This window comes from Ipomoea nil, unplaced genomic scaffold, assembly GCF_001879475.1.
Source record: "Ipomoea nil cultivar Tokyo-kokei standard unplaced genomic scaffold, Asagao_1.1 scaffold0415, whole genome shotgun sequence".
NCBI classification, from domain to species: Eukaryota; Viridiplantae; Streptophyta; class Magnoliopsida; order Solanales; family Convolvulaceae; genus Ipomoea; species Ipomoea nil.
Window position 1 is genome coordinate 494,550 of NW_017616843.1, and position 72,089 is coordinate 566,638.

At 35.3% G+C, this 72,089-nt stretch overlaps 8 protein-coding genes and 1 non-coding gene across 9 annotated transcripts in view; 4 read left to right on the top strand and 5 right to left on the bottom strand.

Moving 5' to 3' along the window:
- Positions 1 to 5,188: 5,188 nt before the first annotated feature.
- On the bottom strand, positions 5,189 to 8,140 carry LOC109172339 (reticulon-like protein B9). Its single transcript, XM_019321527.1, has 5 exons — positions 7,986 to 8,140; positions 7,519 to 7,699; positions 6,345 to 6,486; positions 5,627 to 5,696; positions 5,189 to 5,452 (listed from the first exon to the last, which is right to left on the bottom strand). The coding sequence occupies exons 1-5, from the start codon at positions 8,083 to 8,085 to the stop codon at positions 5,286 to 5,288; spliced, it is 660 nt and encodes a 219-aa protein (XP_019177072.1). The 5' UTR covers positions 8,086 to 8,140; the 3' UTR covers positions 5,189 to 5,285.
- Positions 8,141 to 10,416: 2,276 nt separating this feature from the next.
- On the top strand, positions 10,417 to 14,355 carry LOC109172338 (L-Ala-D/L-amino acid epimerase-like). Its single transcript, XM_019321526.1, has 7 exons — positions 10,417 to 11,163; positions 12,240 to 12,350; positions 12,532 to 12,748; positions 12,846 to 13,179; positions 13,581 to 13,642; positions 13,727 to 13,799; positions 13,888 to 14,355. Coding segments are annotated over exons 1-7 (1,287 nt in total). The 5' UTR covers positions 10,417 to 10,674; the 3' UTR covers positions 13,889 to 14,355.
- A 4,226-nt stretch (positions 14,356 to 18,581) lies between these two features.
- Positions 18,582 to 22,981, bottom strand: LOC109172148 (protein SAR DEFICIENT 1-like). The gene is made up of 7 exons (XM_019321295.1): positions 22,873 to 22,981; positions 22,688 to 22,763; positions 21,455 to 22,049; positions 19,993 to 20,153; positions 19,703 to 19,903; positions 19,409 to 19,502; positions 18,582 to 18,921 (listed from the first exon to the last, which is right to left on the bottom strand). The coding sequence occupies exons 1-7, from the start codon at positions 22,932 to 22,934 to the stop codon at positions 18,830 to 18,832; spliced, it is 1,281 nt and encodes a 426-aa protein (XP_019176840.1). The 5' UTR covers positions 22,935 to 22,981; the 3' UTR covers positions 18,582 to 18,829.
- Positions 22,982 to 24,868: 1,887 nt separating this feature from the next.
- On the top strand, positions 24,869 to 25,585 carry LOC109172160. Its single transcript, XM_019321310.1, has one exon. The coding sequence runs from the start codon at positions 24,869 to 24,871 to the stop codon at positions 25,583 to 25,585; it is 717 nt and encodes a 238-aa protein (XP_019176855.1).
- Positions 25,586 to 25,974: 389 nt separating this feature from the next.
- LOC109172161 lies at positions 25,975 to 29,876 on the top strand. The gene is made up of 2 exons (XM_019321311.1): positions 25,975 to 27,782; positions 27,923 to 29,876. Exons 1-2 carry the CDS (start codon positions 25,975 to 25,977, stop codon positions 29,874 to 29,876), a joined length of 3,762 nt encoding a protein of 1,253 aa, XP_019176856.1.
- Positions 29,877 to 32,258: 2,382 nt separating this feature from the next.
- On the top strand, positions 32,259 to 32,340 carry TRNAN-GUU. Its single transcript has one exon. It is a non-coding gene; the product is annotated as a tRNA-Asn (tRNA).
- Positions 32,341 to 34,206: 1,866 nt separating this feature from the next.
- Positions 34,207 to 37,969, bottom strand: LOC109172147 (protein SAR DEFICIENT 1-like). Its single transcript, XM_019321294.1, has 7 exons — positions 37,775 to 37,969; positions 37,594 to 37,672; positions 36,455 to 37,049; positions 35,546 to 35,706; positions 35,171 to 35,371; positions 34,930 to 35,023; positions 34,207 to 34,569 (listed from the first exon to the last, which is right to left on the bottom strand). Exons 1-7 carry the CDS (start codon positions 37,885 to 37,887, stop codon positions 34,478 to 34,480), a joined length of 1,335 nt encoding a protein of 444 aa, XP_019176839.1. The 5' UTR covers positions 37,888 to 37,969; the 3' UTR covers positions 34,207 to 34,477.
- A 21,094-nt stretch (positions 37,970 to 59,063) lies between these two features.
- Positions 59,064 to 59,528, bottom strand: LOC109172162. The gene has a single exon (XM_019321312.1). The coding sequence runs from the start codon at positions 59,526 to 59,528 to the stop codon at positions 59,064 to 59,066; it is 465 nt and encodes a 154-aa protein (XP_019176857.1).
- Positions 59,529 to 71,251: 11,723 nt separating this feature from the next.
- The window catches only part of LOC109172163 (two-component response regulator ARR14-like), a 4,649-nt gene continuing 3,811 nt past the window's right edge, over positions 71,252 to 72,089 (bottom strand). The window contains exons 4-5 of the mRNA XM_019321313.1: positions 71,668 to 72,089; positions 71,252 to 71,472 (exon numbers count right to left, since the gene is read on the bottom strand). The exon at positions 71,668 to 72,089 is cut by the window's right edge and continues 399 nt beyond it. Coding sequence (XP_019176858.1) covers positions 71,410 to 71,472; positions 71,668 to 72,089 — 485 coding nt within the window. The 3' untranslated portion in view covers positions 71,252 to 71,409. The remainder of the gene's footprint in view (positions 71,473 to 71,667) is intronic.

Sequence of the window (72,089 nt, forward strand, 5' to 3'; positions counted from 1 at the left end):
GCAAATTCAATGCCGAAGCATGCGCAACCGACATAGAGTCGCTAAAAGGCATTGACTTTTGAGCTTTGCACATAAAATTACATATATATCCTCAAAGATCACGGTCAACAAACGGTCAAATAGACGGATGACTTAATTAGGTTAAAATTGAAAAGTTAAGGACTTAATTGGTTGAAATCAATAGTTGAAGACCAATTTGTGAATTTAGCTATAATCAAAGGACCTTTTTGGGTATTTACTCTTTGAATAATTATTTTTCATTGACTTTATTTTCTTTGAGTACCCAAGCATCAAAAAATTTAGAAAATGACTTATTCATGAGATGTCTACCGTATTATGATTTACAATAATAATATTTAAGCACCCATTTGTATTTGTATAATTGTATGTACCAAAAAGGGAAGTACTTATTATACTTTTATTCCCTTTGAGTTGCTAAGTAAGAAGTACAGTATATGTGTTTCACCCCAAGGAAAATCAGGCAATATGTGGTTCACCCTCTTTTTCTATTGTCTTTTTCTGATGGCCTGACATCTCAACTGCCAGGGATGTTTTTGACACTACTGAGAAGTTGCAGGATGTTGAAGAGTAATGTGATGAATTATTAGTTCACAATAGTGCTTTTGGTATTCTGCAATTGCAATATAATACATACTAAAATCATGTTTGGTAAGTAAACTCTGCCTTGTGACTCTTGTCAGCAAATAATCATAAGGAAGTAGACTAGCCTAGGTTACTCATAGTTGACCGGCTCAAATCAAAAGAACAAAGATTCAAACTCGTGACCTTGTGACTATAGGTGTGGATCTCTTTCCATCGGGTTACCCCAATACACTTGGTTTGTGCACTACCTAAGGCTGCATCAATGTTCATTTTAACCCACCTTACCGGAGGTCTCTGCCATATCTCTCAATCAACATTATATTCATTCTCACATTTAGTTAGTTTAAGGAATTGAAACCGAATAAACATAATTGCCCAATGATATAAAAATGTTCTTAGTTCATAGGAATTTTAATTGGACATTAGAATTCTAATAAGACTAACAAATTGTCCTTTTTATGATGAGTCTCATGTGGATGCTTGTTAGAAAACAAGTCATTTTGAACAATGACTGCTTACAACGTACCGCTGCATATTGTTTACCTACGTGTCATCGGTATGTTGTATGTTACAAGTATGCAATGCAATCCTTTGACTTGAGACGACATGGTTGTTGGTTGTCTCGTACATATGTTGGACTAGTTTTTGCCCGTATGCGTCTTTTGTTTCTTATGGGACTATAAGTGTACTTGGTGGTTTAGTTCAGTATTGTACGGAGACATGTGTGCGTTCAATACAGAATCCACTGCGTTGAGGTAACAAGGTTGTTCTAGTCTATTCAATAATCTTACAACGAGAATCTCTGGCCATAGTATAATGGAGTTGGACTTGAGGTTAAGAATATTGAATAGACATATTGACCAGGTTTATGGGCTTGACCAAGTTTGACCATGACATTTACCTGATTTGGAACAAGTGTTGTGTGGAAGGAATGTTGCATGATATTTGTAACGAAAAGGTTCATTATGATATATATACATATATTTCATTGTCAACTTGGTAGTCATGACATACTGCTAAGTGTCACTCATGAGTGACGAATTATTTAATAATGAGTTATTAAATATACTCTTTGCTACTTTCAAAAAAAATATACTCTTTGCTAGTTTAATTATAAACCTAGAAAGTCTCACCTTAATGATTTGTTGTAATGGAGAACTCTACAAGAAATTGATAAGGAGTTATCCATATTGAATTAATACATTAATAGCTTATTAATGAATTAATTCAATATTTGGTAGTTTTGGATTTTTAAAGTTTAACTAGTAACACTATAAAGTGTAACTATATATTCAACACTATAAAGTGCAACTAAGCAAAGCTACAAGGTATATCTATTCATTTCATTTATACATATGACTGGTGTAGTCTATGATATTGTTAGTTGCACTTTATAGTGTTGTTTTTTTGAAAACCTATATAGTGTTCTTAATTATACATTCAAGTTACTTACAAAAATGATATCGCATTTTTTTTATCTATCTTTGCTTTAAAGTTGTAAAATATTCGCAAATCAACGACTCTAGATAGTTCCTAGTTCTCCCTTGCAACAATGTTCTTATTTAATCTATATACATAAGCATAAAAATTTCCCATAACTCTAATAATCTTACAATAACAATATAGTTTTTTTTTTTTTAAAAGACTTGTTTTACTTAATTCCATGAATTCAGAAAAATAACATACAAATATTCGAAAAAAGAAAACGCTACTTTGTCAATTATTTATTTATTTATTTATTTATTTTTTTTTTTTTACATAAAGGCTCTGTTTGGTAAATAGTTAGCATATCAACAAATTTTGATTTATTTGACTACTATTAATTGTTTACTTGATTAGCTTTTTATAACTCCAAAATGCTAATATTAAAAAAGCTGCTCAAATTAACTTTTTCAATTAGCTTTTTGAGAAAAGAAATTATATCAAATAACTATTAACTAACAGCTAATTTACCAAATACCTTTCTACAACCAGTTTATGTTATCAACTGGTTATACCCTCTAATTAACTCAATCAGCTAATAACTAACAACTATCACCTAACAGCTATTTATCAAACAGGGCCAAAATCTTATCTTCTTAGTATACGTAGTTAAATCAAAATGATATAACATTTTATATTTATTGACTATTTTATAAACTAGCCAAGCATTCTATGAATCAATCAAAACAACCACAGCCTTTTAATTATATATATATATATATATATATATATATATATATATATATATATATATATAAAGAATTTAAAATAAGTAAAATAATGCGACCATCGATCATAGCAAAAAGTTATGAGATGCAAGCATGGATACATACAATGTAGATAGATCCAGGCCTTACTATGTAACATACAACCCCACATGCATTTTTAATGTTTCAAAATTGTAATGAGTCCAAATCTAGGTGGTGAGATGTAATTGTTAAATGTTTTGACAGATGATCCTACGGTGCGTGTTTACTTGGCTTAAGAGCAAGTTGCCAAGCCACACAATGCAACACACTACCTACTTGCATTTTTCTTTATTTTCTCTGTTCACAAATTTTATAGACTAATCAATTAAGATTACACACCAAGGCTAAAAGTAACACTTTTGTTGAGCAGAAACCGGTAAAAGTCTAAGTCCAGCATCTTATTTCTCAAAAATGTAATAACAGTTTATATAATGAAATAAAATTGAATATTCGCTATTAGTTATAACTTTTGAAATAATAATAAGCGCTAGCGCTTGATCTAACAAGTGGTATCAGAGTAAATTTACGCCTTTGTTACTAAACACTGGATCCTAAAAACCTCAAAACTAGGATTATATTTTGTGTATGTCCAGCTACACCTCAAAAGGTAGCACTCATGTCATCTCATCCAAACTTTCCTCGCTTGAACTTGAAACTTCCAGTTAAACTAAAGAAACTCACATCATCTCATCTACACATTCAGAAATTCACAATACACAGGCTCAAACTCGAAACGTCTTATTAAACTGGAAGAGACTCACGTAATTTTATCCCTTTCCCGTGAATTCGCAATAGAGTACCCGGCCGCCTGCGTTCATGTATGGAGCCCCTTTATTTGGCATTCAATACCTAAACCCAACAGAATGTCCATGTCCAATATAATCAAGAAATTATTGTTTTGTTAGGGGGACAGGTGTTTTGGATCAAAATGGCCGTCAAGATCGACCACATTATGGGTGTTTAGCTTGCCGGATATGATCTTATCCCCGTACAAACACGGCTCTCCATCGTTGGTGGTATGGAAAAAACACACATTCTTAAACAATCACTACATTAACGGCCAAATTATGCTGTGGAACAATGTCCACTTTACAAGGTGGACACGATTCCAAAACGGCGTTGTTTTGGTGAAAAATGACGTCGTGTTGTTTATAAAAAAAAAAAAAATTACTTTCTTTTGCCATTAACGGCGTGTGTCTTTCAGGAAGTTTGTGTTCATAATTACTGAACTCTATGTTCATAATTATAGATGTTCATAATTATAGAACTCTATATTTATAATTTTTGAATTTTATATTCACAATTATTGAACTCTATATTCATAATTACAGAACTTTATGTTCATAATTTTTGAACTCTAGAAGTCTATTATCATAATTATTGAACTCTATGTTCATAATTTTTGAATTCCATATCCACAATTATTGAACTCTATATTCACAATTACAAAATTATTTGTTCATAATTATAGAACTCTATGCTCATAATTATAGAACTCTATATTCTTAATTTTTGAACTAATAATTTTGTAATTCTATATTCACAACATCTCACTGAGTTGTTTTGATAATTTTTTTTTAAAATCTAATTGGGGGAGGAAAACGATATCACTAACAGCACCGTTACTCCAAAATTGCCAAACGGCGTCGTATTGGAACCGTCATGGTTCCATGGCATAACAATTGACATTAACGGGTAATACTTATCGGCAAATTATGCCGTGCAACGGCCAAGCTCAACCTTTCAGGTAAGTCTAATTGTTCCACCATCTTAGTGCTCCCACTCGGGTCACAAACCCGCGTTACCAAATTTAGCGAGCAATTTTCTGAACCACCACATTATTAAGGGAAATATGTTACTTATCTTAGAATAATGTGGGAACCTATAGGGACACGTTTGGCTTGCATTAGAAAATTGAAACTGAGGACTAATCATATATATGTTTGTGTATATGGTTTCGGTTCTGATTATTCGACAGACCAATCAACAGGTAATCAAATACCATATTGCCACAACATCCTATAAATATATATGTGCCTCTACGGTCTATGTTAAATAATAATTCAATGGAAATGTCAAGTATTAATCAATATCAACTTTTTACTTTAACAAAATGATGTGTTATGGTTCATTATTACTAAATACTTTGTAGTACTCATACATTTACGTACATAAAACATTTATACAAATACTAATATAATTGAGTTAATTAAATTAATTCGTGAGAAAATAATGATGTTAGTCCTTTAATTATATAATTATATTCGTATTATTACTATTATATACTCAATCCTTGAATTATTACTGAATTATATACATTTTTTTTCCTTTATTTTGGCAATTTTACATCATCATTTTTTTTTTTTGACAATTTAAAATCGGTACAGTTACACGAAAACATTGTAATTTTCTGGTTGAATCAACACATTAAATTAATTAATTTGTTTCATTCTATGTCTCTTTCTCCTTAACTGGTCCTCTTGGAATTTTGCGTAAATATTCATTGTCAATCCTCTTGTACATTTTCCTCATCTGTCTGTACATTTTTCCAGCATAATCCTCCACTTCTTCCTCGTACTTCTCATAGAAAATTGGCAGAGTTTCCACACACAATATGCCTTTATATATACACACAATACAATATATGTTAGTCTAATTAACTTTTAAATAAAAATGTTCATTATTATATTCAAAATAGATATGTGTGGATTGAGCATAATTTTAAATTTCAAAAATGTGAAGAAGATTTTTGGTGACAAGAACTGATGATTAATATAGTTTGTGAATCTTACCCAAAAACAGAAGATTCAATGTGCTAATACAGCTTCCAATCAATGAGAGTATCCACAGGGAAAGCATGGCCTAAAGATCACAATAATAAGAAATATCAGTGCAATATTTTGTTGTTGTTGTTGTTCTTAGTATAATATTCGTATTTTTCTATAGTATTGATCGGTATATCATATCTACCCTAAGTATCGAGTACAATCATGTATATATAATATATGGAGTATTTGATTGTATCAGGTATTATTAGCACTGTAGTTAATAATATCCGGTACAATCAAAACTAATATACATGATTGTACTTGATATTATCGGCACTATAGAAAATCTCATTCATTTATATATATTATGTTTTTCCATCCAAATTATTTTTATATTGTGTTAGATTGCACTTTAATTTTGGTTTATGTATGTATATGTATATAAAATTAAGTTCAAATGAGAACTATGTTTTCGGTGAGAACCTATGAACTAATCAGATCCGTTTATCTAAGATGATCGATGATTAAAAAAAAAATAAGGGGAAAATATGTGGATCAATTTCATATTTATGAAATTGACTCCGCATCTTTTTCATTTTTATTTTATTTTTAGCTATTAATCATTCCAGACGGACATAACATGTTTGTCTGCAAGTTCGCCTGGGAAGCATAGTTTTCATTTGAACGTGATGTGTGTGTATATATATGTGTGTGTGTGATAGAGATGGAAGCATTCACTTACCACAAGGAAGAGCTTTGCATCATATCCACAGGCAATCTCAAAAAACATTGGCAAGAAGTGGTTGAGGTTTTTGTGCAAGATTGAGGCAAAATGAATGAATGTTGATTCTTGGAACACCATTTCCGGGATCTTTGGGGGAGACCTCCACAATGTAACACAAAAATAAACAAAGTTGAGAATTTCAAAATAATTAAAACTTCACATAAATGACCGAATAATTAATAATATCCCGCAAAGCACACAGGACAAAAAAGGTTTTAATTTACATTTATTTTAATCATATATACACTTGGAGAAAAGATACAAATATGTCATTGAACTATTTGGAGATAGCAATTAAGTCACCGAACTTGAATAAGTTTCAAATTCATCTATGAACCTAAAAAAAAGTGCAATTAGCATTTTTAGTAGGTTAACAACAGGTTTGGGTTGTTATGTATATATTTTATTATTTTTAATATCCTACTAAGCATTTGACCATCTTTCATGCCATGTTTTCTTGATTTTATTTTCTGGCGTGTCGGGTACTGTATTTAAAAATAATTTCTTAAATTTATTTTAATAATTTCAAATAAAATAATTGTTTTCAATAAAATAAAATAATAAAATAATTGTTTAACAAAATTATTATAATAATTTCAAATAAAATAATCGTCTCCATGGCCGACCCTTCATCTCCGGAGACGAAGGAGGTTGTTGTTGTTGTTATTTTTTTTTTTTTAATTTCAAAATAATTATTATTTTATTTTATTTTATTTTATTTTAAAATAATTATTTTATTTAAATTTATTAAAATAAATTTTAAAAATTATTTTTAAATACAGTACCCGACACGTCATGAAATAAAATCAGGAAAACAGGACATGAAAGAGGGTCAAATGCTTAGTAGGATAATAAAAATAATAAAATATAAAATAAAATATACACATGGAAACTCAAACCTGTTGTTAACCTAATTGCATTTTTTTTCCAGATTCGATGGTTCAGTTTGGAGCTTATTTGAGTTCGGTGGCTTAATTGTTATCCTCAAATAGTTCAATTGCCTATTTGTACATTTTCCTATACACTTTTGCTATATATCTTTTTTGTTTTAATTTATTGCATGAATTTTATCCACACATCCCACGGCCAGGTTTATAGTATTTGGAGTATATAATATTGAATAATTACATACCATCCCAACACATGTGCCCCTGTACTCCAGATGAAGAGCAGCAGCATTGTGGTGATCAAGATGTGACACAAGAGAGTGACAAAGTTGTACTCAACAACCTCAAAAAGATACCAAACCCCTGCAACTGCACTTAAAATTGCACCTGAAACTCTCCTATCTCTCCATAACAATATATCTGCAACTGTAACGACCAAACAACAAAACATTTATGGTAATCATTAGTTAGAATTCATACCAAAAAGGATAAAGAATGCTAACAATTCAATTTTTTAGAAAAACTTATGAATCTCAAGCTGCACTATGCTTACTATCATTGCAGTAAGTCAAGCACGCTTAATCACAGAGTTTTTTAACTAGTTGTCATATCATACATTAGTTAGTCACAGGGCCACGTTTTGGTTTTGAGCTGAGACTGAACTCGGTCAACCCGACTGACGCCCATCAAAAACAACATTAAAATAGTGTACCTTTTCCTCCACCAAGAGCTTCATAAAGAGGCCTTTCGCGACGAAACAACTTAGTGTTGGGGGCTGTATAGTCATCAGAATCAGATGGATATGTAGCCATATATATTTTTTTGTAGTAATATTTTTTTTTTAAGTTTGCTGAAATGAATTGAATTCATGTAGAGAGTTTATATAAGGGATAAGTTGGTTCTAAGCTTACTAGCTAAGAAAGCAAGAGGGATACTTGTGTGGGAAAGAAAAGAATGTCTGTAAAGTAGGTTTAATTTGTACTTTACTTTGTGCTTCAGCTACTTCAATAAAATTATATTATAAGTTCATTATTAGTTTATATTTTTCAGTAAACCTTCTTAGTGCTGACTGTTTATGACATGGGCTTTCCCTACTTTCTCTTCTGGCACCCTTTATAATTTACATCTTTAGATTTAATACAGATCAGAGTTGTTTATTACAGTGTGTATGTGTGTGTATAAATATAAATATATATATATAATATTACAGTGTTGATAGTAACAAATACAATTAAGTATACCATTTTTTTTTGTAAAAACTACTATCCTCAGTAAAAAAAGACACCATGCTTATTAAAATGAGTCAATTGATTGGTAATAGTTTAATTACTTACGAACGGTTTAGGTGTTAGTTAAAACAGTAAGTAACGAACTGAGTTAAGTAGGTTTACGCTCCTAGAATGTTAACTGAGTCAAGAAAAATACATTTTATTAGATTTCAATTCCTTGCCTTAAGTGATAGATTTGAGCTAGGATATTTGAAATCCTTAAAAGTGTCCCCTTCACTAAATCATATCATTCTTCCAAGTCATTCCATGTTGCTTCAGTAGAATCCAATCAAAGAACATTCTGCCCAATCACACGTACGTGGAACATAGTATAAATTCATCAAGATATATAACACCATATTAATCTACATTACCTAATTTCTAACTGGTTTATTGGTATCTTAGGTTTACATTATTTTTTTTTTTTTTTTTTTTTGCATGGGTGTAATTATGATTAGACTTGTACTTCCTTTTCAATGTACCAAATAAATGTTCATTTTGATAGTAAGATTGTCCTCGTTCCAAAAATTTTACCAATTGCAAAATGATGTGACATGTTTTCGTGTAAAATAGTTTTTTTTTTAATTTATTTTTATTACTTACATGTCTTACAAGTTTTCTTTTTTATAAAGCTTGCAAAGGACCACGAAAGCTTTCTATACTTTTTTTTTTGTTTTTTACTTTTTCTATTTTTCTTATTATATTTATTTATTTATTTATTTTATTGAAAGTGAGACTGTTTTTTAAAGTGAGAGAGTATGGTATTACATGGGTATAGAAAAAATAGTAAAGGAATTGCAAATTTGATGTGAAAGTATGGTCCACTTTTAAAAGTGAAAGAGTATTGCAATGATAAGGATAGCCTAAGACCATCCACACCACCCTATCAATAGTACATGATTGCAATCTGATTCCTCCCAAATGCTCTGTCAGGTCGGGTGTGAGGACCGTTAGGGTTGAGATTCAACCTTTTGGAAAAATGATTGCAATCTGATTTGTTATTATCACATCACATCATATTTAAAAAATAATAATAATAAGAGCATCCTCAATAGTTAGGGATTTCCCCCCATATTTTGGTGGGCCCCCCTACATCCACATCATCATCTATTATCTCACTTAGGGATGACAATGTGTCCCGTCCCCGACGGGGGTCCCCGATTCCCGCCCCAACGGGGACGGGGATTTGAAAAATTTTCGGAGAATGAGGACGGGGGCGGGGAGTGTATGTAATTCCCCACCGGGGACGGGGACGGGGATGGGGATACCACTTCCCACCCGTCCCGCCCCGTCTTGTCCCCGAATAATTATTATAATTAATAAATAAATAAGTATATATATATATATATATATATATATATATATATATATATATATATATATATATAAGCTAAGCACTGTACAGTGACGGCAGTACATTACTACATTATATATATATTAGTCATTGTACAGTGCTTATGTTAGCTCATTGATCAGTTTTTGGGTTTCATTGATTCAATTTGACATGTTTAAGAGTTTAATTGCACTTTTGTAAAGTTTAGGAGGTTAATTGATCTTTGAGTTAAAGTTTAGGAGCCTATTTAACCCTTTTTTCTTTTATTTTTTACTAAGTCATATGACTTGAAAGCTTTCAAACTCACAAAAGGCGGTCATAATACTTTTATATTTTTAATATTTTTATTTATTTTTTATTTTATTATTATATTATAATAATGTGATGTAAAAGTAATATTATTTGTAAAAGAATATTGTATAAATATAGAAAAAATAGTGAATAAATTGTAAATAAATTTATTGATATCAATATATGATCCAAGTATTTCAGAGAGTTTTTAAGTCTTACAAAATGCTGTCATGTAAAATCCGACAAAATTGAGTTTGGTGGTGATCCTGATCATCCGCATAATAGCAAAACAAGTTCAAGATTCTTCTCAAATGGCTATGGACATTTGAATATGGCAATGAGAAATAATAAATAAATAACCTTGTTGCTACATCCAGTCAGCTTTGACAAATTACAAAGATGCAATCAACATCCAACAATGGCCGACTGTTCCCAATTCCCAAATCCAAACCCCAATCACCATCTCCCAGATCACCCAAATCCCATTAACATCCGATCCTCCAAACCCAATGTCTCTTATTGGGATTTCTTTACACTCGCCTCTCTGCTCTCCCCTCTACGCCCACTCCTTCAAACCCCCAAGATTCAAACTTTATTCCAAGAACCCCACCGCCACTGCCTGTATGGCGGCGGCGGCGGCTGTGCCGGCGGAGGCGATGCCATCGAGCTTTGGGTTCAAGAATTTGATGGAAACTTTCACGGTGGAAGTTCAGAAAGCTGAGGGGAGGCCGCTGAATGTGCCCCTGATTGCGCCCTTTACTATTGCCTCTTCCAGGCTTGATAAGGTGGGGAATGTGGCTATTAGGATTGAGCTGAGTAATGGGTGTGTTGGGTGGGGTGAGGCTCCGATCCTTCCCTTTGTCACCGCTGAAGATCAGCCCACCGCCATGGCCAAGGCAGCTGAAGCTTGTCAACTGTTGAGGAAGAGCTCTGGGAATACTATGGGGGTTGTGTTGAGGGAGATTGGTGGCATCCTTTCTGGTCACCATTTTGCTTCTGTGAGTTACTTATGCCATTAAATTCCTCTGCTTTAATTTGTTCAAAGGTTTCCTTTCCAAAACTTTTTGTCTGCTGTGTAAAGTTGTTTGTGTCTTACATTGATTTATTGGTGAAGTTCACTTTGTGTCCTCAGCTGGCAAAGGAGAACAAGGAGGTAAAGTCGCTTAGGTTGCCCATAGCTGATTAGCTCAAACCAAAAATGCCAAAAACTCTTAGGGGAGTTGAATTTGGAACCTTTTAGTTACGTAGACAATTGTTCGACCAACTTGCTTTGTGTGACTAACTTAATTGATTGAATTTTCTCATTTAGCTAGTTGGTTTTTCCTTTCTTGTTGGAGGTAGTAACCTAATCAATTTTATGTTATGTGTGTGAATTTGCCAAGTCTTCTTTTTGTGTTTTTGGATGAGGAGGGAAACCCGCACCCACTACTCGAGGGGTGCACTGGGTAAATTTTGTCTTGTGACCCTAGCCAGCAAAGGACCACAAGGAGGTAAACCAGCTTAGGTTGTCCATAATTGACCGGCTCAAAGAATGCCAATAGGCCGCTCCCACTGGGGGTCGAACTTGGAACCTTGTGGTTACTAAGCCAACAGGTAGACCAACTTGGCTGAGTTGCCCTTGCCAAGTCTTCGTTTATGTTGCTGAGTCGCTTACCTTAAATTTGACTTATATTCTGATGCTTAATTGATTTTTGTGGTTTTGGATACACATTGTATAGTTGCTGCTTCATTTTCCATGCCTGCTTGTTCATTGCAATTACTTTACTTCCTTCTTAAAGTGCTGCAGCTGTGTAGTAAAATGTCTTGATTAATTCAAGATTTAATTTGTGGCATTTCAACTATACCATTCTTTTCCCATCCGTGAACTTCCATTTTCATTTTTGTTTACTATGAATGCATGATGATTAAACCACCACGTATAGTTCTGTCTAGATTGCATTATGGTTATCTTTTAAAACTGTAGACTTGAGTGTGATAATGAGTCTGAATATTCACTTTCCCAAAATAAAGTTTCTGTCTTGGCTGGATTCGTAGTGTCATACGGTGCTAATTTTAGTTGTATCTGCAATTGAAGGTCAGAGCAGGAGTCGAGATGGCGCTGATTGATGCAGTTGCAAACAGCATCGGAATACCTCTCTGGAGACTGTTTGGTGGAGCTTCGGACTCTATAACCACCGATATAACAGTTTAGTCGCCTTCTTTCCAAACCTTTTGAGTATCTAGCCTTCTGTCAGATCTTTGAAGTCGAGGCATTAATATTGCCTAAACATCACTATAGGAAATACGGAACCCAATCCCCTTTAAAAGACCATAATGGAAAAGACTTCCTTTTTAAGGTTAACATCACTTGTTTGTCTTGTTTGTAGATTCCAATAGTATCCCCCGCTGAAGCATCTGAACTAGCTTCAAATTATCGTAAAAAGGGATTCAAGACCCTAAAGCTTAAGGTAGGCAAGAATTTGAATGCAGATATAGAAGTTCTTCGGTCAATACGTGTAGCTCATCCTGACTGCTCGTTTATCTTGGATGCTAATGAAGGTTACTCCTCCTCCGAAGCTATCCAAGTTCTCGAAAAGCTACACGGTATCTCCTCTCGAACTATGCGGTCCCACAAGACTGATCGGTCCCATATCTTTTGGTGGAAAGGGGAAATAATTGATTGAATTTGTTTGTATTTCAGAAATGGGGGTGACGCCTGTCCTCTTTGAACAGCCAGTTCATCGGGACAACTGGGAAGGTCTTGGCGAAGTGAGCCACTTTGCGAAAGAGAAATTTGGGGTGTCTGTTGCTGCTGATGAAAGCTGTCGGAGTTTGGATGATGTTAGGAAAATAGCGGATGAAAACCTGGCTGATGTAATTAACATTAAACTCGCTAAAGTTGGAGTTCTCGGTGCTCTTGAAATTATTGAGTTCGCTAGGACCTCCGGGTTGAATCTGATGATAGGTGGCATGGTCGAGAGCAGATTGGCAATGGGCTTTGCCGGACATCTAGCTGCTGGTCTAGGCTGCTTCAAGTAAGCTTCTTTGTTCTTTTCACTTTCACGTAATTTGTCTTTCATTTTACTTTTTTTGTCTCCCTTGCCCTCACGTCTTGGGAATATTATATCTTCATTCTTTTTGGGCGGCAAGGGAAACCCGTAGCCACTACCTGAGGGTGTGCGTTAGATAAACCCTGCCTTGTGATCCTAGCTGGCAAAGGACCATAAGGAGGTAAACCAGTCTAGGTTACCCATAGCTGACCAGCTCAAACCAAGAAGGCCAACAGGCCGCTCCCGATGGGATTTTTGACCCCTTTTTTTTTTTTTAATCATTTGGCACATTCTTTTATCATGAAGCAGTGGTTTGCGATTGAGAAAATGGAGAAACAGTTCCAACCTCGTAGATCTTTTCACCTAAGTTGATGATTTTTGTGCAGATTCATCGACTTGGACACACCCCTTTTGATGGCAGAGGATCCGGTGCTTGAGGGTTATGAAGGTAATTATCGGCTCATTGCCTTAAACTCGTGTTTTCTCGATACAATACAAGCGTTCTAACGATTTAAACTTCTTAACTGACCAGCTTGTGGCCCTGTTTACAAGTTCTCAAACGCTAGAGGCCATGGCGGTTTTCTTCATTGGGACAATATCGCGTGGTAGGTTATGCTGCTTAACCCCGCATTCACTTCGTTTCATACTTCACCAGTAAATCCAGGACCCGCTAACCTTGCAAGTTATTTGCAGACGGCTAAGAATGGGTTTCGCTCACTCTCTGATCTTCTCTCGAGTCACCTGCAAAAAGTTGCATATTCCATCAGAATCGTATATATGGCGCTCATGTTCTCGTTCCTCAGAGAAGTACACAAAAAGAACATCGAATGAACGATTTCGAATCTAGTGAGGATCGATATTCTGTAAGTGCAAACCTCGTTTCTTCTTCTGCTGGAAGGTGGGTTGCATTTCTTGATGTTGATCAGTTGAAACAGTACTGCATAAATATGCATTTCCTGTTCCTGTTATAATGCTTTTGTTTATACTAGCCTGTTTTTGAGAAGTTATTTGCATGTGTTGATTGGATTTTCTAAGTCCAAATTGTCCAGAAACAGATGAAATCTCTGTCTGCATATTCTCAGGATAATTCTGCAATCTATTTGCTTGTAAAAAATGCCAAATTTGGCTATTATGATATGCATTTTTGGTTAATTTTGCTTATGTTTTGTTCTTTGGTAACTTGACTTAATTTTTTTTCAAATTAGCCTTCCTATTAAAAGTAATTTATTTACCTCTCATTTTTAATCTAACATGAACAAATCAGTTATTAACTAGTCACTCATACAATACCCACAAAAAAAATATATTATTTATATCTCATTTTGACAAATTAATTACTAGCTTGATATTAAAAAAAAAAAATCATAACATACTTGGAGCTTTATTATATATAAATTAAGCAAAACAACAAGTAATTATGAGGCAACTCCAGCCAAGTAATTATTGAGAAAATTTCAATTAAGTTGGTCAAACTGTTAACTTGATAATTATAAGATTGCAAGTTCAAACTATCATGGGGTGACCTTTTAATTTTTTTTATTTGAGCTGGTCAGCTATACCCTATAGACAATCTAAATTGATTTACTGACAAAAGAAAATAATTTTAAGATGGAGAAAATTACCGATTTTGTCCCCCGACTATGATGATTTTATCAATTTGGTCTTGACTTCTAAAATTTCTCAATTTCGTCTTTGACTATGTCATTTTTATCCGATTTGATTCTAAGTGTTAATTGAGTTTTACCTGATTTGGCCCTCGACTATGCCACTTTAGGATCAAATCGAGTAAAAATAACATAATCGAGGATGAAATTGAAGTATTTTAAAAATTGAGGACCAAATTGATAAAACCCTCATAGTTGGGGGATGAAATCGGTAATTTTCTCTTTTAAGGTGATGAGAAAATGGACCACTGTCGAAAGTAGAAAGAAAATTGCATTGATAATTTGATGGGGTGTGAATAGTGACTAACTAGTATGACCCACTTTTGAAATAGAGGATTTCAATATTTTATAGGTGTGAATAGCTTAATGGTACTCAACTATGAAATTAAAAGTGTCATTTTATTCGGTAAGTACAAGATTACGAAGTGCACAATGCAAAATTATAAAGTACATCCTATAATAGGAAAAAGTGCAATGAAGAAACATGTGAAACTCTAAAGTGTACTATACAAAATTACAAAGTGCACATGTTTTTGAGTTGCATATTTACCTATAATGTGATACACACATTTTTTAAAGTATATTTTCACCTATCATACAATTCACTTTGTAATTTTACATGATACATGTTATGTTGGCACTTGAGCACGCGATTTCGATCACCTAATCCATCTCCTATATATATAGAGACACTGGTATTAGATTAATTATTTTTAGAATTAATTTCACTTTTGGTCCCATAACTTTTGAGGTTCTATCAATTTTGGTGCACAATTTTAAAAATTTTCAATAATTTTGGTGCCTAACTTTGTTATTTTTATCAATTTTGGTCCTTCCTACCAAATTGACAGTGAAATGTTACCGCATTTTATATATTTTAGGGGTAAAATCGCCATCCCAAGAAAAGATTTTCAATATCTAAATAAAATCATTGTAAAATCATATCTATGGGTGTTTGATCGATGAGAATAATGGGAAAGACATGCAGAAACTAGACACATATCTATAAGATTTATAGCGTCGACGATTGTCAAATCTTTCTTTTTCTCTTAATATGATTTTTCTTTTGTTTAGATATTGAGGATCTTTCCTTGGGATGACGATTTTGTCCCTAAAAATATAAAATTCAGCAACATTTCACCTCCAATTTGGCTGGAAGGACCAAAACTTATAAATACAACAAAGTTAGACATCAAAATTGAAAAAAATTTAAAATTATGCACCAAAAATGATAAGATCTCAAATATTGTGAGACTAAATGTGAAATTAATTCTTATTATTATCATTTGCAGGAGGAATTTAAAAAAAAAAAAAAAAAGTTGTACAAGAATCTGTTGTATAAAAAATAATTAGAAAAGGATGTTATTAGATGTGGACTGGGCTTCTCCAAAAAATCCATTGTTGAGTTGGCAGTTGACAAAAAGATTGTTTTCAAAAAAATAAAATAAAAAAAAAGTTGACAAAAAGATTGAAATTAAATGCAGTGCTATTACTTAGAAAGAGTGGTGCTTTTCAAGATTATATATCTTTTCTTGTTCTCTCACGAAGGAAGCTGCTTAGAAAATACAGGCTCCAAAAAACCCTCTTCCCTGCAGTCAATCCAGTTGGAAAATTGTGTTATTTTTCAAGTCAATTTTTATTTTAAATTTTAAATAAAATAATCAGCAAGAAAATTGTATTAGAAGAAACATTTAAAATGTAATTAATTTTTCCGATTATGTATCACATTGATAAAACTATTTTGAATCTTCCTTCTCTTTTCCATCCAATTGTTACTAACTTTCACATTTATTACGAAGCAAATACAATTGTGGATATGATTGTTTAACTAGACAACTCTATATATAACATCTTGCCCATGTAATCGAGCGGGAGAAAGGTCTAAAGTTATGAGGTTAAATTTTAGGCAAAATTGTATCTTTAGTCCTTGAGTTATAATCAAATTCTGACTCAGTCTCTAGGTTATGGCCGTATATGAGTTTAGTTCCTTAGTTATGAGCGAAGTGGCGAGTTTGGTTCCTGACGCAAGTGGTCTTTTGACAAAGTTAATTTCAGGGATAAAAAAGTAAATTCCTTAATAAAATTTGTAAACTTAGTCAAAATACTTTCTCCCAAAACCAACAAATTAAAAACCTTAAGCTACTTATGTAATCAGCGAAGAAACCATACTCTCGTTTTTCTAAAAATCCAAATTTCAATATTTCAATTCTATTTATAAAAAACAACTTAAATTACAATTTTTTGACAAATACAAAAATTTGCTCCATAACATGGACAAGCTTGATATCTTTTCCCTCGATTAGCATAAGTCCATGACATTTTGATGGGTAATAAATTATCATATCTACATAAAAAATTATTCTCAAATTGGGAGAAAGATGAAGTACCACAACTAAGAGATGACATCTTATAATTAATGGCTAAATTATTTCATCAATACAGAGAATATTGATTATTTATTTAAACATATAAAATAGAGAAACAAATTACCTGTGAATTTCGCAGCTTGAAAGTGGACGATCTTGACATTTCAAGTTTGGGTGAGAAAAAGACATTCGATTGTAGGTATAAGAAGAAAAGAATAACTGTTGCGCAATGAGTTTCAACATAAAAAGGAGATTATAATTTGAAATTCATATTTTACCCCTCTATTATTAAATTGTTTTTAATAAATTTTCCGTTAGTTGCAGACGGAATATTAACGCTAGGGACCAAACTCGTCATTTCGTTCATAACTGAGGGACTAAACTCGGATACAATCATAACTTAGGTTCTGAATCAAAACTTGGTTATAATTCAGGAACTAAAGATGTAATTTTAGGAAAAATGTTAATTTCGACAATAACAAATACTCCGTATAGTATGTATGGAGTATAGTATGTAGGAATGTGTTGACAATTGAAGCATGTACTCCATCTCAACTAAAAGCCTAAGCTGATAGTTGGAGACACATTAATGGATATATGCTCACACGACGATGGATTCCAACCAACACGTGGACCGATAAATCGTAGTCGCTTACGAGTGACGTTGAGAACCTTTGGTCCGGCTCTGATACCAAATTGAAGCATGTGTTCCATCTCAACTAAAAGCCTAAGCTGATAGTTGGAGACACATTAATGGATATATGCTCACATTGACTGCTATGAATATAAAAGGATGCTGCTATTTGTATAAATAAATAGCAAAAATAAAATTATTATTTTATGTGTAAAAAATGCCACTATCTATTACTATTAATAGTATTCAACATTCTTAGACCATCCACATACCAGCAATGTGATGGTATGCAAATGCAATCTTGTGTGGCATTCTCACATAAGATTTTAAAAACAAAAGTTTTAAGTCCCGTTTACTAAAGAAAAATTGTTCTCTGTTTCCTATTTTTTAGTTTTTAATTTTTTAATTTTTATTTTCTGTTTTTTTTTTTAAAGAAAATTTGTTTATTAAGACATATTTTTTCAATTTTTTTTTTAAAGATTAACGTTATAAAAGTAACACAAGTTTGATTTCGAGAGATTTTTCGTTCTTATATATATATATATATATATAATGTAATTTATTAAATTATAATAATGTTGATATATTTATCAATTTGAATATTAATATACAAAAATTTAGATAAAGATCAAGATACTAATTGTTGTCTATATATCTTGCTAGGGTGTGTACAGTCAATCTCACAGAATACTTATAAGTCATATTAAAATAACGTACTATTACTGGCAAAACTAACACTAATAACAAGTAATAAGTTGTGCACAATGGATGGTACAACAAACATAATATAATACTACTCATAATTTATGATAATGACTCCAGCAACAGAGTTTACGTGCCACATATATATATTCCGACCTAGTAAACATAGGACTTTACGAGTAGTTCAAGTTACGTTGTTGTATCTATCACCATTGGACTACGTTTTAATTTATACCATTTTGTACTTGGACTTTTCCAGGGAACACAGGTCAAAGTCTGTTGAAAAACTCTTCAGGTTCATCAGTGCAAACCCTTGTTATTGTCTGTTGATGAGTATTCGGGTATTCATCTATAAACTCCCCTGTTACAATCAATCATATATCAGCTTAATTGTTAGCTAGGTATCAACCAAACCGTTAACTCTATTATAAGTTTTCAAAATCTCATTCTCGTATGAAAAAACTCAACTTTAATTTGCCCTTTAAATGGGCTGGTCTGGTGCAAACAGGGATTACTCTAAGCGGATGTAGCGGAAAGTCAATATTTAAAGAAAAATAATAATATCTTTGGCTTTCCACTGTACTTTCAGCGACACTGGATTTCGCTACACCTGTACAGGTGTAGCGAAAACACTTTTAGAGGTGTAGCTGATGTGGTTTTTTGTACTAGTGTGTTCCCAATAGTTAGGGCTTACTCAAAACATCTCGTGATATAAAAAAAAATTTGTTAATGTTCACGCTTACGGTTTCGAGTATAATGAGATAGCTAACTGAATGATAATTCATAATGTATGGTTCCACAATCTATAATTTATATACTCTATATATAAGTTTGATTAATTAAATTACCTTGGGTTAGTAATGCTGGCTCATGCCCTACATCATACTCTTGTAAGGAACTCCAATTTTGATACGCATTCTTAACCAAATTCGCCATGTATCCCTAATATAATCCACCAAAAAAAAAAAAAAAAAAAAAAAAAACCTCAATAAATCAATTTAATACTATATACGAACTTCGTAAATATAAATACTAACTTAAAATTATGTATTCACATAACCACTTCGTAGCATTAGACCACCAGATCATTGGCGCATAATTTTACATTTTAGTTTGCAAGAAAAATAAAAGAGGTGGTTTACCTTTTGGTGGATGGTTAAGTGGTTATAGGCAGAAGCAAAAATTTGGCCATCAACATTAGCCCTAACAACTTGACAAATGGGATTGAGGAAAAGAATGTAGTTGTCCCCTTGTGATATGTACAATTTATTGCCAATCTCACAAGTGCTTGCATGTTTATAAGTTACATCCCACATCTTATCTGACATCCCACCTCCTAATATCTGCTTAAAAACAATGAATAAATAAGCATTAATTATTTAAAAAAAAAAAAAAAAGAAGAAAAAAGCATGATGTTAATCGATATACATACACTTCTGAGCTTGTTGCAATCAATCTCAGAGAGCTGCAAGAAATGTTGCACTGTGTTGACGCCATTTGAGGCGAGTTTTTTATGAAACTTTCCATCTTTCCCAATATTCTTTAGACGCCACACATCATCATCTAGTGCTGGTGGGTAATGTTTTTTGTACACTGCAATGTATATATATATGAGTAGAAATTATAAATTTCATCAATTGAAATCCATATTGATTAAATTGTACGTATGTATCTGCCAGCAATATAATATTCATGCTATATATACCAAAATACTATACCTAGATATATTGTATGTTAGAGATCATTTAGTTATAGTATATAGATATGCTGATATATATATATTTGTTGAGGATAATACCCCGACCCTTGTGTCACAAAGGAAATATTCAATCTACTTTTGACCTAAGTACTTGGAAAGTTGGTCAATCGACCCATGTCTAGCGCTAGGCAAGGACAGGTTGGGCCCTCCCCAGGGCCCAATGTTGAAAGAGGACTCATAGAATGAGGAAGGCAAATTATGCTGTGCATCCGTATGCACCATGCATGGTGTATACGGATGCAAAAACGACGTCGTTTTAATAAAAAACGCGTGTCTCCTCTTAAAAAAAAAATTCAGGTTCGATTCCCAGCAACAACATATGAACTAAAATTTCAGAATCGATGAACTATATTTCCAGAATCGATGAACTATAATTCCAGAATTTATGAACTATAATTTCAGAATCTAATCTGTGACTAAAAATTCCAGAATGAATGAACTAAAGTTCCATAATCTATGAACTAAAATTTCAGAATCGATGAACTACAATTTCAGAATTGATGAACTATAATTCCATAATCAATGAAATATAATTCCATAATCTATGAACTAAAATTTCATAATGAATGAACAATATAATGTTGTTGCTGGGAATCGAACCTGAATTTTTTTTAAAGGGAAGACGCGTTTTTAATAAAACGACGTCGTTTTTGCATCCGTATGCACCATGCATGGTGCATACGAATGCACAGCATAACTATCCGAGTGTGTTGATTGACCTCAAATTTGTCATTTAATATTATTAATTTCTACTTAAAACGCGACCTGATTTGTAATAAACTCTATCAAATTCTCTTGTAAATCCAAACTATCAAGAACTACTTCACTCATCTCTATTATTCTATTCATCAATATAATAGTGCCCAATCATTGTAGGTGTTGATACATAGTATGTATAGCATCTATGTTAGGGTTGTAGTGCTTTAATTTACCCTAATAATATTTTTCAAGATTATTTTAGAAATTTCATTTTTTTTTTTGTATGCATTGAATATCATGGAATATATATATATATATATATATATATATATATATATATATATATATATATATATATATGTAGTTGTATAATTGATTTGACATTTATTCAAAGAAGAGATATATAGGGAAGAAAAATAGTATGAAAAAAGCTTACACTCGCCGCGGTGATCTTTGACCATGAAAGAGTTAGTTATGGCTTCTCTGATATTAACACTTTGCCCTCCGGCGGCGTTTCCGGCGTGCACAACTCTAGCTCCCAGCCTGAACCTCCGGCACCGGATCCAGCTCGAGTTATCGGTAAATTCAATGTTGTTGGAGAGATGAGCCGAGCCATCCGTCATGCTCACAAACGAGTCTCCGGCGAGCAACGGCCGCTTTCCGGTGCGTTCCTTCACGACATTCTTGTTGAAATCGTGGGTAGTCCACGGCCCCGCCACTTCTCCGTCTGGGGGGAAGTCGCCGTCGAGGACAACCACCTCGAGCTTGACCGGAAAGGGGAGGGCGGCGGGGATTAGTCCGCTGCCGCCGCTCGTGTCCACCAGCATGATCTCGAGGGGGGTGGCGCCGTCCTCCGCCAGAATCCTGGTTCCGGTGAAGATCTGAACGGCCAGTTTCTGCCGGAAAATTAGACTTAGGGCTGGTGGTCGGCCATGGCAGCTATTATGGGTTTTCAGCAAAGACGATGATGAAATCATCGCCGATGATGGCGAACAAAGTCGCCTCACCGCATTCTCCACCTCTTCTTGCACCTAAACGAATGACAAAGATCATAATAAGTGATCGAAATTAAAGAAATGAGTGTAACTAAGAACTATAGGGTTTTTCAAAAAAAAAGAACTATAGGGTTCATTATTTCTCTAGACACCCTCTTATTTTTCCCCTCTCATCTATCCTTGTTGTGCAGAGACCGGTAAAGAGCCAAATTCAATCTCTAGGAGATTGTTGAACATAGACTTACAGACACAGGTAAATGGCCAAATTCAGTCTCAGGCAGTGTTGCAACAATCGGGCCTAGCACCTAGGCGCCCGCCTAGGCGCTCTAGGCGCCCTAGGCGGTCCACAGACGCCTAGCGATTTTTTCAATCTTGGTCTCAGGTGACTACGAGATTGTTGGACAGAGCCTTGTAGAGACCGATAAAAGGCCAACTACTCCATCGACTAGGAGATTGTTGGGCAGAGACTTAAAAGGGTCAAATCTAACACTCTGTTTGACAGTATAAAGAAACGGAGTGGTGGTTAACGCTAGCATGTGTCGGGGAAAGTCCAGATTACTAAAAGATATAAGAAAATAATTTATGTTGGGGTTAGTCATATGAAAGGGAAAAAATGGAAGGTGATTCAAGAAGCATTTTCCTTCCCGAAAACAGTCAATAATCTTTGTGCGTACCACTTTTCTAACCATTGGTTCAAAATCAGAGCAGAAGTTCTCTAAGCATTTCATCGTCACCACTTCTTTGATCACACTGCAATAAATTAAACAAAAATGACGACGGCGAAGACCACGATGACAGAAAGAAAAGCAAATTAAAGGAAACTATCTTATAAGAAGAAGAAGAAGGTGAGCATGAATACGAAGCCAAAGAAGGTCTGATCCGTTTGGGGTTTGGTTGCTGGTTGGAGTTGGGCATGATCATAACGTCGTCGTCGTCTCCGGCGAAGTTATGAATCCGTTTTGCTGCCATTTTTAGTACTTTAATTTTGTCAGGTGAAATCTGAAAGAGAGAGAGAGAGAGAACTAGTTTAATGAAGGTAGGGTGGATGGGTAGAGGGGGGTATATAAAGGGAATGAGTTGGTATATAGTTTGACGAGGCCGGAGAGATTAAAACCTATGATTACATGGGAAACTTCCTCGTATAATGTTCGAAACAGCTACGTAAGCTACTGAGGGTTTCGATACAGGCCTAAATGATGTGACTTTTACGACAATTCCACCCCTGAGTCAATCCCTTATGTACTTAGAAAAAGAACTTGTAAATCAGAAAATACAAAGAAAAAATACTCCACCTATAAATTACTGCATTTTAAAATTTTATGGTAAAACAGAATCTTCTAACAAGCAACCTATTTCACATCATCTAAATAATAAAAAGAGTTAATAATTTCACCAAAATTCCGTTGTTTTTTGTGATAATTTTAAATTTAGTCCTAAACTATCGTTTTTGTCATTTAGCATCCCAGTGTATTATTTTTTGAACACTTTTAGTCATTCTTATGACTTTTTCTATTTTTAGTAAGGACATTTTTGTCTCTTCATTTTTTTTCTGGTTTCAACCGGTTTAATTGGTTTAGGACTTTACTAAAATCAGTTGTTGAAACTTAAGGGCGTCGATCTAAAGTTTTAGGTGGCATGGTTTAACTTCTTAAGGTGCGTTGTTTTCCTTCTTAAGGTGTGTTGTTTTCCTTCTTAAGGTGCGTCGGTCTAAACCTTTAGGTGCGTGATTTTTCCTTCTTAAGGTGCGTTGTTTTCCTTTTTAAGGTGTTTTGTTTTCCTTCTTAAGCTGCGCAATACGGAAAATATTGATTATTTATTTAAACATATAAAATAGAGAAACAAATTACCTGTGAATTTTGCAGCTTGAAAGTGGACGAACTTGAGATTTCAAGCTTGGGGAAGAAAAAGACATTCGATTATAGGTATAAGAAGAAAACAATGACTGTTGCGCAACGAGTTTCAACATAAAAAGGAGATTATAATTTGAAATTCATATTTTACCCTTCTATTATTAAATTGTTTTTAAGTTTTCCGTTAGTTGCAGACAGAGTATTAACGCTAGGGACCAAACTCGCCACTTCATTCATAACTGAGGGACTAAACTCGAATACGGTCATAACTTAAGTTCTGAATCGAAACTTGATTATAACACAGGAACTAAAGATGCAATTTTTCCTAAATTTTATTAAAAATGCTAATTTCGACAATAATAAATACTCCGTAGTATGTAGGAATGTGTTGACTGCTATGAATATAAAAAGGATGCTGCTATTTGTATAAATAAATAGTGAAAATAAAATTATTATTTTATGTGTAAAAAATGCCACTATCTATTACTATTAATAGTATTCAACATCCTTAGACCATATATCCACATACCAGCAATGTGATGGTATGCAAATGCAATCTTGTGTGGCATTGTCGCATAAGATTTTACCCGTTTAAAAACGAAAAATTGTTTTCTGTTTTTTATTTTCTAATTTTTCAATTTTTATTCTTTGTTTTTTGTTTAGAAAACTTGTTTATTAACACATATTTTTTTAATTTTTTTAAAAGATTAACGTTATAAAATTAACACGGAAATTAATTGAGTTATTAAGACATTGTAACTATTCAAGTTGTGTGAGCAATATTGGAGTAAGTCATCATAGAGAGAGTGCTCCGTTTTCTTCGCTTTTCATCTGATCGTGATTCCGATCGTCGTCTCCGATAGTGGACACCTCCTTCGATCTTGATCGATAGGAGTGTTCTCCCTAGTCTTTCTAGGGCTTATTTATTTTGCTTTCTTCCCTATGGCGAGAATATGTGTAATCCAATTCTTCACCTACCTACTGTGTGTTCTGTCGATTCCCCAAATGGACATTCATCAATTGGAGAAGCGATGTGCCGATCTGGCGTTGATCGAAGAGGATACTGGCGGTCTTGACGCGCCTGAGCCAAAGGCGATGCCGGATGCATCGATCCCTAACAATCTCGTAGGCAGACTTCTAACCGATCGTCCGATACGATTCGAGCACATGCAACATGTCCTGGCGTCAGTATGGCGGCCGGTTATGGGTATGTACGCTGTTTCCTTGGCAGATGATCTGTTCTTATTCCAATTTCCACACCCGAAGGATCTACAGCGAATTCTGGACGACGGGCCCTGGTCCTTCGAAAATCATCTACTCCTTTGTGAACAGGTTCCGCCTGGGATCCGGCCAGAGGAGGTCATTTTAGATTCCGTGCCATTCTGGGTTCAGATTCACGGTTTGCCTGCAATGGATGCCTCACCGGATTTCATCATTAAAATCGGGGATTATATTGGATCATTTATTGCTTCCGATCCCTTCAATTTCGGTGGTGCATGGAAGAGCTTCTACAGAATTCGAGCACGCATGAATGTGTTGGATCCGATCAAACGCCGCATGAAGCTGATACGTCGTGATGGCTCGACGCACTGGGTCACCTTCAAATACGAACGACTAGGCACTTTTTGCTATTGCTGTGGCTGCCTCGGTCATTCTGATAAGTTTTGCAGGATAGCATATGAGAAAGGGATTCTGCCCGATGAATATCCGTTCGGTGCTTAGCTGAGAGCCGGTCCCAAGCAGCAGGTAAAGCCAGTGGGGGCCAAATGGTTACTACCTCACTCGTCTACTACGACGGTGCCTTCCATCCTTCCTGAAGAACCGTCGTCGGCAATGCGTGTGTCGATGACTGAGACAGAGGGCATACAAGGCGATCTAAAAAGACGGAGGGAAGCTATTGAGACAGTAGACACGGTGACTGGGGATGATATCCTAATGGCTGATAATGGCAAACATGATGAGATGGCGGGTCTGGCGGACCAGACTCGCCGAACCAAATGAGTCTACTGAGCTGGAACTGCCGGGGTATGGGTGGCACCCGGTCAGTTCGGGAACTCTTGGACATTGTGTCCAAGCAGCGCCCCCAATTTGTCTTCTTGATGGAGAAAAAAATGACTGAAGAAAGAATGGAGCAGGTTCGTATACAACTAGGATTTGATGGTAAATTCAGCGTGGACCGTGTTGGTCTCGGAGGAGGTATTGCTTTGTTTTGGAGGGATAAGACAGTGGCGTCCTTACTGAGTTACTCCATTAATCATATAGATATGGAGATTTCTCTTCCAGGGCGGCCGAAATGGAGGCTTATGGGATTTTACGGGGAACCGGACAGAACGAGGAGGCAGTTTACATGGGATCTCTTGCGTAAGCTTAGGGACGACTCTCGGCTTCCGTGGGTTGTCGCCGGAGACTTCAACGATATTGCATGCCTTTCAGAAAAACGGGGAATCCATCCGCACCCTTCGACACTCATTGAAGGCTTCAACGACGCCTTGAATGACTGTGGTCTCATTGATTTGGGTATGGTAGGGGGTCGGTTCACCTGGGTGAAAGGCCGGGGTACTGATGCTTGGGTGGAAGAACGGCTAGACAGAGCCGTGGCTACGGTGGACTGGATGGAGTTGCACGAAGAGGCTGTGGTTCGGAATATCTATACAGACTCTTCTGATCATTGTGCCATTCTAGTTGATTTACACGACAGACCTGTACGGGCGGCACTTCGCACCTTCAGGTTCGAATCAGCATGGTTATTAGAGGTCGGGTGTGCTACAGTTGTCGAGGAAGCGTGGCGTATATCTATTGGCATGAGCTTTCCAGAACGAATAAAAATTTGCGGTAACCGCCTTTGGCAATGGGGCGGGGAATACCACAGGCAGTTTGGCATTCGGAGCAAGGCTTTACGGCAGACCCTTGCTAATTTGAAGGAGAACCGTGCGCCACATGCGGTGGCTACTTTCTTGGCGGCAGAAAAGGAGTTAGGAGCTATCATGCGTGCAAAAGAAATATTTTGGAAACAGCGTTCCAAACAACTCTGGTTGAAACACGGTGATACCAACACGAAATACTTCCACAAATCGGCTACGGCTCGGTGCAAACAAAATTTTCTTGCTCGAATTAAAGACCACAATGACAGCTGGACCGAGGGTACGGCTATGAACGCAGCAATAATAAGGTATTTCGAACATATTTTTACTTTTGGTACTTGTGGTGCAAATTTGTTTGACCGGGTACATGAGCGGGTGACAACGGAGATGAAAATCTCCATGTCACAACCCTTCACGATGGGGGATGTTAAGACGGCCCTGTTTGATATGAAGCCAGATAAGGCTCCGGGCCCGGACAGTATGTCACCGGCCTTTTTTCAGCACTTCTGGCCGGTGCTTGGGCATGATCTATCCATGTTTATCCTGAACTGTGTGGAAAATAAACACTTCCCACCGGGATTGAATGTTTCAAACATCGTCCTAATTCCCAAAAAATCTGTGCCGGAAAGAGTACCGGATTTATGTCTTATAGCGCTCTGCAATGTGATTTACAAAATTCTTGCTAAAATGCTTGCAAATAGGTTAAAAGACTGTTTAGCTCAGGTGGTTTCCCAATCACAGAGTGCGTTCGTCCCTAACCGGCTACTCACTGACAATATTGTTGTGGCTGGGGAAATAGGGCACTACTTACATAGAAAGACTATGGGCACTCAGGGATGGGCTGCCCTTAAACTTGATATGGCCAAGGCCTACGATAGAATGGAATGGCCGTTCTTAGAGGGTATGTTGAAGGCTTTGGGGTTTGAGAGGGACTGGGTGGATTTATTAATGCTGTGCATCAATTCTGTGAGCTATTCTATCTTGGTCAATGGGGAGGGAGTGGGGCAGGTCCAGCCTACCCGGGGAATTCGCCAAGGCGACCCTCTGTCCCCTTATTTGTTCATCATTTGTGCCGAGGGTTTTTCTACCCTCCTACAGCAGGCGGGGGCAAGTGGAGATATTCATGGTGTGAGGGTGGCCCGGGGGCCCCGGCCATTACTCACCTATTTTTTGCTGATGATAGCTTGCTCTTTTTCAGGGCAAATGAACGGGAAGCCAGTAAAATTAAAGAATGCTTAGACACTTACAGTCTGGCCTCAGGACAGCTCATCAATTATGAGAAATCCAGTGCAATTTACAGCTTTAATACATCCCCAGCTATCCGTTCTGTGGTCTCCGGGCTCATAGGGGTACCTGAAGCGGCGGACTTGGGGCGTTATCTGGGCCTCCCGTCGATGCTGGGGCGTAATAAAACGGAAGTCTTCCGTTACATTGAAGGCAACATCCGTTCTAGAATTGGGGCGTGGCAGAACAAGCTTCTCTCTCGTGCCGGAAAGGAGGTTTTACTTAAGAGCATAGCACAAGCTTTACCGATTTTCACCATGTCAGTGTTTTTATTACCTATGCGGATTTGTGATACTTTGGAAAAATTATACAATCGATACTGGTGGGGCGGTGGAGGTTTGAATAGAAGAGAGATTCATTGGCTGAGCTGGGGACAAATGTGTACACCAAAATCAAAAGGTGGTCTTGGATTCAAGAAGCTACATGAATTCAATATCGCCCTACTGGCTAAACAAGGGTGGCGTCTATTGATTCACCCTGAGTCTCTTGTCAGTCGTCTTCTGAAGGCACGTTATTATCCCACGACAGATTTTATGGGCGCGCCATTAGGGAATAATCCGAGTTTTATTTCGCGTAGTATCCATGCGGGAAAGAAGGTTTTAGAACTGGGCATTGGCCGACGTGTTGGGGATGGTCGCGACACGAAGATTTGGGGATGGGATTGGTTAACAGGTTCCTCGCGTGTACAGTTGCGTACCCCCTGCGTGGAACAACTACAGGAGGCACAGGTACATGGGTTGTTAAATGATCGTGGATGCTGGGATGTGGATATATTAAGGGATATTTTTATTGAGGAGGATGTGCCCAGAATCTTGGCGACTCCGGTGAACACCCAATTACGTGACGAGTGGCGCTGGATTGGGGATATTCGCGGATGCTACACAGTCCGCAATGGATACCGTTTGCTAACAGAGATGGCGGCCCCATATGATATCACTGACGGCTTTCATGCTTGGAAGACGCTATGGGCATTGCCAATCCCCCCGAAGGTAAAAAATCTTCTTTGGCGTTGTGCTCGTAACATTTTGCCGGTCCGTGATAATTTACGTTCTAAGAACGTCTGGATAGGAGGAGGATGCCCGATGTGTGGTTACACAATTGAATCTCAAATCCATATTTTTTGCCAGTGTGCGTTTGCCGAGCTTGCATGGGGTGTCCACGATGTTCTACAGGGACGGGAGTTTCTTGGCTTTCCGTTGCAAATGATTAGCAATGCAAATGTGGAGGTGGCAGTGCATACGGCAGCTGTGGTCTGGACGATTTGGACAACTCGAAACGAGATAGTGTGGAACGATAAGCAACCGCCGGGAGTTGAGGTTCGAGAGCAGATCTCACGATTGCAGGCGGGTTGGAAGGAAGCCTATCTTCGTCATTCGACTGGCTCCGCACTACTAGACACCTGGATCCCGCCACCACGATACACCATTAAGTGCAACGTAGATGCTGCAATGGTCAGAGAAGGCGCGAGTTATGGAGTCGTCGTACGTAACCATGAACGGCAATTTGTCGCGACAAAGAGCGGGCGGCTGGACAATGTGGACGATCCTTACATGGCTGAAGCATTAGGAGTCCGGGAAGCGTTAACGTGGTTGAAGACTCAAAATCATAGTAACATTATTATAGAGTCTGATTGTTTAAATTTTTGTACCGCTTTTAATTCTTGTAATTTCGATTTTTCGTATGTTGGTCTAATAGTAAAGCAATGTGTGTCGATTGCTAGGGTTATGGGGAATGTTCGGGTTTCCCATGTCATGAGGTCAGCGAACCGTGTGGCTCATGCGTTAGCTCGGGCGACCGTTTCTTTGTCTGCCTCCGGGGTATGGTTTGATATCCCACCGACTTGTATTTCGAATGTTCTAAATCAGTAATATATGTTTTCGTTGGTTTCAAAAAAAAAAAAAACGTTATAAAATTAACACAAGTTTAATTTTGAGAGAATTTTAGATCTTATATTTAAAATATTTTTATATATATTTGGTTTAAATAGAATAATTTTTTTAATACTTTTAAGTCTAATATATGTAAGATTTTTACATTTGATAACATAATAATGAAAATAGGGGAAATTGTAATTTATGCCCCTCACAAATATGTCAATTATCAATGTCACCCCTGAATTATCAGTGGTGTAAATGTTGCCCCTCAATTTTCAAAACATGACATATATTTCCCCTCCCCTAATATGAAGAAGGAGAAAAATTTGTTGTCGACGGAAGGAGAACAATCGAAGAAAGAAAAATTGAGAAAAAAGACGTGGTCTTCGAACAAGAAAGACGACGGGTAACCACATTTACATCACTAATAATTCAGGGGAGGGGCAATATATGTCACGTTTTGAAAATTGAGGGGTAACATTTACACCACTAATAATTCAGGGGTAACATTGATAATTGGTCTATTTATGAGAGGCATAAATTATAATTTTCCCATGAAAATATATATATACGAATCAATAACCTACTAAGTTCACCTAAAATTTGATTTACGTAATATTAATATTTTGGGAAAATTGCATCTTTGGTCCCTGAGTTATACCCAAGTTCCGACTCAGTCCCTGAGTTATGACCGTATCCATTTTTAGTCCCTCAGTTGTGAACGAAGTGGCGCATTTGGTCCCCGACGGTTAAAACTGACGAAAAAAATTTAAAAATATTTAAAATTTGAGGGTTAAAGTAGGAAACTCACATTTTATTCTCCTTCTTATATCAAAACCACTTTCACAACATTATTTTCCTTCTTAGCCTCTTATTTCAAGATTGTTTAATTCTAAAAGCATTTCAATAACTTTAGTATGACTTGTTAGGAACCTGGCTCTCGTATAACAAACTTAAGGCTTAGCACAAATAAAGAAACACTTGATCATTGTCTTCAGACGTGTGAAATACACTATCTTATCAATTTTCAATTTTCTTTACTAAGCAACAAAGGTAATCAAACCAGAACTTTTGAGATTTAAAATGATGTCAAATTTCCCAGGTTGCCTTTATGAGAAATTCACCAACAGAATAAATTGAGATTTTAGTATGTAAAAAATTTTAATATGCAACAATCAATAATCATTTTTAGAAGTTACAAAAGTTTTTAGAATTTTCATAACTAAGTCTCAGGTTTCTGATTCATTACTCTGGGTTTTAAGAAGACATATATAGGAAGTGATGGGTATATATATAATATAATTTTCATATATTGTCAGGATATACTGTTCTTGATTAAGTTAGTGCAGAGCTTACGAAAGAATTTTACGTACTAAAAATCTCAAGTTACTACATTGGTGAATTTGTCATAAAATTAACTGATGAGAAATTTGATATCTTTTTGTATTTCAAAAGTTATGGTTTGATTACCATTATGTTTAGTAAGGGAAATTAGAAACTTTTAGGATGATGTGTTTTACATGTTTGAAGACAATTATCAAGTGTTCTCTTGTTTGTATTGAGTCACATGTTCCTTATACGAGACTCAGGTTACTAACAAGTCATACGAAGATTATTGAGGAATTGCTTTTGGAATTGAAGAACCTTGAAATAGAATGCTAGGAAGTTGAAAATAGTGTTGCAAAAGTGGTTTCAATATAAGAAAGTGAACAAAATGTGAATTTCCTACTTTACCCCTAAAATTTTAAATATTTTTTAATTTTTCCGCCAGTTTAACGGTTAAGGATCAAATGCGCCACTTCGCTCATAACTGAGGGACTAAAAATGAATACGGTCATAACTTAGGGACTGAGTCATCACTACCATTATAACTCAGGGACCAAACTCGCCATTTTCCCTAATATTTTTTGAGCTAATATTTAAAATATTTTTTGAATACATTCATTTGAATGACATGTATCTAAATATGTGAGATTTCAATATCTGATATCCGGATCAAACTTGTATTACGATATAACATAACTAAATATATCCGAACTAATAATCTATTGAGTTCAATCAAAATCTAAAACATTGTATAGAGTTCAATTCTTAATTTTGATAATGTGATTAATGTCCAACTTTAAAGTGTAAGCAAAAAAGTTATGTTTAAATAAGTAAAGTAAGTAGAAAAGAGAGAAGATGGTGATAAGTAAAAGAAGATGATAATAAATATAATCATAGTAATGTAGTTATAGTGACATATAACCAAATAGATGATGGATGATTCTGTTTTCCATTTGGAAAAGAGTTTTTAAGAGTGTTCAAGATTTCTAGAAAACTGAAAAATTATTTTCAGTTTTCAAAATGAAAAACTGTGCTAATAAACACACACAAGTTGCTTTGGCTGAGTGGTTAAAGCGTGTGCCTGTTAAGTACATGGGGTTTCCTTGCGAGAGTTCGAATCTCTCAGGAAACGAATCCACTTTTAAAAGATTTCAGAGACCGGTTCGATCAATCCATATAGATAGATCAACGGTTGAGGGTTGTTGAAAAATAAGTAAAAAAGGGGTGCATCAATTTTATAAATATTGCACTTAAAAGTTTACAATAATTATAAAATTGACCGACCTCATATTTTTTACCAAGACTATGTGGTATAATGGTACCCGGGTTGAATTTTCATTTGAAAGGTTGTGAGTTTGAGCCTCAGTTGAGGCGTTATTAGTTCTTTGTATTTCAGTAGGTTGAAAAAGTATATTAGTTCTTTGTGTTTCAGTAGGTTGAAAAAGTAGGCGTTATTAGTTCTTTGTATTTCAGTAGGTTGAAAAAGTATATTAGTTCTTTGTGTTTCAGTAGGTTGAAAAAGTATATGAACAGATACTACAATATAATAGAACCAGTACCATTCAATAAATTGTTTTTTTATATAGGAGGACCATATTCTCATTTGAGAACTTGTTCCCAAGAGAAAGCTAAGAACTAATCTCAACCGTTCACCGGTTGATCTAACAGTTCTAGAGCAAAGAGAAAAAACTATAATGACATTTTGATAATTCTTTCAACTTTAAAAATACATTTTTTAAAAAAATATTATACGCTGCACTTTTCAATACAATACAATGCATTTTTTATCAATTTAAAAATGCACTGCAATAAAGAATACCTTCTAGAGTTTATAATTTAATTTTTTTTATTTGGTTTAGTATTTCGCTTTTTGGTTCATTTCATAGAATATAAAATGAACCAAACAATTGAATATAAGATCATGGAAGAATAGTCTAGAAGAGATTGATGTATTATAGGTTCTTTAAATTCAGATAGTTTCACTATATATATATATATATATATATATATATATATATATATATATATATATATATATACTCCGAATCAGGTGAGGACCTAATCTTAGGTGAGGACGTGAGGACTAATTTAGACCATTAAATCAGAATGATGTATGACTGAGATTAAAAGAAACAAATCACACGGATTAAGAAAACAAATCCCTTTAAAATATTAAAATATATAAATTTAGGGTAAATCAGTCTTATTAAAAGATGTGCATTCCTATACAAAATGTTGTGCATTCCTATACTGAGTGTTGTGCATCAATAACTTCATTGTTGTGCATTCAAACCCTGCCAAAAAATCATACAGTGAACATCCAATGTTCTACGATGCATTGAGCTATGTGTTATAATGCACAACTCCCTAGCCTATAGTGCACAACTTACAACACTAGGTTGCACAATCAGCACACACGAATGCACAATCGTACTACCCAGGCATTTATACATATACACGACAATCCAAATATAGACAATATTATACTCAAAAGAACAATCGAAAAAAAATAAAAAATACTGATTAGTTTGCATGGGCGAACACTCAATCAATAATGAAAAAATCGCGGCTCCAAATTGCAACGGTGATGATCCAAGAAAATAAGAAACCAATTTGGCCAAGGATTATACTTGCGTTCACACTTAAAAAAAAATTAGAAAAAGACACTATTATCCCACTTTAACAAAAAAGATCAATCCATGTCATCTCAAAAACTCAAATCTGGACCATCCAAATAAAAAAACAAACGCACAAGATTAGTCCTCACGTCCTCACTTAAGATTAGGTCCTCACCTGATCCGGATTATATATATATATATATATATATATATATATATATATATATATATATATATAATGTAATTTATTAAATTATAATAATGTTGATATATTTATCAATTTGAATATTAATATACAAAAATTTAGATAAAGATCGAGATACTAATTGTTGTCTATATATTTTGCTAGGGTATGTACAGTCAATCTCACAGAGTACTTATAAGTCATATTCAAATAACTATTATTACTGGCAAAACTGAAACTAATAACAAGTAATAAGTTGTGCACAATGGATGGTACAACAAACATAATAGAATACTACTCATAATTTAATGATAATGACTCCAGCAACAGAGTTTACGTGCCACAAATTCCGACCTATTAAACATAGGACTTTACGAGTAGTTCAAGTTACGTTGTTGTATCTATCACCATTGGACTACGTTTTAATTTATACCATTTTGTACTTGGACTTTTCCAGGGCACACAGGTCAAAGTCTGTTGAAAAACTCTTCAGCTTCATCAGTGCAAACCCTTGTTATTGTCTGTTGATGAGTATTCGGGTATTCATCTATCAACTCCCCTGTTACAATCAATCATATATCAGCTTAATTGTTAGCTAGGTATCAACCAAACCGTTAACTTTATTATAAGTTTTCAAAATCTCATCTCGTATGAAAAAATCCAACTTTAATTTGCCCCATAAATGGGCTAGTCTGGTGCAAACATGGATTACTCCAAGTATGATATGGGTTTAAAGATGTCCCAATAATTAGGGTCTACTCAAGACATGCACCTCGTGATCTAACAAAAAAAAAATGTCAATGTTCATGCTTACGGTTTCGAGTACAATGAGATAGCTAATTGAATGATAATTCATAATGTATGGTTCCACAATCTATAATTTATATACTCTATATATAAGTTTGATTAATTAAATTACCTTGGGTTAGTAATGCTGGCTCATGGACTACATCACACTCTTGTAAGGAACTCCAATTTAGATACGCATTCTTAACCAAATTCGCCATGTATCCCTAATATAATCCACCAAAAAAAAAAAAAAAAAAAACCTTAATAAATCAATTTAATACTATATACGAACTTCGTAAATATTAATACTAACTTAAAATTATGCATTCACGTAATTTTATATTGCAAGAAAAATAAAAGAGGTGGTTTACCTTTTGGTGGATGGTTAAGTGGTTATAGGCAGAAGCATAAATTTGGCCATCAATATTAGCCCTAACAACTTGGCAAATGGGATTGAGGAAAAGAGTGTAGTTGTCCCCTTGTGATATGTACAATTTACTGCCTATCTCACAAGTGCTTGCATGTTTATAAGTTACATCCCACATTTTCTCTGACATCCCACCTCCTAATATCTGTTTAAAAACAATGAATAAATAAGCATTAATTTAAAAAAAAAAAAAAAAAAAAAAAAAAGCATGATGTTAATCGATATATATATATATATATATATATATGACTTTTAATGAATTCATGTGTGTATATACCATGAAAGAATTGATAGAAATTAAGATAAATGATATACATACACTTCTGAGCTTGTTGCAATCAATCTCAGAGAGCTGCAAGAAATGTTGCACTGTGTTGACGCCATTTGAGGCGAGTTTTTTATGAAACTTTCCATCTTTCCCAATATTCTTTAGTCGCCACACATCATCATCTAGTGCTGGTGGGTAATGTTTTTTGTACACTGCAATATATACATGAGTAGAAATTATAAATTTAATATGCATGCTATATATACCAGCAATATAATATGCATGCTATATATACCAAAATACTATACCTAGATATATTGTATGTTACAGATCATTTAGTAGTTAGTGTATAGAAATGCTGATATATATATATATATTTGTTGAGGATAATACCCGGACTCTCAAGGCTCAACACTACCTGCTGATAAGTCATGCTCGAATTAATCATTTGTCAAAAAGAATAGATCAAATCTACTTTTGACCTAAGTACTTGGAAAGTTGGTCAATCGACCCATGTCTAGCGCCAGACAAGAACAGGTTGGGCCCTCCCCAGGGTCCAATGTTGAAAGAGGACTCATAGACTCTATTAATCAACTTTAAATTTGTCGTTTAATATTGTTATTTTCTACTTAAAATGTGACATGCTTATTTTAAACTCTATCAAATTCTCTTGTAAGTCCGATCCTAACTATGAAGAACTACGTTACTCATCCCTATTATTCTATTCATCAATATAATAGTGCCCAATCACTGTGTTGATACATAGTATGTATAGCATCTATGTTAGGGTTGTAGTGCTTTAATTTACCCTAATAATATTTTTCAAGATTATTTTAGAAATTTCATTTTTTGTATGCATTTAATATCATGGAATATATATATAGTTGTATAATTGATTGATTTGACATTTATTCAAAGAAGAGATATATAGGGAAGAAAAATAGTACGAAAAAAGCTTACACTCGCCGCGGTGATCTTTGACCATGAAAGAGTTAGTTATGGCTTCTCTGATATCAACACTTTGTCCTCCGGCGGCGTTTCCGGCGTGCACAACTCTAGCTCCCAGCCTGAACCTCCGGCACCGGATCCAGCTCGAGTTATCGGTAAACTCAACGTTGTTGGAGAGATGAGCCGAGCCATCCGTCATGCTCACAAACGAGTCTCCGGCGAGCAACGGCCGCTTTCCGGTGCGTTCCTTCACGACATTCTTGTTGAAATCGTGGGTAGTCCACGGCCCCGCCACTTCTCCGTCTGGGGGGAAGTCGCCGTCGAGGACAACCACCTCGAGCTTGATCGGAAAGGGGAGGGCGGCGGGGATTAGTCCGCTGCCGCCGCTCGTGTCCACCAGCATGATCTCGAGGGGGGTGGCGCCGTCCTCCGTCAGAATCCTGGTTCCGGTGAAGATCTGAACGGCCAGTTTCTGCCGGAAAATTAGACTTAGGGCTGGTGGTCGGCCATGGCAGCTATTATGGGTTTTCAGCAAAGACGATGATGAAATCATCGCCGGTGATGGCGAACAAAGTCGCCTCACCGCATTCTCCACCTCTTCTTGCACCTAAACGAAAGACAAAGATCATAGTAAGTGATTTTAAAGAAATGAATGTAACTAAGAATTAGGGTTCATCATTTCTCTTTACACCCTCTTATTTTTCCCCTCTAATCTATCCTTGTTGTGCAGAGACCCATTAAAGACTAAATTCAGTCCCATGTGACTAGGAGATTATTGGACAGAGACACAGAATTCAGTCCCAAGTGACTAGAAAATTGTTGGGTAGAGGCTTGCAGAGACTGATAAAGGCTTAAATTCAATCACAGGTGACTAAGAGATTGTTAAGCAGAGATTCGAAGGGTCAAATCCAACATCTGCCTCTAAAAATGTGACAGTAAAATTATGCATTTGCTACGAATTAGAGCTTTTGGAGGGGTGGTTAAGGCTAGCATGTGCCGGGAAAAATCCAGCACTAGGCCAGGTTACTAAAAGGTATAAAAAAATAAAATTATGTTGGGTTAGTCATATCAAAGGGAAAAAATAGAAGGTGATTCAAGAAGCATTTTCCATCCCTAAAGCAGTCAATAATTCCAATAATCTTTCTGCGTACCACTTTCCTAACCATTGGTTCCAAGGCAGCTGAGCAGAAGTTCTCTAAGCATTTCATCGTCACCACTTCTTTGATCACACTGCAATAAATTAAACAAACAACAAAAATGACGATGACCGCTAAGACAAAAAGAAAAGCTAAAGGAAATGATCTTATAAGAAGAAGAAGTGAGCATGCATACGAAGCCAAAGAAGGTCTGATCCGTTTAGGGTTTGGCTGCTGGTTGGAGTTGGGCATGATCATAACTTCGTCGTCGTCGTCTCCGGCGAAGTTATGAATCCGTTTTGCTGCCATTTTTAGTAGTTGAACCCAAGATTTTTGTCAGGTGAAATATGAAAGAGAGAGAGAGAGAGAGAACTAGTTTAATGAAGCTAGGGTGGGTACAGGGGGTATATATATAAAGGGAATGAATTGGTATATAGTTTGACGAGGAAGAGATTAAAACCTATGATTACATGGGAAACTTCCTCGTATAATGTTCGAAACAGCTACGTAAGCTACTGAGGGTTTCGATACAGGCCTAAATGATGTGACGACTTTGACGACAACTCCACCCCTGAGTCAATCCCTTTTGTACTTAGAGAAAGAACTCGTAAATCAGAAAATACAAAGAAAAAATACTCCACCTATAAATTACTGCATTTTAAAATTTTATGGTAAAACAGAATCTTCTAACAAGCAACCTATTTCACATCATCTAAATAATAAAAAGAGTTAATAATTTCACCAAAATTCCGTTGTTTTTTGTGATAATTCTAAATTTAGTCCTAAACTATCGTTTTTGTCATTTAGCATCCCAGTGTATTATTTTTTGAACACTTTTAGTCATTCTCATGACTTTTTCTATTTTTAGTAAGGACATTTTTGTCTCTTCATTTTTTTTTCTAGTTTCAACCGGTTTAATTGGTTTAGGACTTTACTAAAATCAGTTGTTGAAACTTAAGGGAGTCGATCTAAAGTTTTAGGTGGCGTGGTTTAACTTCTTAAGATGCGTTGTTTTCCTTCTTAAGGTGTGTTGTTTTCTTTTTTAAGGTGCGTCGGTCTAAACCTTTAGGTGCGTGATTTTCCTTCTTAAGGTGCGTTGTTTTCCTTCTTAAAGTGCTTTGTTTTCCTTCTTAAGGTGCGATGTTTTCCTTCTTAAGGTGCGCCATTTTTACAGTTTTTTTTTCACTCAACAGTACAATGGTGTTTTTTAGTTTTGGTTCCCAAGTTCAAAATGATCTGATCCAGGTTTTGCTGTTTTCAATTATCTAATTCAAAAGAAAAAAATTATGATAACAATATAATAACAAATAGTAGAGTTGTTATCTTTGGAGTAAACATGAAAAAGATAAATGCAGAGGACACACATTTTTCTTTTAAATTTTCATTGATTTGAGCCGTTGATCTAGATTTGATCGACAGCTCATATTTAACCCCATATATATATGATGATCTATTAACTTTTTATAAGAAATATATATAGGGATGAGTTCGGGTGCGGAGATGCTCTTCACCTGGGAGCATCTCCGCACCCGAACTCATCCCTATATATATTTCTTATAAAAAGTTAATAGATCATCTTCTTTTGGGTGAGTTTAAGACATTTTATATTCAATTTGGTTAATTTGTAATAATTTAGGCACAAAATGATTAAATCAATACTTAAATGGTTAAAAGTGAAAATGTTACAGAACAAAAAAAAAATTTAATAAGGAGATAAAAATTGAGGGGGACCTGGAATCCTGGGTGGCCCATGTATTTTAAAGGAAAAGTATGTCTAAATAGGGTGTCCATTTTTATTGATGATGTGTTTGCCCAATAATAATAATGAGAATCTATTGCGCTAAGGGAAAAAACTTTATTGATGAGGTGTTGGGCAATAAGAATAATAGAAATCTATAGGGCTAAAGAAAGATGGAAGCATGAAGCAAAATAATCTAAGTAGGTGGTACCAAAAGGGTTCAAACCCTCCACCTCCCACTTAATAACACACAATCAATCCACTTAGCTACACCAACTCTTGTTATTGGAGGTCAGAAAGCTCCACTTATGCATGAGAAGTGCGCTAGAAGCAGGGTAGTTGGGGGGCACATGTGTGTTCAATAATGAAGACTAGCTCATGCCGTACATTTGTCAACCATCGGGAAAGTCTTCAACACTATATAAGGAGCTTGATACCCTTTAGACATCATTCCCTAATTCGCTAAATCCCCTTGGTTTAGTATTTTGTGATTTTAACCTTTAACCCATACACCAGGGTTCAATTCCTAGGAACAACATTATTATTTCTAGTTCATTATTTGAGTAATAGCTTGTATTATCAATTTATTATTTTGACCGCCATTTGGGCGGACTTTGTACGTACTCTTCTAGGCCTAACGCCCCTGCTGATAAAACTATTATCTTCCTAACCCCCCCCCCCCCCCCCCCCCTTTATGTACTTTCATACCCAGTTTATGGTGGACCTGGTCCATAAAAACTATCATTGGTGTCGTTTGTGGGACAAGAAGTAGGTCAAATGGATCTCTTTTATTCATTGATGTTCTTGTGTGTTGTATGATACATTGCATATTCTAGAGAGAGGGGAGAGCTCTACATCTTAGAGAGAGAGAGAGAGAGAGAGAGAGAGAGAGAGAGAGAGAGAGAGAGAGAGAGAGAGAGAGAGAGGAGGGAAGAAACCCCCTAAAATGAAAAGTCAAATGCACTTATATAGGCTCAAGGGTTGACGAGTTTAACTTTGACCCGTTGATTATGACCACGACCCGAACCGTTTGACCCCGACCCGACTATAAACGAGAGCATGGACGTACATGGAGGTATAACCCGGGGTATATATCTTATCAAGTAGCCCCCCCCCCCCCCCCCCCACAAGTTCGGGCCCTGACGATTAGTTAACGAGGAAGGGTTCGGGCTATAAAATTTGATTATACGGCCCGTGATTTACGCCGGTTGCCTCGTTAAAAACCTTAACCTAATAAAAAAAAACAAATGAGAAAAAATTCTAGTTAAGGAAAAAGAGTATAACCATAAGCACAGTCTTTTGGACTAAACAGTGTCGTTTAAGTTCTACAAATCTAGGGATCGGATTTGCAACACGATTCGAGAGGTCAAAATCTATCGATATGGCGATCGGGATGCTAGCTATGATTAGGAGATCGGGTTAACCGCGATCTAGAGGTCTACAGTTAATTCCGTGTATAGATATGTATACTGTATGTACGTAAAATCAAGAGTAGAAAATGGTAGATATTCAAAAAAAAAAAAAAAAAGAGTAAAAAATGGTAGAATCAGCTTAAGGATTCTTTTATTTATTATTGTTCCTCCATGCTAGGGAGAGTAGGGAGGGGTACTATATTTTAGAGAGAGTGTGTGTAGAAGAGAGGGGAAGGAACCTCCTAAAATGAAGGGTCAAAGGCCCTTATATAGGCTCAAGGGTTAACGGGTTTAACTTTGACCCGTTGATTATGACCACGACCCAAACCGTTTGACCCTGACTTAACTATAAACAAGAGCATGGACGTATAGGGAGGTACAACCCGGGGTATATATCTTACAGTACCCATTTGACCCTTTCCTTTTATGCAATCAAACCCGAGATACGTTGAAATGGCCGAGTCACAAAACGAACATTTTCGGGACTTACAGGAATGCGTTAGCAGGGAACATGAGAGGTTTGACTGACACTATAAGCGTTAGAGGAGATACTACCATCGGCGGAACCAACCAATGTTCCCAAGGAATGAGTCGGAGCTAGCGTTCAATCTTTAGTCCGAGAGACACCTAAGTACCTAACAATATCGGCGAGTGAGTTGCCTAGCAATAGTGTGGGGCGCGGCCCACGTGGACCAATATCCGATCGATGACCCAAACACTCAAGCAAATCATCTCTTACTCGACTCATTACTCCATGAGTTGTAGGGGTGTTACTGTGTTAGTGAACAAAGCTTTCGATAAACTATTCGTATTCGTGTTCGGTAAGCGTTCGTTTATGTTTGTTTATTAAGATAAACGAACATAAATAAACAAATTTTAGAGTTCGGCTTATAAACGAAAAGAGTGTGAATAGTTGTAAGCTCGTTTACTAAGAGCTTGTGAACAAGCTAAGCAATTAAGATAATATGTGTGTGTGTGCGCGTGTGTGTGCAGGGACGAAGCCAAGAATTCTGTTGAGGGGGGGAGGGGCGAAGAAGCAGGGACGGATCCAGAATTTTTTTCAGTGAAGGCTAAACATTAAAACAAAAGAGATAATTTGAAAAAAAAATACCTAATAAATATAGGTATAAATATTGTTGGATATGAGTAAAAAATAAAACACATCGAAACTTTATAAAAATATTCATAACAAAATATGAAACATATAATTAATTTGATAAAATAATTTGAATAGAAAACACATTATAAATTACACATCTCATTATTAATATAAAAGAATGTTATATATGTACATGTGTGTGTGTGTTAAATATTAAAAAATGACTATTAAAAATGTGACTGTATTGAAGCCATAAGGAATGAGCCAAAAAAATTGTGAAAATGTGTGTGTCTGTGTCTGTGTCTGTGTATTAAATATTAAAAAATTATTAAAAACGTGACTGCGTTGAAGCCATAGGGAATGAGCCAAAAAATTGTGAAAATGTGTGTGTGTGTGTGTGTATTAAATATTAAAAAAACTATTAAAAACGTGACTGCATGTGTTGAAGTCATAGGAAATGAGCCAAAAAAAAATGTAAAAATTTGTTGATGCCAAGAAAAGATTCAAACCCCTGACTTTCATTATAACCAAACTCATGCTTTGCAAACTAATCTAACTCACTTCTCGTTAACATTCATCTATTTTTATACTAATACTAAAACATGTAATATATATACATATATATACATACAAAGGTTATATATGGGGTGGGGGTGGCTGCCCCTGCCCCCCTTTAGCTTCGTCCCTAAGTGTGTGTGTGTGCGCGCGCGCTACTTCTATATTTAATACATATGTATATTCTTTTAATTTTAATACACATATAGCATATATATATATTTAATAGTTGTTGTGTTGTGTTTTTTTTTTTATTATTATTATTTGTGAACACAGATTATATTTTGTTCACGAACGAATTGTGATCATAAACATGTGCATGTATTTAGTTATTAAGTGTTTATGAACGAGAATGAACATGTTCATGACGTGTTTGTAAACATTAACAAACATGTTCATAAACTTGAACGTTAAGGAACACTAATAAATGTTTAACAAACGAACACAAATAAGATTTTAAAAAAACCTTAAAAAACAAACACGAACACTTCACAAATATTAACAAACTCCGTTTGTTCATGTTTGGTTCATTAATAGCACTAACAAGCTGGAGGAAAGCACCACCAAGGAGGGACCTAGTGCAAGGGGCCCGAGGCAGCAACCAGACTAAAATAAGAGAACTTGAACCTATTCACGAAGAGACCGTCGATGAGAATATTGATCGTACCACGACTATCAAGAGTCCTCGAGTTGGGTAGGTGGCCCTAGATCAAATAATAACACCTTAGTGTGCTTGCAAGCCGGGGGGGGGGGGGGGGGGGGGGGGGGGGGGGGGGGGGGGTAAGAAAAACATTTCTTCAATTAAAAAAATATTAAGACATTTCTGGTTGGGCTTGCAAGCTAAGTAAGCAGCTAGAAAAGTATGGATGCAATAGTGGACCCATAGACAAGATAAGTGGTCCCGAAGCAAGTTGGAAGCTAGCTCCATAATCTAGACATGAGACACTAAAATAAACAATAGCACCCAAATGGACTCGCAGGCTGAGTAGGTAGTTCAATGAGGTAATAAAACAATTTTTAGTTTCATTTTGTGTAGGTTCGAAAAACACGATGGGTGGCCAAGAAAGAAATTGTAACAAGATTCGCATGTAGTCCGAGAAGGTAATAAAAAAACACTTTATTATTTTCTTACTACTCTTCACCCCCTTTCGTTTTCAGTGATGTGCTCGCAACGCAGGGTAGGCGATCCAAGAGAAGAAAAAAAAAATAATTATGGTTGGGCCTACAAGGTAGGGCAGGCCTATAAGGAAAGGTATGTTGCCTAAGTCTCGTACGCTACCCGCAAGGTATAGGAGGCGACCCGTACGCATCTTTACTTGGGCATCCAAGGCAAGGTACACGGCCCGCGTGCAATTATCCACCTGGGCCCGCAAGGCAAGGTACACAGCCTAGCGTGCAACTAGAAAAAAATAATATTAGGCTTGCAGGGCCAGGTAAGCACCCTGCATCTAGTACAACGCCGAAGGTGTAGGAGGCGACTCGTATGCATCTTCACCCGGGCCTGCAAGGCAAGGTAAGAGTTGAATTTGGAATGGCCTGGCGGGTGAAAAATAACACCATACGCCAGTTAGGCGGAAGCAATAATGAAGAATCAAGGAATGGAATATGTGCATAAGACTGAAAGATATAGAAAATGTAATGAGTTTATATTATATGTCTGTGTTTCATATATATATATATATATATATATATATATATATATATATATATAACTGTAAGTACATATCCCTTAATTGACACCTATTCATAAACAAACACAACCCTATAGATAAACCTAACTCTTTATTTTTCAACACTCCCCCTCAAGTTGGAACATTTGGAAGTTCCAAGCGTGGATTAAAACATACACTCTACCTTACTTTAAATTACAAATGAAGATTAAAAACAACTAGAGAATAACAGTGTTGGATGGCTTCGGATGGACAATGCTATACAAAACCCTTGGGAATGAAGACACCAGGGGCGAAGCTTGTCACAAACAACCTTGGGAATGAAGGCACCAAGGGTGAAGATTAACACGAACACCCTCACAGCAACATAAGCACTCTAGAATTTGCCAATCAACAATCTTCATCAGGAGCGGTAGAGCAAACAAAGCATGAGTAGCAAATGGGATGTAGTAGAGCCCATAGTAATGACAGATACATCCTACAATTCAACATGGTATTAGAAAATGTGTATTAGAAACAGACAGATAATATAAACTCATTACATTTTCTATATCTTTCAGTCTTATACACATTTTCCATTCCTTGATTCTTCATTATTGCTTCCGCCTAACTGGCGGGTACTCCGGGTAGTGTTATTCTCCACCCGCCAAGCCATTCCATCTCCCAAATTCAGCAGTAAGCAATTTGCCATGCGCTTATCCACATGGGCCTGCAGGGCAAGGTACGCAGCCCAGCATGCAACTTAAGAAAAAAGGGTCTGTAGAGTAGGGTTGGCGGCCCGCATTTCATATAGCGCTTGCAAGGCGTAGAAGGTGACTTTTACGCATCTTCACCCGGGCTTGTAGGGCAAGGTACGTAACCCAGCGTGCGAATCTTCACCTAGGCTTGCAAGGCGGGTAGATATCATCCCTTGATTCACTAAATTTCCCTTGGTCTAGTGGCATGTAGTTCTAATTTTTAACTCATATACCAAAGTACGATTCCTAATAGTAGCATTATTATTTCTAGTCTACTATTATATTTGTATTTGTGTTATAGTGTGTATTATCAGATTGAGCGGTTCACGACAAAAGCAACATTTTTTTTTGAAAAAAAAAAAACAAAGGATAAAAGTTACATTTAATCATTATAGAATATATAATTCTCTATTCAATGTTGTGCAAACGGTTTATTTTACTATGGAAAAGATTATTTTAAAAAAAAAAAATCCTTAGAATATAGTCATATACGGGTCAAGGTTAGCCGTGAAATCCTTGAGGGTGTTTTTATTTGGCATCTCTTTCCTAGAAGTTAACGGTTCCTAAAGGTGGAGGAGCTAGCGCGTACGCGCCTACGCGGTGCTCAACTACTCAAGCAATTATTTTAGTAAACAAAATTTATCGCATATGTATAACTCAACAGGTCATACAAGTGGAATTTGTTATAAGAGATTTAAGATCAAGTTTTATTAGGATAATATGGAAATAACCTCTCAAAATTATGAGACACCTTGTGCACAATAAACAAAAGCAACAATATTTATCTCTCCGCATATTGTGGCGATGTTTGGAGTGAGCGATTCCACCTCTTGTCACAAATAAACAAAATTTAAGCAATTGTACCGGATGCGATAAGATAATTTAATTTTTAGTCTCACAATTATTATTACATTGCTACATATAATTTTCAATTTTTAATTTAATGACATTTAATCCTACAATCTTACAAATATTGTCACATTTGATTCTATTTTACAATTTTTATGCAACTGACTTTAAATTAATTTCTAGAACAATTTCATAATTTAAAAATTTTATTCGTTCATTCCTTAAAAAAAAAAAAAAAAAAAAAAAAAAAAAAAAAAAAAAAAAAACCTCCATAATGACATTATAAATAAAGGTATAGTATAGTATAGGGGAAAAAAAGGTATTCTTTCATTAAAAAGCATATTAAATTAGTGTTTAGTACTCCGTATATCGTTTATGAGCATTTTTTCAACAGAAAGAGAAAATTAAAATTGTAAAATACCAATAATTGTCTTTGAAAATAATGTTAATCTACCAATTATTACTTAAGCATATCATCTTTTAAAATTTTATTATTATATAATTAAAATCAATACATAAAAAATATCTTTAAAAAAATCTCGTTGAAACATTTTAAATGACATCTATATTTATATAACTTTGTAATATATTATTTCAATAATTATGTGGACTTATAGTAACGACTTAATGGATTTATAGTAGTAACTTGATAAACATGTAGTAATAAGTTAATGAATATATAGTAGTAGGTTAATGGACGTGTAGTAATGTCCTTATAGATATACAATAATGCGTTGATGAATTTATAGTAGTAACTTAATGAACATGGTAATAGTGACTTGATGGGCATGCACTAATAAGCTAAGTTAATGAACTTGTAATAGTAAGTTGATGACATATAATATATTGATGGACTTACAATAGGGACTTAATAAACATTCAATAATAACTTAATAAACCTACAATATAGTAATTTAATGAGCATACAATTGTGACTTGATAAACCTAGTGACAAGATAGTTTCATAATTACGCGGTGTCAAATTCGATCCTGAACACTCTTGGTCCAACCCCAAGTAGTTGCAATAGTAACTTAAAGAACCTAACTATAATAGCGATTTAATGAACATGCAATATTGACTTGATAAAACTGTTAACATGATAATTGGATGATGCTTCTTTAGAATGAGTTAGGGTTTTCGACCAAGGACCGACTTCGTTGTTGGAGGAGCAATTTTGCTTGCGTTGGTGGACGAGTGAACTCTATGTTTGGTCTGTACAGGAGAGAAACTCAACTTTAAATATAAATGATTAGGATAATGTTAATTGAAAATAGCTAAGGTGTAAATTAATTTAAATATTAAATTTGCTACACAAAATGCCAAGTTAACGTGAAAGTAACACGCTAAAATTGTTATATGCACAAATTTATAGAGTTAAATGGTTTAATTGCACACTTTTTTGTTTGGTGGTCCAATAACACAAACCATAAATAGTTTGATGGTCTATTTGACGCTTTTTTCAAAATGCTTTCCTTTTAAACAAACGTCAAAATTCTTCATTTGAGAGTATTTTAGATATTTTGAATTAAACTTGATTGATTTTATTAAAAAAAAAAATCAAGTGACAAAAAATCATCAAATCAAGGCAGAAACTTGTGTGATACCATCTCACATATCATTGTCTGTGAGATGGGTCGGTCAATATGAAAATGTAATACATTTGTATTTATGTAACATTTTTTTTAACGTTTGTATTTATGTGTATTATGTTAAGAGTTTATGTGTATTATGTATTATGTTAGATTATATGTATTATGTTAGGAGTTTATGTGTATTCTACTATACAATTCTGTACATACAAAATAGGAAATTTTTTTTAGAATGAAGTTAACGGTAGAAACGGAAAAACTGTTCGGTGCGCCCTGGTACACGATATAATTTGCCCCAGAGTTCCATTTTGGCTTTTTTTTATCTTTTGTAAAAAATTTTAAGTTGAAGGAATAATGTAATTCAATCTTTACTAAAAAGAATTCCATTCAATTTCTTAAATCAATATAAACTTTTTTTTTATTGAAGATAGCAATATAAACTTCTATTATTCAACTATTGCATCTTTAACTAAAATATAGTGGTAGTATAATTAAGCCTTTGATGAGAACTGAACGAATTGTATTGAATAAACTTGATGACAGTTGTATAGGGAAATATATATAAGAGGAATTATAGGAAGACTTGAGACTGTGAGTCATAATGTGACTCAAACACAAAGAGTCATAATACTAGTCCTAATACTCCCCTCAAGCACATGGTATACTAGTAACTTGTAGCTTGTCTCTAAGAAAAGAAAATCTAGGACTAGGTAAAGCTTTAGTGAATATGTCTGCAAGTTGATCTTTTGTTGGGATGAAGTTGACTTGAATATCTCCAACAGCACCTCTATCTCTCACAAAATGATAATCTATTTCCACGTGCTTGGTGCGTGCATGAAAGATAGGATTGACACACATATATGTAGCACCAAGATTGTCACACCATAATTTAGGGACAGAGATACCTGGAACCTTGATTTCTCGCAGAAGTGACATAATCCAAATTACCTCAGCACAGACATCAACTAGAGCTTTGTATTCAGCCTCAGTAGAAGATCTAGCAACAGTTCTTTGTTTCTTGCAGACCCATGACACAAGATTAGAGCCAAGAAACACAGCAAAACCACTTGTAGATTTTCTGTCCTCCGGACAGCTAGCTTAGTCAGAATCAGAGAAGGAATGTATTTCTTTCGAAGATGACTTTCTGACTCGTAAACCAAATGTGACAGTTCCTTTAATATACCGCAATATTCTTTTTAAGTGTTCCTAGTGAGAAACTGTAAGAGCATGCATGTGTTGACACAACTGATTGACTGCAAAGGAGAGATTAGGACGTGTGATAGTAAGATATTGTAATGCACCAGTCAAACTCCTATACTGTGTAGGATCATCATACAAGGTTGCATCAACAACAACAACTAACAACATTGTTAACAAGGTCCAGACAACATTGATCCCGCAATGACAACAACCCAACTTCATTCAGGAAACTGAAAACGACGGCTATGGCCTTTACGACCGTGAGTCCACCACAAAAAACCTCCCTAACCAGGAGGATGATGAGAAGGAGATTCCCAACAAGAAACACCTCCCCAAAATTACAAACCGATTTCCTACGTCACCGTCTCAACATTATTCTTACTTATAATATATTCAACGATGTCATTTTGGATCATGGTCCACACAACTGTGTGGATCACTATCCTCACAATAATTTGCCCATGGTGATTGGATTGTGGATTGTGGATTGTGGATTGGGCTAACTTGGCCTGGTTCCAATGTATTGGACTTGCATGGCCCAATATGGCCCAACACTAATAATATAGGTCGTGTTGGGCCGACCCATACGCTCACAACGTTTGCAATTGATACAAGTTCAACTGACATTATCAACAAAACTTGCCGGCCATTCACCGGAGACTCATGAAACCGGCAAGGAAGCAAACACAGAATCCCCGTTGGTCTTCCTCACCAATTTCAATCCAACACAATATCCATAGTTACCAACGAGAAAGAATAAAACACAAGAACTGCATTTTTCGTAAAAAGTGCATAATATTACATCAAGTAACTGTTAATGAGCAGAATTACCCGCAGCAAATTATTAAACATAACTGTCATTTGCTGGCAAATGTCTAGCAGTAATTAAAATTAAACAACAAAGAAACTGTAGGATATATTAAATATAATATATCTATGTGTGTGTGTATATATATATATATATATATATATATATATATATATATATATAATTGAAAAGAGAGAAAATGAGAATAAATGTTTATTCACTTGATGATTAAAATATATATATATATATATATATATATATAATTGAAAAGAGAGAGAAAATGAGAATAAATGTTTATTCACTTGATGATTAAAATGCTTGATAATACAAACTATTTATACTGAAAGAAAGCTAATAATTAGGAAACTAACGCTCCATATACTGCTATAATCTAGGCCACTCTTCACGTTAATTAACATTCATGACACACCACGCACCCATATTTGCTTACTGCATTATTTGACTTGGTTTAATTAATTATAATAATAATACTATTATAACATTGCCTCCTTTAAACCAGGCTGGATATATTGGTCATCCCAATTTCCTTCTTCAATTTAAGAAATGTCTCCATCTTCAACTGCTTCGTAATGATATCTGCAACTTGACATTCACTTGAACAATACTCAATGTTGATTTGTTTTTCAGCAACCAATTCTCTGATTTTGTGATACTTGATATCAATATGTTTGCTGCGACCATGAAAGACAGGATTCTTGGACAACGAAATTGCAGACTTGTTGTCACAGAAAATAGTTGTTGGTGCTTCCTACTTGTGTTGTAAAAACTCTATCAGTCATTTCAAACCAATAAGACATAGGGCCCATATTAGTCATTTCAAACCTCTTAATGAGTGCCTCCCTGAATTCTGAGATTAGCTTCAAATTGTTTCCAGTAAAAACCAGATCATCAACATAGAGACAGATTAGAACAATATCACCAGAATCCGTGCATTTGACATACAAAGTATGTTCATGAGGACATCTCATAAAACCACTTTCAACAAAATATGAGTCAATGCGACCATACCATGCCCTAGGCGCTTGCTTTAAGCCATATAAGGTTTTTCTCAACCTATAAACTTTATTTTCCTCCCCTTTCTTCATAAATCCTGCAGGTTGCTCAACATATATTTCTTCTTCAAGAAAACCATTCAAAAAAGCAGACTTGACATCCATTTGATGCAATTTCCAATCATTTTGAGCAGCAAGAGAAATAACCATTCGAACTGTATCAAGTCTACATACAGGAGCAAAAACCTCAAAATAATTAATACCTGGTTTCTGCTTGTAACCCTTTGCTACTAACCGTGCCTTAAAACGGTCAATTTCTCCATTTGACTTGTACTTCGTTCTGTAAACCCACTTCACTTCAATTGGCTTCTTTCATGGAGGTAAATCTGTTAACTCCTAGGTACCATTCTTTTCAATGGCACGTATCTCCTCATCCATCGCCTTAAGCCAATGAGTTTCTGTAGCAGCCTCCTCAAAAGATAAAGGATCACAATCTGCAAAAAGAGCAAACTGAACAATATCTTCATCAGACAGGTCATTATCATGACCCAAAACATAATCCTACAAGCGAGCTGTAAGTGGCACTCACGCTGAGATCGTCGAACTGACGACTCTGGCTGTGAATGAGACTGGACATTATCTGGAATCGGTTGCTCATCAACAATATTTTCAACAACAGGAATAACAACTGAACTTTCATCTTTAGCTAACCAATCCCAAGCACCATATTCATCAAAAGTGACATCACGGCTTATAACAACCTTTTTAGTTTCAGAATTGTATAGTTTATAAGCCTTTGAAGCGTCACTATAACCAATGAATACACATTTCTCACCTTTATCATCCAACTTCTTTCTCAATGGATCTGGCACATGTGCATATGCCAAACATCCAAAAACCTTGAGATATCTGATAGAGGGTTTTTTCCCACCCCAAGCTTCTTCGGGTGTCTTATCACGGACACTTTTAGTTGGACACCTATTCAACACATAGACAGCACAAGCAACAGCTTCTGCCCAAAATGGCTTAGGCAGATTCTTAGATTTCAACATGCACCTCACCATATCAATGATTGATCTATTCTTCCTCTCAGCCACTCCGTTTTGTTGTGGAGTGTATCTAGCTGTCATTTGGTGCTGAATACCATTCTCTTTCAGAAAATTATCACAAGCAATATATTCTGTACCTCTATCAGTTCTCAAGATTTTAATCTCATAACCACTCTGCTTTTCAACAAAAGTCTTAAATTGTTTGAAAACATCACATGCTTCATACTTTTGCTTCAAAAAGTAAACCCATGTTTTCCTACTGAAATCATCAATGAAAGTAGTAAAGTACTTACAACCTCCATGTAAGAGAACCTCCAACGAACACAGGTCTGAGTGAACAACTCCAATTGTTTTGTGGTTCTCCTTGACTTGCCCACAGGGAAGGGGTCTCTATGCTTCTTCCCAATCACACAATTTTCACAGATACGATCAGGGACATTCACAACAGGTAAATCAGCAACAAGTTCTTTTCTCGCAAGATAGTTTAATCCAGAGAAATGAAAATGCCCAAACCGCATATGCCATAACCAATTATCATCACAAACTTCAGAATTAAAGCAAGCAAGGAGAGTATGCTTAATTTTCAAATGAAATAGTCGATTCCGGGACATATTTACCTTTGCTATCAAAACTCCTTTAGCATCTGCAACAGTACAATACCCCTGACTTATAATTATCTTATATCCTTTTTCTGAAAATTGTCCCATATTCAACAAATTTTGGTGTAGTTCAGGAACATAGAACACATCGGATATAAAATTGTGAGTACCATCCTTCAACTGAATAGAGATTTTACATTTTCCCAAAATTGGCACCTTTGACTTATTGCCAAATGTCACTTCAGACTGGACTGGTTCATCTAGTTCGAAAAACAATTCTTTCTTCCCACACATATGGTTACTACACCCAGTATCGAAGAACCATATGTTCTTATCTGCAGAAAAACTATCGCTGGCCAAAAGTAAGGTTTCAGAACTCTCACCAGACTTTTCAGCAATGTTTGCTTGATTTCCACGATTGTCCTCATTATACCAGCAATCTGCAATCTTGTGTCCATACTTGCCACAATTGTAGCAATGAAATGGAAATTTACCTTATTTGGTATTACCTCCACCTCTGCCTTGGTTGGAGTTACCACGTCATCCTCCTTGGTTGGAGTTACCACAACCTCTTTCACTAGAACCTCATCTTCCTCTTCCACGACCTCTACCAGATCCTCCACCTCTTTGATTAGTGCCAGTCACATTAAGCGTGACTTGACTCTTCAAAGCTTCTTCTGGTAGTGGTTCCGATTTTGACGCAATTCTGTCAATATGACTTTCTATCATACCTTTCAGCTCTGCAATTGATAAGAGCTAGGTATTGTGTGACTCTGTTATTGAAGCCACCACATGGTCATACTTCATCGGCATAGTTCGTAGAACTTTTTCAACCACTGCACCATCTTCAATCGTATATCCATATAACCTCATCGTATTCACCATATCAATAAGACGAGTGAAATACGTATCTACTGTTTCTGTAGAGGTCATCTCACAATTATCGTACAACATTCTCAACGACCGTAACTTAGACTTCTGCACCTGATCGACTCCTTTGTTTGACACCTTTAAGATTTCTCAAGCTTGCTTTGCTGTTTGAGCACAAGCAAATAGCCCAAAAATGGATTAATGAACACCTTGGTGAATCTGTCCCAAGGCCAATTGATCTCGCTTTATAGCGGCTGCATCAGCTCCTTCAAGTAGACCGGGATCAACAAAGCTCCAAAGATTTTGAGCTTTCAAATGTGTGGACATCATAATTTGTTAATAATTGTAATCGAGTTTCCCGTCCAATTTGGGACCCGACCATACAATATTGAAATTTGCTGCCATTATTCACTACAGAAAATATCTCGGGATTGAAAGGTTGACGGGCTCTGATACCAAATGTAGGATATTATATATATATATATATATATATATATATATATATATATATATATATATATATATATATATATATATATATATATATATATATATATATATTTGAGAAGAGAGAGAGAGAAATGAGAATAAATGTTTATTCACTTGATGATTAAAATGCTTGATAACACAAACTATTTATACTGTAGGAAATTAGTGCTCCATGTACTGCTATAATCTAGGTCACTCTTCACGTTAATTAACATTCATGACACACCATACACACATGTTTGTTTACTGCATTATTTGACTTGGTTTAATTAATTATAATAATAATAATAATAATAATAATAATAATAATAATAATAATAATATTATTATTATTATTATTATTATTATTATTATTATTATTATTATTATTATTATTATTATTATTATTATTATTATTATTATTATTATTATTATTATTATTATTATTATTATTATTATTATTATTATTATTATTATTATTATTATTATAACAGAAACTGAGAATCAAAGAAAACTATACATGCATGCATGTCATCTTCATTTGCTTCCATATATGTAGTCTTCAAGGACTGATCTTTGCCATGTTCATCATCTCTAAAGTTTGGGCCTTATTAGCTTCCTGCTTCTGCCAAAAGTATATATTATTTATTAATTACTATATCTTACTTTAAAAATTGGAATGAAATATATTTAAATGGAAATAAATATAATCTTTTATATGCAGTGTATGTGTATCAAGGTTGCAAAATACGTTAGGCGCCCCCAAGGCGCCGATTTTTTTAAAAAAAAATTAAAAATTATAAAAAGTCATTAATAAAACATAGGGTTCCCATAGTTATTTTTCACGAACTATTTACGTAAATGGTTGTAAAATTGTTCAAAATATTGTTAAAACCATATAAATACATAAAAAAAAAAAAAAAAAAAAAAAAAAAAAAAAAAAAAAAAAACTAAAAGTAAGAGCAAAAGATGCATTTTTTGAGAAATTGGTGGCCAAATATGCGATTTGAAAAAAAAATGGTCCAAAACGGACAACCGAGTCAAAAGTTATGCCTTCCCGAACTTTTCAAACCTTACAACTAAAAATAATAATAAAAAAATCGCCGGTTCAGCCGGCTAGACCAACCGCCCAGCCGCGGAGGAGGCCGATTCTGGCCTTCGTAAGCGTGATTTTCACAACATTGATGTGCATATATATATATATATATATATATATATATATATATATATATATATTGATCATAGAACAGATACTATATCTTATTATTTACTAATTAGTATATCTTACTTTACAAATTAGATTGAAATATATATATAAATGAAAATAAATATAATCTTTTACGTGCAGTGTATGTGTGTATATATACTAGTTCTTTTTCGCGCAAAATGGAATAATGTCTAATGAAACAGATACTGTCTTGTAAAGAATTTCAATACTAACCTGCACGATGTTGAAGGATGTGTTGTTGTGGTTAGGGGCCTGCAGTCCAACGCCGCCCTGGCGAGCATTGTTGTCGGAGAAACCTTGAATCAGATATTAATATTCCACGTTGTTAAAGGTGAAAAATTCATCGGATTGCAGCCTGCGATGGAGGCGGGGCGTAAGAGTCGTCACCGGTGGTGGTGTTGTTGGGGTTATCAGAGAAATCATCTTTGTTGCCGAACAAACTCCCACCACCACCACCACCGAGTCCTTGCAGAACTCCTCCGCTGCCGTATACGTAATTAAGGCTCCCAACAATGGAGGCTTGGCCGGACGTTTCGTCGATAGTGGCGACGGCGACGGGCACGACGCTCGGGGGAGAAGAGGAGTCAAGCTTGGAGACGTGGGCTGCAGCGGCTGCGATGGTCAGATACTGGCGGTCGACGAGGGTCTGGGAGCTGTCTCCTCTCCCCGCACCGTTGACGAACGGCGAGGACTGAACTTCTGGAGACGTGGTGCTTTCCCGCTGTTGGCGTTCGGTCTGTGAGTTCCCTGTCGCCGCAGCTGCTGCGGTTAACCTGGGCATCGTCCCGAACCTCCGCTGCTCATTTCTGGACACGGATTCACTCGCCGGCGACGCGCTAGAGGTGTGGAGGAGAAGGAGATTCGTAACAAGAAACACCTCTCCAAAATTACAACCCGATTTCCTACGTCACCGTCCCGACATTATTCTTACTTATAATATACTAGTTTTTTACGCGCTTTGCGCGAATGAGATAACGCCCAATAGTTATTTTTAAATAAGTATTTCAAAGTATATATCAATGCAATATTATATAGGAGACGTTCATGCATAGGTAAATAAATGTTGAATTTGTTTATTTAAATCGGTAATTTAAAGTAAATAAATGCAAGATAATATATGAGAGATTGATTATAATTGTCACTAAAATAAATGTTTGCAACTTTGTAATAACACTAGTCTAAAAACGATAATTTAAATAAATACTACTTTTGGTTTAAATTTCTCTAATTCTTCTTAATTCTCTTTGGGTAGCATTGCCATTGCCGGCCTTCATCTTCACTACATGTCCTCTCTTTTTTTCTTTTTTTTTTTCTTTTTAATTGGTAGTGTGTCATGTACAATGGGGTTACTGGTGGTAGCATAGAGGGATTCATCTTGCAATGAGATTATGATGTAGGAAGCTTTAAATTTGCCTTGTTGTGTATATGATGGGATCTTAGTTGTACTATGAACTCTTTATCTTACAAGCACTTATTGATATTTGGTAGTGGTAGTTTTTCCCTTACATATTTCATGCAGTGAGATGTGTGTCGTAGGTTATCATGTGAAAGTATTGAACAAAATATTAATATTTATTATATTTGTATATAATACTTGGTAAATAAATATATATAACATATTTCGTATTATAACTTTGATATTTAATTACAAGATAATGTAAAAAGAAGACAATAGACCATGTAGTGAATATAATAAATTAATAAATTTTAAGGTAGTGAATCTTTGAATTGTAGAAAATAAAGATAATATAACTAATGAAATTATATTTATTTTTAAATTTTTTATAATGAATAATTTTTTTAAAAAAAAACATTAAGGCATTATAGTCATCTAATTCTAAATTAATTAAATGCATATGTATTATTTTTTATTGTAGCGACTAATTTATTTAATTTAATAAGAGTAATAAAGCTGCGTACATACTTTTCATCAACAACAATGAAATCATTGATTTTTTTTTAATTTCCATTCGTTGTTGGGACAAATTGTTTTGAGAATTTGTCAATAACAATTATTACAATTCCTGTCAATAGATGATAATAATAAATAATTGGGAAAAGGGTCAAATAGGCCCTCGAACTTTAGTTTAAAAGTCAATTAGGCCTCTAAACTTTTTAAAGGTTCAATTACACCCTTCAACAATTCATTTAGGTGCAATGAAGCCCAAAAACAAGTTAATGACCTGCTATCACAGGTCATTAGGGTTCAGGCCACCTTTCGGCGAATTTTCCGACAAAACAAGGTGACCAGCAACCAATCCAGATTTGCCCAAAATTTCGCCGATCACTTTTTTTGTTGAAAATTTCGCCGGTCTCTTTTTTTTTTTTTTTTTTTTTGCTGGAAAATTCACCAAAATGTGGCATGAACCCTAATGACCTGTGATAGCAGGTCATTAATTTGTTTTTGGGCTTCATTGCACTTAAATGAATTGTTGATGGGTGTAATTGCACCTTTAAAAAGTTTAGGCGCCTAATTGACTTTTAAACTAAAGTTCGAGGGCCTATTTGACCCTTTTTCCTAAATAATTTAAAATATATAGTTACAATAGATATTGTTATAATGATATAGTAAAAATTAACTTACAAATTTCTTTAGAAGTTTTCATGCATTGATAAAATTCTGATGTGTAAACTTGTTCAATTGGAGCTAGTGTGACGTCAACATTGTCAATTCTTTGGAAAATGGTCCTGTCGTTTTAAAGTCCAGGTGTAATTGTATTATGATCAACAACTTTGTAGTTAGGTCATGCAGGTATGACAATGATGTAAGAACAATTTTGTCCGATAAAAAAAAGTAATAGTATAATATTTATAAAGTAATGTACCATAACGACCTAAATTATTCCAATAATGCAAAAGTATAATTAAAATATTAAGTTTTATTCTAAATAATCAAAATAAGATTAATTAAACGAAAAAAAGAAAAAAAAAACGTAACTTAAATTTGTTTTTTTTTAAATGCATAAAAATCAAATGATTTTTAAAGTTCCTGATTTATAATCTTTGAATGCTATGTATTTAGTTGGACTAATTATTTGACCAAAGTTTATGTTAAATTTTATATTATATATTTTTTAATACATTTTAACATATTCGTAGTATATGTTTAACAATTATGCCAACTCTAATTGGGATGGGTTCGAACCTAAGACCTTTCTTATAGAAATTAATGAGTAAGTTAAAAATAATAAATAGTTCACGGAATATTCCGTTACTAAAGTTTATACTAACGAAATTTTAAGTTATTTAAGGGAGGAAAATAATATAATAGAGGGTAAATATGAAAAATTATTAAAAAAAATACTAAAATCAAAATAATATGAACCATTCATTTTAAGAAACAATCATACCGATATTTTTTTTCTCCAATTAAGGGCCTAATATTATTTGCTCTTATTAGAATTGTAGATTCAATGAGGTTGTTTTGGATCATAGTCCACACAACTGTGTGGATCACAATCGTTATGCTATGGACCTGTGTCCAACATGCATGCTGGACACGGGTAACAGTGCCGTTAGGCACTGTTATCTCTTTTTTTAAAAAAAAAAAAAAATTCAGACCGCTTTGTTATAGGAGTATATGTTCATAATTTTATTATTATATGTTAATAACTGTACATTCATAACTTCATAACTGTGCGTTCATAACTCTATAACTATACATTCATAACTTCATAACTCTACATTCATAACTCCATAATTGTACATTCATAATTTTCGAAGCTCTATGTTCACAATTTTAGAGCTCTATGTTCATAATTTTATCACTATATATTCATAATTGTAAGTTCATAATGTCAGAGCTCTTTGTTCATAATTCGATCAATAACTGTACATTCATAATTCCATAACTGTAGATTCATAATCTCATAACTGTAGATTCATAACTCCATAACTGTACATTCATAACTCCATAAATGTATATTCATAATCTTTGAAGCTCTATATTCACAATTTTAAAGCTCCATGGTCATAATTTTATCACTATATGATCATAATTGTAAGTTCATAATGTTAGAGCTCTGTGTTCATAATTTCATAATTGCATAACTGTACATTCATAACGGCATAACTCTACATTCATAAAAATAAAAAAATTAAAAAAAAATTAAAAAAAAAAAAACACCGTTAACGGCAAAACACGCGCGATTTTTTTTTTTTAACTAAATGACGCGTTTTTTTTTTTTTTGAAAAACGACGCCGTTTTGGGCCCGTGTCCACAATGAATTGTAGACACGGGTCCAGGGCATAATTTGCCTGTGGATCACTATCCAAACAATAATTCGCCCATGGTGATTGGATTGTGGATTGTGGATTGGACTAACTTGGCCTGGTTCCAATGTATTGGACTTGCATGGCGCAATATGGCCCAACACTAATAATATAGCTCGTGTTGGGTCAAACTATACGCTCATCAATCATTATTGTTTGGATCATATTTCATATGTTCTAAAATAATGTACTTTTAGTATATTAATAATGTATATTGTATTCAGAAAAAATACATTATTTGAATACTGAAAATACATTATTTTGTATAATATACATTCAATACATAAATAATGTGCTTTTTTTTTTTTAAATAAAATTTAGAACTTTATTAAATCAAGAGTTCAATACAAGGAGGAATAGAATCAAACCAAGTAGTAGGACTAGTAGAAGAAGGAGAAGCTCTAGTCATAGCATAAGCGAGCTTATTCACTGACCTAGGGATAAAATGAATATACACTAAATCAAAGTGTCGTTTAAGATCAAGCCATTGACTAATGACACAACCCGCACAAGAGAAATCCAAAGATGAGCCATTGAGCAAATTACATACTATTTGACAATCAGAAAAGATGGCCACCTTCTGTAAACCACGTTCATTTGCCCAAGATAGTGCTTCTTTAATAGCTATGGCTTCCGCTAAATGAGCATCATTGAAACAACGAACCGGACCATTCTTAACTGAAATAAAGTTTCCATTGTTGCCCTTAATAACCACCCCATAGCTAGCAAGATCTTGATCTGGAAACACCGCAGCTTCGACGTAAACCGCAAAGCCATCGTGAGGAATCAACATTGTTTCTTTCACGCCATATATATATACCATAATCTAGCAACACATTGAAGTATAGAGGCCTTATCATCACCACTTAACAGCCGTGAAGAGAGCCAGCTTCCAAAATCTTCATCAGCAGCAGGCGAGTTGTTATGCCATGGAACCGTGTTCACCATGGTTGGTGAACACGGTTCCATACGACACCGTTTAGAGTGAGTGGGACTAACGGTGCCCGTAAGTGGCACCGTTAACTCCCACCACTCACATTTTTTTTTTTTAAATTAAACGCGCCATAGCGTTTCCGCTTCTCCACTACGCCATTTCACTTCCTCTCCATGCAACCTCCATCGCTCTGCTCTCTGGAACACCACTCTCGAGCTCTCTTCTATCGCTTCATCTTCCCCAGCCATTTCCTTCGATCACTCTCAAACACTCTGCTCCACAGCCATTCACCTCTGCTCTCGGATTCCTCGTTCTCGCATTTGTAAACCAAAATTTGACGTTCTCACGTAGCTATCAAAGTATACAGCCTCTCCATTGCTCATTCTCAACGTTCCTTCACTTGTATTACAGGTATTTTCGTGTTTATGATTTAGGGTATTTGTATTCTGTGTACATATTTCGAAATTTTGAAATGGGGTTTTGAATGTAATGTTATGAGCTTATAAATGTATATCTGTAGCATTATATACGTGTAGATTAACCATTATGAATTGATTCGTATATGGTTTTTACTGCTGTTTATTCACTTTCTATGCAAGCTTTGAATGTCCATAACGTCCATTCACTTATGTATTTTATGTCATGCAAATATGTATTTTATGTCATGCAAATATGTATTTTCTGTGTGAGATTATGAATTTTCTATTGTGCCTATGAAATTACATTTTTGCTGTTATGAACTTTCTTATATGTGGTTATGTATTTTCTGTTAGAGATTATGAATTTTCTCGTAGGAGAGTATGAATTATGTATTGTGAGTTGTCAATTTTATGTTCTGTAGTTATGAATTTTCTATGTTGCAGTTATGAACTTTCTGTTTTGGAGTTATGAATTTTCTGTCCTGAGGTTATGAATTTTCTTTGTGAGATATTATGAATTGTATGTTACTATACTATCAATTATATGTGACTGTTATTGATGGACAATATGGAATTATGGATTTTCTCATATGAGATTATGGATTCTGATCTATATTGCAGTTATGAACTTTCTGTTCTAAGGTTATGAATTTTCTGTTCTGGTATTATGAATTTTCTTTGTGAAATTATGAATTTTATGTTACTATATTACCAATTATGTGTAACTGTTATTGAAGGACATTATATTCTTTTCGGTAGAGCATGGCTGGATTTATTCGGCACTCCCCATCCCCCCTCTACTGAAATAAGGAATATATTTTCCTTCCATCAATCTATATTATATGTTGTATATGAGTTACTTGCTTTCTAACGTTTTTAATAAAAGCAATGGACACTGCTCAACGAAGGACAACACGCTCACAAACAAAGGCAGTCTTGAGCTCTCAAGCTGCAGAACCATCACAACCCTCACAGACGGCGGCTGAACACAACACTGCAGTCACCCCTACAACAAAAAGCAAGAGAAAACGAACAACACGGGCTGTACTTGACTCACAGGCTGCTCAACCATCCCAGCAGCACTCTGATGACCTGCTCGAGCAAGAAGTTATTAGAGAAAAGAGGTCAAAGCAAATAAATGACAGACATAGGGGCAACACAGACATTGGAGGTGATTGTGCAGAGGGGAGTTCTACTCCCTACTTCAGCACACGGATGGGACCAAAGACCATGTTTAGGCTTGTACAACAACTACTGCCAGAACAAAAACAAGCTGTCCGTGATATTGGATTTGGAGCCCTGTTGGACCTTCAATTGTGCGCAAATGAGTCACAATTAGTTCAGTATTTGATAGCCAACTTTGAGGTTTTCCAAACACATTTCAAGCTGGAGAACGACAAGCTCACAGTTGATGAAGAGGACGTTGAGTACACTCTTGGCATTCCAAGAGGAGAAAAGAAGGTTGTTGATGCCCCAAAATATGATGAACAGGGGACACCAGAATACAGGGCTCTCTTGAAAAGCTGGAGGGAACGGTGGAATATTAAGCTTGGTTCCCCAGTCACTACCCAGATGGGAGATGTCATAGTTCAGAGGGGAGATTCTGGAGATGACTTTAAGAGAGACTTCATGGTCTTGACTGTTTCGTGCATGATGAGGGGATTTCAGAACCGCTACTGCAACAACAGAATCCTCAACTCCTTGATTAATGTTGATGAGATAAAGGAGTACAACTGGTGTGGCTACACCTACAACTCTCTGATCAAGTCCATCGAGCAGTACAGGAAGAAAAGTAATAGCTTCTTTACTGGACCAATGACATTCATATTGGTAAGCTCTAGCTCCACTTATGAATCTTATGATATTCAGATTGTAGATTATATGTGTTAGATTATGAATTTTCCTCTATGTGATTATGAATTTTTCTCTATGTGATTATGAACTTTCCTCTATGTCTCAGATTATGAATCTTCCTTTATCTGATTATGAATTTTCCTTTATGTGATTATGAGTTTTCCTATATGTGATTATGAATTTAGAGTATGTGCTTATGTATTTTATGCTATTCAGATTTTATGAGAATTATGTGTCAGATTATGAATTTTCCTTTGCCAGTTTATGAACTTTCATTTACCAGTTTATGAACTTTCCTTTACCAGTTTATGAATTTTCCTCTATGTGATTATGAATTTTCCTCTATGTCTCAGATTATGAATCTTCCTTTATCTGATTATGAATCTTCCTTTATGTGATTATGAATGTTCCTTTATGTAATTATGAATTTTCCTTGTTATCATTATGAATGTTCTTATAGTATTATGCAATAATGAATCTCATAATAGAAAGTTCATAATTGCATAACATAAAATCCATAATATGATAGTTGAATATAATGTTCATATGGATTATGAATTTTCTATTATGATATTATGAATTTTCTGTAGTGTAATTATGAATTCTGTGATTATAACTTTTTTATTTTACCTTTTTGTTCAACATTGTAGCTATTCTACTTTGATCGGGTCCAATTCAAAGGAATGAGCATTCAAAGAACATATCCAAGCATTACTGCATGGACAAGTAAACTTGCACGGCAAAGGGTTTCCGCTGAGAAAAGGTCGGGCGGATATGGTAAAGGGAAAGTTATCCCTCGTATTGCAAAGCCTACTGCTGATTGTATCGCTTCTACTTCCGCCCAACCAGTCCCAACCATCTCTGTGCCGCCGTCTAGTGTTGATAGGGTCACGCGGGTTCTACAACGCCTTGCTGCTGATGTCTTGGAATTCGGTGAGGCTATGGCTGAAGTTGGCAGACAAAACGCACCGGTGGATGTTATGAAGGCCGCATTTTCTGGAATTTCCACCATGATTGGCGTTGCAAGCACAATAGAAAGACCACCAACTCCAACCTCCTCTCAACTAGACGACATCTTCTTTGGCCAAGAGTCTTTCACAAAGGCTGTTGATGCCTTGGTTGAAGCCTTCCATAAGACCAATCGGCAAATGGAGATTGACCCTCCCTCATTTGATTTAGGGATCTCTTATACCCCGGCACCATTGGTTGATGAACCACGTGAGCAAAGTGCAATGGATGAAGATGAATTGGATGCCCTTGTTGAGAACATTGTGAAAGACACTCCCGGTGCTGCTGATGCTGCTACACTCTCTACTACTCCTATCGCTATCCCTGCTACAACCCCTGCTGATACGCTTGGTGCTACAGCTGTTTCTTCCCCTGCTGCTTTCCCTGCTCCTACGCATGTTCCTACCACTGCTGCTACCCCTACTGCTTCATCTTCTGAAGCATATGCTGCTACCCCTGCTACATCAAGTTCTGAAAGACGAGAAATAACTCCATTGATCAAGGTTCCATTCGCCAGAGATGTCCCTGATGCTGCTAATACTTCTACGCCTGCTGCTACACTACCTGCTACCCTCGACGATATTGATAGGTAAACTAATTAGAATATGAAATTGTGTTATGAACTTTCTGATATTATATTATGACTTTTCTTCTGAAATATTATTAATTTTCACATATGAGATTATGAGTTTTCTATTATGAGTATTAAATTACATTTTTGATATTATGAACTTTCTGATATGCAGTTATGTATTTTCTGTTCTGTATTTATGAATTTTATGTACTGCAGTTATGAACTTTCTAACCTGAAATTGTGCAACTATGATGATATTAACTATCTTCGTGTGTTTACAGTGCATTTCTGGACAGTGAATCTGATGTCGAGGATGTCACCAGGCGAAAGAGACCAGTCCGGAAATACAAAAACATCCCGTTAAACTTGAGATCACCTTTTTGGACAAAGAATGTGCCATTTGTCCATAATGCCAGTGTGACCGAGAGGGCCGTATCAAACTACGCCTTCATGGATGTTTCTACAGATCATCCAGTGGAGTATGTTTGACTCTAACCATTTAGAAAACTTTTTATTTTCATTTATATTTCACATTTACAACCATATATTAATTTATTTACCTATTTATCAAAATTTTTTGTTCATGTAGTGAAACTCTGTTTATCTTTGATGATTTCTCAATGACAAGAGGAGATTTCCACACCCTCCGAAGCGGTGAAATTTTTAACACATTCATAGATGTATGGGCGTTGAGGCTTACACTCCTCAACACAAAACGGGCGTTGGGGAAGCCAAAGTGCATCTATTTTAGCACGTTGGTACATGTAAGTTAATAACAACAATTTTTACTCTGCTCACTTCTGAATCTCCTGTTAAACCATTCTGTATTTTATGTCATGTAAATATGTATTTTATATTTGTGATTATGAATTTTCTATTGTGAGTTTATAAAGATACATTTTTGATATTATGAACTTTCTGATGTGAGATTATGTATTTTCTGTGTGAAATTATGAATTTTCCCATATGGCATTATGAATTTTCTATTTGTGAGTTATGAAATTACAACTTTGATATTATGAATTTTCAGTTCTGTGGTTATGTATTTTCTTTGTAATATTATGGATTTTAAGTATTTTCTGTGTGTGATTATGAATTTTCTCATATCATATTATGAATTTTCTATTGTGAGTTTATGAAGTTACATTTTTGATATTATGAACTTTCTAATGTGAGATTATGAATTTTCCCATATGGCATTATGAATTTTCTATTGTGAGTTATGAAATTACAACTTTGATATTATGAATTTTCTGTTTTGTTGTTATGTATTTTCTTTGTAATATTATGGATTTTATGTTATGATATCATGAATTACGTATGACTGCCATTACATATTGCACAACTTATCATTGATACGTATTTTTTTCCCCTTAGCTTCAACTCGACCCATCTGAACAGTGGATGAAGAATCTTCCGCTTCAAAAGCGGAAGGATAATTTCAATGAGCGATTACAGTATGAGATTTCAAAATTTGAAAATCTTGATGTCAATGATGCTGATTTGGTAATTTATAATTACCCACCTTCAACATTTATTCATTAATTACATATTTCTTCTCTATTCTAACTACTTCTTTTGATGTTAGCTATTTTTCTCCGTGCTTCGACACGAACACTACTTTGTTGTCTGCATCAACACCATCTCAAAAAGTGTTGAAATCATTGACAACAAGATGTTGCCGAAGGGTGTTACTGAAGCTGACAAGTATGAAGATTGCCCAAATCTACTGGTAACTTAACCTTAAACTTGACCTTTCAAACGTTTGTTATACATTTCATGTGAATCATAATCACACTAGTTTCATTTTTGTCCAGATGAATGCTTTGAAAGAGTACTTGACTGCAGAAAAATCCCCCCTACTCCGTAAGATACAAAACCTTCCTGTATCATACTTGGCCATTCCTTGGAAGGAGCTTGACAATGTCATTGATTGTGGCATATATGTCATGCGACACATGGAGTCCTACAAGGGGAATGTTCAAGATTGGGACAGTGGATTCAAGATAGGCACCCATGTAAACGTAAGAGTATAAGATATATTAATTTCAACTTAGATTTGCTTTTTTTTTTTTTTTGTTTTGTTTTTTAACATCTTTTTATTTTTTTTTTGAAGGCTGACTTCATTTGGGAGCTTAGAGCTAAATACGCATCAAACATTATCACATGGGGTAGGAACACTGAAAGATTGCGAGTTACGAAGGCAGCCAAGGATCTCTCAAAGAAGAAGTGAAACTATACCGCTTTTTGGTGTTTGAATATGTTGTGAACATGAAGCAAATCTTGACTGTTGATATTTTGTAATGTGCACAGATATTTTGCACCTATGAATACACAATCTATTGCTCTTAGTTCAGATTACATGTGGATCATGTAGAGTTTATGAATTTTCAACTACCATATTATGAATTTTCTATTATGCAATTATGAACTTTCTTTTATGAGATTATGAATGTATACGTGTTAGCTATAACTGAAATTCATTGTTACATAGATTAAAATAACATTCATAATGACAACAAGGAAAATTCATAATCACATAAAGTAACATCCATAATCAAATAACGGAAAATTCATAATCTGACACATAATTCTCATAAAATCTGAATAGCATAAAATACATAAGCACGTACTCTAAATTCATAATCACATATGGGAAAATTCATAATCACATAAAGGAAAATTCATAATCGGATAAAGGAAGATTCATAATCTGAGACATAGAGGAAACTTCATAATCACATAGAGGAAAATTCATAAACTGGTAAAGGAAAGTTCATAAACTGGTAAATGAAAGTTCATAAAATGGCAAAAGGAAAATTCATAATCTGACACATAATTCTCATAAAATCTGAATAGCATAAAATACATAAGCACATACTCTAAATTCATAATCACATATAGGAAAATTCATAATCACATAAAGGAAGATTCATAATCAGATAAAGGAAGATTCATAATCTGAGACATAGAGGAAAATTCATAATCACATAGAGGAAAATTCATAAACTGGTAAGGGAAAGTTCATAAACTGGTAAATGAAAGTTCATAAACTGGCAACGGAAAAATCATAATCTGGCACATAATTCTCATAAAATCTGAATAGCATAAAATACATAAGCACATACTCTAAATTCATAATCACATATAGGAAAATTCATAATCACATAAAGGAAAATTCATAATCAGATAAAGGAAGATTCATAATCTGAGACATAGAGGAAAATTTATAATCACATAGAGGAAAATTCATAAACTGGTAAAGGAAAGTTCATAAACTGGTAAATGAAAGTTCATAAACTGGTAAATGAAAGTTCATAAACTGGCAAAGGAAAATTCATAATCTGACACATAATTCTCAACCTATATCTAAAAATCATAAAATTCATAAGTACATATTGTTAACATGATCTCAGTCTATAGCTACATCGTGGTCTACATTCTTATTAAAATGAACAAATTGTGAACCCCCGGTGCTTGGATGTACAAGATATCCATCACGAGCAATCTCTGAAATATTTTCCAAGACCAATGATTGGACAGAGCCCTTTGTAATTGAAGCAAGCTTGTTTGCAGCGCTCTTTCTTCCCCTTGCTGCATTGTACTTCTTCTCAATAACACTACTACTCCTTTTATTTCTCACACCTTTACCCCTCCGGCTTGAGGGGTCTTGGACAATACCACTTGACGAAGACACAGCACCCTCCTCAGTGTTCACATCCCCAATCTCAGCTTCAATGTTTTTCCTTGCATTCTCAACGGCTTCATCACATAATTGTCTAGCAACACTGTTATCTTGGCTAGAAACAATAAGCCTTTGAAATTTCCTACTAATCTCAACAGCCCAAATTGAAGAAGGGACACCACCATTATAAAACACAGATGTAATGTCCACGTTTGTACGCTCAACAGCCTTTTTAGTCCATCTTTTTAGAATGTATTTATCGGGAATACTGGAAACACAGTGCACATGAAGTATACGTAAGCAGTGGCAGCAAAGTATTCCCAATTCTGAAAACAGCTTGCAACTACAACATATATCCAAATTGATTGCCTTAAAGGTTACTTCATGCCTTATGATATCTATGTCTGGTCGCCACACGTGATACTTGCACTTACAACCATCGTTCAACACCATTTCTTGATAACAAGAGCTACCTTTCATAAATTGTTCCTCGAACAAAAAATATATCTCAATTGTATAAACCTCTCTAGCATGTGAAAGGAGTTTCACATGATCCAACATCATGGCGGGTACTCCTTGAGAACACCGGAAATCCTCGCCATTTTCCTTACTTCTCCATTCAGATATAACACTCACAAATGATGAATAAAAATCACATAAACCAGCAGTCTTGGACAGCCTCCTAGAAATTGCATGATTTGTGCTTTCACTCCTTTGCGAAGATAAAATACCCCCGGAGAAATAATCCTTGTTGAACGCTGGACACCACTTCTCCCTACAGTCATAAAGCTTCTCTAGCCATGTATTCTTATGACAATTATATTTTGTAACCATCTTGAAAAGGTTAAAACACATGTTTATTACTCATATTCTGAAAATTCATAATCTCATATTACAAAGTTCATAATCATGTAACAGAAAATACATAATGACATAACAGAAAATACATAATTGAATACTGTGAATTCATAATCTCATATTACAAAGTTCATAAATCATATAACAGAAAATACATAATGACATAACAGAAAATACATAATGACATAACAGGAAATCCAGAATTGTATAACTGTGAATTCATAATCTCATATTAGAAAATTCATAAATCATATAACAGAAAATACATAATGACATAACAGAAAATCCATAATGACATGACAGAAAATTCAGAATTATATAATGTAAATTCATAATAACATACCTTGTCCAGTAAACCTCAAATTCAGCTTCAGTCTCGGTGTATTTCAACACACAATTAAACATATCCAGAAAATCCTTATGATTCCTCAATGCCTTAATATGCTTCTTCGAATTCTCACCAATATGCCATATGCAAAGACGGTGGCGTGATGTAGGAAACACCATGGAAATGCCAGCAGCCATAGCTGAACATTGATCCGTCATGATAGTCTGTGGACACTTGCCATCCATGGATCTTAAAAACGCTCTAAACAACCACGCAAATGACTCTATCCTCTCATTCATCAAAAAACCACAACCAAACATTACATTCATGCAATGATGGTTCATCCCTACAAAAGGACCACAAATCATATCATATTTGTTAGTGCGGTATGTTGTATCATGCACTAACAGATCACCAAACACCTCATAATCCCTTCTCATTTGACCATCCCTCCAAAAAAAACTACACAATCTTCCATCCAAATCAACTTCGAAATCAAAAAAGAAATCAACCTCATTAGATTGCCTCCTCCTGAATATCTCAACCAAAGAATTTGAATCCGATCCATCCAAACACTTCAAACTCACAGAAGCCATTGAATTGTAAGCATCGCGGTTGGTAAAGCCAACCAATGGAGAGCCCCCTGACTGATGTTTCAAAAACCTCATACCATCCGCCAATGCAACACCACTACTCTTCATGTCTTTTAAATATTCAAGCTGATTGTTTCCCACTCTTCTATGCGACCGAAGCAGATGACTCTTGCCAAATGAACATAACTCGTGATTGTGCTCTTTCAAGTGTTTTGTAACTGTCCACATCCCATCACCCCCCACATCAAACTGAACAAATGCACCACATCCAGTCCTCATATCAATCTTTGAATAAAGCTTAACACCACTGTTTGGTTTCTGCTTATACCCAGCCTTAGCACAGAAGAACCTCTTCATCTGAATTGACTTAGTAGATGCCTTATAACGTTGTTGGCCTTTCCTCACACTAAAACCAACTCTGTATGCATATCCATTATATAACTCAAAAGCTTCGTCAACATTTCTTACTACAACACCCACCAAGTCTTCATCAACTGCAATTGCAACAAAAATATAACCACACCTATACCAACTACTAAACTATGAATGTGGATTTCACCTATAATGAATGTAATATGCTACACTATAGAATTCATAATCTCATGTGAGGACATTCATAATCACAAAGAATAAAATTCATAACATCATATAAGAAAGTTCATAACAAAAACCGGATATCAATAACATTTGTGACATTATGAGCATTCAAAGTTGCATAGATACTCATGGCATTAAATGCATAACCTCATAACATAAAATTCATAACCTCATATGGAAAATTCATAATAACATAACGGAAAATTCATAACCTCAAACTGTAAATTCATAACGTGAACAGATTATTAATACCAATCACAACATTCAATTTGCATATAATCACCATGAATCAGTACCTACACCTACAAGAAACAACATTCATGATACACCAACTAATAAAAAGAACCTGGACTTGAAGACGAGCCATCAATGTCAATGTTTAACTCTGCTTGATCATTGCTTATTGAATCACCAACACAATCTTCATTCACTGAGTATATGCAAGCAGTGTAACACACCAGTTAATATGTTATGGACATATTACTATTACATTATGAATATTCATATCACATGCATGAACAGAGTATCAAAATTCATAACTCTGTAACAGAAAATACATAATTGCATTTTGTAAAATTCATAACAGAAACATGGAACTAATACACATTTACGGCCATTATGAACATTCAAACTGCATAGATACTGAACAAATATCAATAAAAATAACTAAATCTTCAACAATCCATGATCTCATAAATCAAACGAAATCAAACGCATAAAATCAAACGCAACCTGGAATCGCAGAAATCATATCGGTTGAATCTTCTCCTCGAACCATCGTCTCCTCCATCACGAATAGGAAAGAATCGCGAATGTCGGATCACAATTGCCTTCAGCGATTTGCGAATAGGAAATAATCAAACGCAAAGAGTTGTCTGATCATAACTGCCTTCCTAACGCCGTTAATAGAACAGTGTTTTTTTTTTTTTTTTTTAAACGACGCCAAAAACGACGTCGTTTGGAAGCGTGTTCACCAAGCATGGTGAGCACGTTTCCACGGCATAATTTGCGGCAGCAGGCGCCACCCTTGTTTTGCCAATAATGCCATATTAAATCTGCTTAATTAGCTTCTTGAAACCCAAGCCACCATTCCACTTTGAGTCACACATACACCCCCAGGAAATCCACCTTATACCACCGCCTCTTCTGCCATTGGACTCCCATCAGAACTTGTTCATGGAACGTTCAAGCCTTTCTCAAAAAGTGACAGGTAAGAAATAAATACTCATGGTGTATGTTGGTAGCACTTGGGCTACGCTTTTAAGAAGGATTTCTTTCCTGGCCCTAGATAGAACCACCCTCCTAATGTACATTTAATATATTAAAAATGTATTTTTTGTTTTAGTTCACACAGCACTATGTGGACCATGATCCATACAATAATTTGCCTACTCTTATAGTGTTTGCAATTGATACAAGTTCAATATAATTGACATTATCAACAAAACTGGCCGGCCATTCGCCGGAGACTCATGAAACCGGCAAGGAAGCCAACACAAAATCCCCATTGGTCTTCCTCACCAACTTCAATCAAACACAAACTTGACCCAAACTCCACTGAAAGATCAAACATGCAACGAGAAAGAATAAAACACAAGAACTGCACTTTTTCCACCAAAGTGCATAATATTATTACAACAAGTAAATGTTATTGAGCAGAATTACCAACAGCAAATTATAAAACATAACTGCCATTTGCTGGCTAATGTCTTGCAGGAATTAAAATTAAACAACAAAGAAACAGAGAATCAAAGAAGATTATTCATGCATGCATGCATGCATGTCATCTTCATTATTATCTTCCGTTGCTTCCAGATGCAGTCTTCAAGGACTCATCTTTGCAACGTTCATCATCTCTGAAGTTTGGGCCTTATTAGCTTCCTGCCTCTGCCACAAGTATATATTATTTATTAATCACTATATCTTACTTTACAAATTAGATTGAAATATATATAAATGAAAATAATTATAATTTTTTTTTTACGTGCAGCGTATGTGTACATATATACTAGTTTTTTTTTGCGTAAAATGAAATAATGCCCAATGAACAGATACTGTCTTGTAAAGAATTTCAATACTGACCTGCCCAATGTTGAAGGATGTGTTGTTGTGGTTAGGGGCCTGCAGTCCAACCCCTCCCTGACGAGCATTGTTGTCGGGGAAACCATTAATCAGATATTCATAATCCACGTCAAAGGTGAAGAATTCTTCCGACTGAAGCGTGCGGAGGCGGGGCGGTGGGGGAGTGGCGTATGAGTCGTCACCGGTGGTGGTGTTGCTGGGGTTATCAGAGAAATTGTCTTTGTTGCCGAACAAACTCCCACCACCGCCACCACTACCACCACCGAGTCCTTGCAGACCTCCTCCGCTGCCGTAATTAAGGCTCCCAACAATTGAGGCTTGGCCGGACGTTGCGTCGAAGGTGGCGACGGCGGCGGCGATGGCGGCGGCGGCGGCGGAGGTGGAGGCGGCGACGGGGCGCACGATGCTCGGGGGAGAAGAGG

Excerpts from the sequence above, each read along its gene's own strand:
- LOC109172339 (XM_019321527.1), bottom strand. The coding sequence starts at position 8,085 with ATGGCTACATATCCATCTGATTCTGATGACTATACAGCCCCCAACACT. Across the intron at positions 6,487-7,518 it reads GGGGCACATGTGTTGGGATG|GTCTCCCCCAAAGATCCCGG; the intron begins GTATGTAATTAT and ends TACATTGTGGAG. Across the intron at positions 5,697-6,344 it reads ATGCAAAGCTCTTCCTTGTG|GCCATGCTTTCCCTGTGGAT; the intron begins GTAAGTGAATGC and ends TGTGATCTTTAG.
- LOC109172338 (XM_019321526.1), top strand. The coding sequence starts at position 10,675 with ATGTCTCTTATTGGGATTTCTTTACACTCGCCTCTCTGCTCTCCCCTC. Across the intron at positions 12,749-12,845 it reads AGTTCTCGAAAAGCTACACG|AAATGGGGGTGACGCCTGTC; the intron begins GTATCTCCTCTC and ends TTTGTATTTCAG. Across the intron at positions 13,643-13,726 it reads GGTGCTTGAGGGTTATGAAG|CTTGTGGCCCTGTTTACAAG; the intron begins GTAATTATCGGC and ends TTAACTGACCAG.
- LOC109172148 (XM_019321295.1), bottom strand. The coding sequence starts at position 22,934 with ATGATCATGCCCAACTCCAACCAGCAACCAAACCCCAAACGGATCAGA. Across the intron at positions 22,764-22,872 it reads ATCAGACCTTCTTTGGCTTC|TGTGATCAAAGAAGTGGTGA; the intron begins GTATTCATGCTC and ends AATTTATTGCAG. Across the intron at positions 19,503-19,702 it reads ACTTAACCATCCACCAAAAG|GGATACATGGCGAATTTGGT; the intron begins GTAAACCACCTC and ends GGATTATATTAG.
- LOC109172160 (XM_019321310.1), top strand. The coding sequence starts at position 24,869 with ATGGACATTCATCAATTGGAGAAGCGATGTGCCGATCTGGCGTTGATC.
- LOC109172161 (XM_019321311.1), top strand. The coding sequence starts at position 25,975 with ATGACTGAAGAAAGAATGGAGCAGGTTCGTATACAACTAGGATTTGAT. Across the intron at positions 27,783-27,922 it reads GACCCTCTGTCCCCTTATTT|GGCAAATGAACGGGAAGCCA; the intron begins GTTCATCATTTG and ends GCTCTTTTTCAG.
- LOC109172147 (XM_019321294.1), bottom strand. The coding sequence starts at position 37,887 with ATGGCAGCAAAACGGATTCATAACTTCGCCGGAGACGACGACGACGAA. Across the intron at positions 35,372-35,545 it reads ATTGCAACAAGCTCAGAAGT|ATATTAGGAGGTGGGATGTC; the intron begins GTATGTATATCA and ends GTTTTTAAACAG. Across the intron at positions 35,024-35,170 it reads ACTTAACCATCCACCAAAAG|GGATACATGGCGAATTTGGT; the intron begins GTAAACCACCTC and ends GGATTATATTAG.
- LOC109172162 (XM_019321312.1), bottom strand. The coding sequence starts at position 59,528 with ATGTTGATTCCTCACGATGGCTTTGCGGTTTACGTCGAAGCTGCGGTG.